Source organism: Arvicanthis niloticus, chromosome 1 (genome assembly GCF_011762505.2).
Source record: "Arvicanthis niloticus isolate mArvNil1 chromosome 1, mArvNil1.pat.X, whole genome shotgun sequence".
Classification (NCBI taxonomy): Eukaryota; Metazoa; Chordata; class Mammalia; order Rodentia; family Muridae; genus Arvicanthis; species Arvicanthis niloticus.
Window position 1 is genome coordinate 73960781 of NC_047658.1, and position 60948 is coordinate 74021728.

At 37.1% G+C, this 60948-nt stretch overlaps 4 protein-coding genes and 1 pseudogene across 4 annotated transcripts; 3 read left to right on the forward strand and 2 right to left on the reverse strand.

Annotated features, from left to right (window-relative positions):
* Positions 1-1579: 1579 nt before the first annotated feature.
* On the reverse strand, positions 1580-3946 carry LOC117714165 (olfactory receptor 52E8-like; annotated as a pseudogene).
* An 11046-nt stretch (positions 3947-14992) lies between these two features.
* LOC117718538 (olfactory receptor 52E8-like) lies at positions 14993-17415 on the reverse strand. Its single transcript, XM_034516236.2, has one exon. The coding sequence runs from the start codon at positions 17407-17409 to the stop codon at positions 16456-16458; it is 954 nt and encodes a 317-aa protein (XP_034372127.1). The 5' UTR covers positions 17410-17415; the 3' UTR covers positions 14993-16455.
* A 17570-nt stretch (positions 17416-34985) lies between these two features.
* On the forward strand, positions 34986-36897 carry LOC117720215 (olfactory receptor 52E8-like). Its single transcript, XM_034518698.2, has one exon. The coding sequence runs from the start codon at positions 34986-34988 to the stop codon at positions 35940-35942; it is 957 nt and encodes a 318-aa protein (XP_034374589.1). The 3' UTR covers positions 35943-36897.
* A 12334-nt stretch (positions 36898-49231) lies between these two features.
* Positions 49232-50374, forward strand: LOC117720571 (olfactory receptor 52E4-like). Its single transcript, XM_034519112.2, is given in 1 exon segment — positions 49232-50374. A coding segment is annotated over 1 exon segment (1002 nt). The 5' UTR covers positions 49232-49264; the 3' UTR covers positions 50267-50374.
* A 4162-nt stretch (positions 50375-54536) lies between these two features.
* On the forward strand, positions 54537-60577 carry LOC117720795 (olfactory receptor 52E5-like). Its single transcript, XM_034519460.2, has 2 exons — positions 54537-54629; positions 58815-60577. The coding sequence occupies exon 2, from the start codon at positions 58957-58959 to the stop codon at positions 59896-59898; it is 942 nt and encodes a 313-aa protein (XP_034375351.1). The 5' UTR covers positions 54537-54629; positions 58815-58956; the 3' UTR covers positions 59899-60577.
* Positions 60578-60948: the final 371 nt, after the last annotated feature.

Consider the following 60948-nt stretch of genomic DNA (forward strand, 5'->3'; position numbering starts at 1 on the left):
GTCTCATGTAGGTCTTGATTCTGCTTCTATAATTTTAATCGATTGATATCCAGGGTACAAATAGAACTAAACAAAGAAAGAAAACACTTATAATAGGCTAACTACTACAACAAGAGCTTCATAAAGGAAAAGCTCCTTTATGTGTGTGATGTCATTTAATTATAACCTAATTTTATATTTCCTGGTGAGTTTTTAAATGTTTGTCATTAATCTGTTTATGAAATATCTATTTGAAGTTTGGATAAATGTTTAAACTTTGGATAAAATTTTTTGGATAAAAATTTTGGATAAAGTTTTGGATAAATGTTCAAACTCTTTCTATTGCTCACTTAAGAAAGGTTTTATACAGTTGAGATTCTAGTACATTGCCTGATATGAGTTGCAAGAGTTTTATTACAGTATCAAATTTGTGGTTTTTCATTTTCTTAGTATACTGTAAAAAGCAAAATTTAAATATTTGTAAGTGATCAGCATTTGAGCAGGTACTATGAAAGTAAGAGGATAACTGAAGAGTTTGGCCAGTTGTCTCTCACCAAGGCTTAGTGGTTTTGTGACCACTGTGCAGTTCGGTGAATTACTGTGTATTTCTAGAATGTATGTGGACTAAACATACTTGACATCTAGAAGAATTCCTCCATGCTTAGAAGGAGCTCTAAAATCGTGTTTATTTATAGGTTCTTCATCTAATTGGATTAAACACACACACATACACACATACACACACACACACACCTTCTGGAAGACATGGTGTTTGTTGTGTAGCAAGTGAAATTAAAAGATGTTGGTAAACCTTTTGTCCTCATTTATCTGAGACAAAGATATCTTTGTACAATTTTGGTGGTTCAATACAAAGATGAGATTCATTCTGTGCATGAGAGGCTTCCTGATGATTATACCTAGGGCTATTCTTTTCTTTCCTCTTTTTATTTCTTTGTACTTTAGTACTTACCCTTATTTCTCCATTGTATATTTTTTGTCATCTGGGAGAACTCCTTCCTGCTTGGATGCAAAGTAAGAATTGTCTCCATATTTGACCCTATGTAGTTGCTACAGTTGTATTTTCAAAAGTGAGAAGAGAGTATAAAGTAATACTGTGATATTTTATTCAATATTATCTTTCCAATCATTATATAATGATGGAAGGCCTTTTCACTAGGAAAGAAGTTTGAATTATGATTGATTTCATTAATCGGGACTTCTGGAACTGACATCTTAAAAAATGTTTTCTCAAACCCCAGTGCAACCATGATAGACATCAACATCATCAAACCCCTCCTCCATAATCAATGGGTTCTGTATAAAAGTGTTGTGAAATACTATTGTAGCTTCTCTAACCTTGAAACAAGATCCTAATACCTATTATAGAAAAGAAACCCATTTATAAATCAATATCATTTTATTCAGACTTAGAACAAATATTTGCTGTAATATTTATCTTGTTTACTGCCCATGAATACAGAAACAAAGTTTGTTTAACATAATATTTTGTAAACTAGTTATTCTATTTAAACTTGATTACACATAAATTCTCCTTTTTATCAAAGAAAAATCTGGAAGAATACAAGTCATACATTCACTGTCAAACTCCCTTACAAAAAAATATCACCACACGATCTCGAATCTGTTTGGTTCTCACCCCATAAATAAGAGGATTAAGAGCAGGTGGAATGATTACATACAAGTTAGCAAAGAGGATGTGGATACACCGTGGAATATTGTGTCCAAATCGATGAGTCAGGAAAGAGAAAAAGGCTGGAGTGTAGAAAGCCAAGATCACACACACACATGGGAACCACAGGTATTAAGAGCTTTGAGCCTGGCTTCCCAGGATGGGAGTTTGAATACAGCATGAAGAATTTTCACATAGGACAGATCAATCAAAATAACACCCAGAACTATCATAGATATAAGTATTAATCCAAATAATACATTAACCTTGATGCTGACACATGCCAGCCGAGCAATGCCCATATGCTCACAATACGTATGTGGTATGATATTGTGTCCACAAAACGAGAGCCTTAGAATGAGAAATATAAGTGGAAAAACCAAAATAAAGTTTATGAGTAATCCAACCCCCGCAATAATACAGATCACTAAGCTGGTGAGGATTGTGTTATAACGGAGAGGGTTACAGATAGCAATATATCGATCAAAGGCCATGGCTACAAGCATGAATGTTTCAATCCCTGTAAACAGATGTATGAAAAACATTTGAGCTATGCAGTCCCTAAAAGCAATCTTATGGAAGCCAAACCAAAATATGCCAAGTGCTCTGGGAACAGTTGCTGTAGACAGGCCCAAGTCAGTTAGAGCCAACATGGCCAATAAGTAGAACATAGGCTGGTGAAGGCTGTGCTCAAGATGGATCACAAAGAGAAAAATGACATTCCCTAGGACAGCAATAAGATAGACTGTTCCAAAGGGCAAACCAAGCCAGAACTGCAACTCTTCCAATCCTGGGAATCCCAAGAGCAGGAAGGATGAAGGGTGAATCCATGAGCTGTTGCCTGGTAAGTGGTTGTCCACAGGCTAGTGCCATTATTTTTGGTTACCGTCTAGAACATGATGATAAGATACTATTGCTGAAGATATCACACATTTTAGTTATATAACATGAAGAAATGAAGCCAGTACTGACCTGGAAGTTTCATCCTTCTTGGATAATTTTCGTAAAACTGGGAGATGCAATGTATGCTACAAGAGAAAAAAATAAGCAACCATCTTTGACATCCAGTAATAATTGTCCTGGCAAGATACACCCACTTTTACATTAGTACCATAAATAGTATGGAAGAAACCAAACATTTTTTTCATTTGATTTACTTCTTTTTTTTTTTTTCTTCAGAGCTGAGGACTGAACCCAGGGCCTTGCACTTGCTAGGCAAGCACTCTACCACTGAGCTAAATCCCCAACCTTTTTCATTTGATTTAAAGCCTGCTCTAGAAGCTGAAGAGTTGGCTCAGTGATGAGTAATGCATAGTGGTTTTCCAAGGACCTAAGTTAGTTTCTCACCACTCATATAAGGGAACTCACTATCACCTATTACTGCAGCTTCAGGGGGATGTGCCCAAACCTCTTGTCTCCATGGGCACTGTATTCACAGACATTTACACACACACAACAGAGAATCATAGTAATAATAATGCTCACTCCACAAAATGAAACTCCTGCCTAGTGCTACTAAATGGGCCCAAAATCCATGGCTGGTCAAGTTATAGCCCCTATAGAAGAACCTAATACTGCATGAGCATCGTAATAGTCTTATCATTATATCCATTGATCAGGTTATCTCCCAACACTTACCACAAAAGAACAGAATAAATTATATATGCATGTATGAAATTCTTACTTTTTATAGGACCATATTAACTCTTTTGCTTTTTCTAGATTTGTGTTGCTTTTTATTTTGTCACCAATAGGTAAAGGCCTTTGTTATGATCTTTAGTACAAGCAACATAACTTATAAGGCCATGGTTTCTCAATATTCAATGCCCCATAATTTAACTTGGTTATGAAATTATTACTTTTTGAGGGACTAACTCAGACTTTAAGCAGTAACCTGTGGACATTCATTTATATCTTCTATTCCTCAAGTCAATATTATGTGCTCACTTCTTTTTAAAATAATTCATATCATATAAAACTTGGGTCTCTTGTGAGAAACAGTGAGAGTTATTGCTATTCTTATCATCATTACCATGAGAACTTAACAATTGTTAAAATAATGATCCCATGAGATGATTTGAAGTTTAAGACTATAACATTTGCTACTCAAAAGGAAGGCAAGAAACAGTATAGTTCCAGAATAAATAAAATTTCCCTCACATTTGTTGCCAAAGGGATACTTCTACCCTTTAACCTGAATCTATTTTATGACATCAATGGTACTATGCTTCTCAAATTTTTCTCCCACGGGCTTGTGCTATAGTACAAGTACTTCATCGTTCATTTGTTTCTTGAGCTGCATTTCTCATTATGATCAGCATCACCAGATTTTCCACAAATTATTCCTGAAATGCTTTGTATTACTTCTGATGTCTCTTAAAATTGTTGTCAGTTCAAATTCACCTGAGGTATATTCCTTCCAATCCTACATTCCAGGTCTTTTATTATGACGATACATCTTTTTTAGCAAAAAGGAACAAAAGTGAGTGGCTTCCTGAAAATAATCTACAAACATTAGACCCTTGAATTAGCTAATGTAGTCTTAATAATAAATAACAGAACACATTTCTATGAGGCAAGGGTATCAGGATGTTGTACGGCATGTAGAAACTTAGAGCATAGGAAATCAAAATCATTTTCAGAACAATAAGAAGCATGCTTGGTGAGAGGAAATAGAAAACTAAAATCTTTAAATACAGACATGTGACTGTTGGAAGCATCCAACATAGGTATGAGGAACAGAACGAGAAACCAGCATGAGCCTCCTGTCAGTTCTTTAGCTGACCTGTGTAACTCATTCTCAGGAAGGCCTTTTCTGACTTCAGAGCATTTGCTTCTAGTATTCTCCGCAGAACTCTCTAATTCTGCTACAGAATGTTCTCTGTGACTAGTCAATCAGTCCTCTCTATCTAATTAGACTTCATGCAGAATTGGAAAAGTGTGGTTTTATTGATCGCTATCTCCATTATCACATATAGAACATAGCTATCACCCAAAATGTGTTTGTTGATTAAAGTCTGAATATATATAAAATTCTTAATGCTAATTCTGATTATAGGTCTGAACATTATAAGGATAAGAACAGAATTATGTTATCTATCTGGTGTTTTGGAAATATAAAGACAATAAAGTAAATGAATTTGCATGAGAAGACTTGGTAGCTATATGAAGAGATGAGTCTTGTAAGAAATCTTCATGAAAATGGGGCTGTCAACAAGCATGGTATAACACAGAGAGATTGTTGAAAGTAAACTAAATAAATTTTAAGAAGCAGCTGACAATAACAATCAGAATTAGAAAGTCAAAAATAACTGATGGACCTTATGCATAGTTCATCTTCATAAAGATTCAGGTGAGTTGTACTATTATGCAAGCTGTATCAACTTGAAAAACCATTTGAAAACCTGACATGGTTCATTGCCTATAATTGGAGACAATTTGTTCTTCATAATGTTGACTTATTTTAACATAAAATATTATTTTCTCCACTTTATAATGTCAAAACCAACAATATCATACAAGGAGAAAAGAAAGGAAGTATGAGACTTCCAAAATTTACCAATAGGGAATCACGGTTGCTAGAAAATTTAGGAGGCATCTGTTAGAAGAGAAACAGACACAGAAAAGAAATAGGAAAGAATTGCCGCAGACAGCCTCATTATGCATGTCACCTGTTGAGAACTTCTTCCTGGGAGATCTTCATTCATACTTAAAATTAATGACAAAAACATGGTACTATTTAAAACCTGTGCATAAAGGCAACACTAAGAAGATTCAGCAGCTTATCTTTGTATATATATTTGTACATAACAGCGTTAAACATACATATGTAACAATAGTAATTTAAAAAAGTGTTGTGAACTGAGGGAGAACTGAGGGTCTCTGGGGAATGAGGAGATGGTGGAGGAAAATCATGTAAATGCATTACACATGCACGATACATGAAATTCTAAAAAATAGATTTCAGAAATGTAAGTAATAAAGCAATGAAGACAAAATTTTAAAGAAACATTCGAGACATGTTTAATCAAGTACTCTCCAGTGTTGAGGGAAAATGTCTTCTCTAAGACCAGAGTAGCTCCTCCATCAAAATAATGAGCAGACGTAAACTGGAGCAGCCACTGAGGTCTCAGACTGCCATTGTCTAAGGGATATTTGGTACTCAAGACTATTTACGTCAACTCAGGGAAGATTTCCCTACCCAACAAAAACTGATAGAAGTGTAGCTATATATGACAGATTGATAAAAGTGTAGCTATATATGATAGATTGATAGAAGTGTAGCTATATATGACAGATTGATAAAAGTGTAGCTATATATGACAGATTGATAGAAGTGTAGCTATATATGACAGATTGATAGAAGTGTAGCTATATATGACAGATTGATAGAAGTGTAGCTATATATGACAGATTGATAGAAGTGTAGCTATAAATGACAGATTGATAGAAGTGTAGCTATATCTGACGGATTGATAGAAGTGTAGCTATATCGGATGGACTGATAGAAGTGTAGCTATATATGACAGATTGATAGAAGTGTAGCTATATATAATGGATTGATAGAAGTGTAGCTATATCGGACAGATTGATAGAAGTGTAGCTATATATGACGGATAGAAGTGTAGCTATATATGACAGATTGATAGAAGTGTAGCTATATCTGACGGATTGATAGAAGTGTAGCTATATGGGACGGATTGATAGAAGTGTAGCTATATCTGATGGATAGAGGTTGTGGTGTAGCTCAGTGGTACAGATCTTACCCAGTATGTGCAAGAACACAATGCTTTAACAACAACTATTTTAAAACTACATTTTCATTATGTGGAATATAAAGGGTAGACTTCAGACCAGGATTATCATCATGCCAATTGCTGTATTTATGGGAAGAGAAGGAGCAATGCTTTTAAAACCCTCATATTTTTAAATTGTTGTACTTTATTTACTTGTTATAATTGTTACTATTTTGTTTTTGATTTTTTGGGTTTTATGTTTGTTTGTTTTCTTGTGTTTTGGAAAGTTGGGGACAGGGCAAGGTCTCTCTCTGTAACAACCCCAGGCCATTCTGGAACTTGCTCTGTAGATCAGGCTGACCTTGAACTTAAGAGATTTTCCTCCACCTGCTTCCTCTGTGCTGTGATTAAAGCTATGTGCCACCACTGCCTGGCTACTATGCTGAAACAGCAGAATAATTTGGAAGAATGTAATACAAGGGTCAACACACACAGGTGTGTGTGAAATACAGTGAATGCATTCAGACATTGCCTACAAGTATCTGAGATTGGGCAGACTGGATTACTTTTTCTTCAACATGAGTTACAAAGAGTTAAAGAAAAAAAGTTATAATTTGGAAAAATTAGGACTACCATTTCCAGTGTTAACCAATTTTCAAATCACCAGTAATATAATAAGTTTCAGTAAAACTGATCTAAAAGAGAGAGAGCCAAGTGAAAGGAATGGTAACTAAGAGGAGGAGTGACAGGGAAAGAAAGCAGAAGAAAAGGAGAGAGGCCAAGGAGAACTGCAACAACACTGCAGCAAAGGCAGCAGAGTGCTTAGCTAGAAGGTTTTAAAGACTTCCATAGTACAAAATTAGTTATATTTACTGTAAAAATCAAATAAACAAAACAACAAACTGAGCAATTTCCCCTGAAATTCTACCAGCTCTAAATAAACACATAAATGTTTTATCTCCTCCAAATTAATATTTAATTATATAAAAGTAATTAAGAGATTAAATCAATTAAATCAATTAAATCAATCAAAGATTTTACTTCAAGACTTACCAGTTTTCTTACCAAATTTACACTGCAGCCAAATTAATACCAAATTCACCACCTGCAGACAGAAGTGCTGTTGACAGAATCTGCACTTATAACTGCTCCAAGGTTGTTAAACTAAGGTTACAGTTTATACTGGAGTTTAAAATCTTCCTCCTTGACCAAGAACTGTTGCTCCCCTGGGTCTTTGTGGTATCAGCTCACAAAGACAATGTGCAATTCTCACACAGACATGTGGGCATAAAAAGTACACCTGCAAGGGACCTCTTGAGACTTCAGAATTTCTCCCTTCAGTTCCCCTACTTGCATAATTCTACCATTTTTTTCTTTTTTTTAATTTATTTTTTTTTAACTTTTTTTTATTAGATATTTTATTTACACTTCAGATGGCATCCCCTATCCCCATTCCCCCCCCCACCCCCCTTAGGAAACCCATATCCCATGCCCCCTTTTCCTTTTTGCATTTATACATTTTTTTAAAAAAGAATGTTAATCATAGGTTTTATAAGTTTGGAATTGTTCAATCAGAGGTGTAACCCATTGACCGACTTAGATATAACAACTATCTTTGACTGGTGGAGATACATGAATATCTGCCTCCCTGTCTCCCCCCTCTTTCTCTCTTTCATCACCTAGCTTCTCCTCTCCTTCTTCTTCTCCTCTTCTTACTCCTTTTCTTCCTCTCAGTACTCCTCCTACCTTAGCTCCTCCTACACATCACCCTTCCTGTTAAAATGAAACTTTTCTCTCAAAATACAATTAGAGCATAATTATGCCAATTTGTACCAGTGAGGTACAGGATAGTCCTAATACCCAGTCCATCCTTTTGTTGACTAACCAGCTCCTCTGTCATCTATTCTAACTAGAACATTTAGTTCTGAACCTGGCTTTAGGATGAATGTCAGCTGACGACCATCCACTCAAATCTTTTCTCTTAAGGTCAATAGCTATATGTTTTCAACCCCATCAGAAATCCAGAATGACTGAGTTAACTATAATTGTGGGAAGCACAAATTGTAGTTTCTAAAACTTAGCCAATTTATAGAGACCTCTGACCACCTGGACACTCGCTCTACTTCAAAACGTTGGAGCATCTGTTCTTCTGCCTTCTGGTCCAGGATCTTCTGACAGACCTTAGTGCTGCAGAATTATTAAGGGCTGATTACTCTGTCTAGGCAGATATAATCAGTCGACTATTCTGCAAGTGTGTCCTTTTCTGGACAGTAATTTGTCTGTAGAAGGAAAGTGGCAATTCTTGCCTAGTGGCTGTCTCACCACAACTGGAGTAACTCCAAGGATGCTCAATTTCTTCTTAGAATTTAATATAGGAAGCTGTCCGGAGCAGACAGGTCTCTAATGAAAATAGACATAATACTGAAATGTTTGTCATGTCAATTCTAAGGATTTCTGATGTTTTGAAAACCAGCTATCCATGTAAGGTAATCTGGACTGTTGCCTATTAACTCCACTCAGCTATTTCTACATAAAACATCCTTAGTCATCAGGGAAATGCAAATCAAAACAACACTGAGATACCACCTCACACCAGTCAGAATGGCTAAGATCAAAAACTCAGGTGATAGTAGATGCTGGCGAGGATGTGAAGAAAGAGGAACACTCCTGCATTGTTGGTGGGGTTGCAAGCTGGTACAACCACTTTGGAAGTCAGTCTGGCGGTTCCTCAGAAAATTGGACATAGCACTACCTGAGGACCCAGCTATACCACTTCTGGGCATATACCCAGAAAATGCCCCAACAAATAACAAAGACATATGCTCCACTATGTTCATAGCAGCCCTATTTATAATAGCCAGAAGCTGGAAAGAACCCAGATGCCCTTCAACAGAGGAATGGATACAAAAAATGTGGTACATTTACACAATGGAATATTACTCAGCTATTAAAAATAATAAATTCGAGAAATTCTTAGGTAAATGGATGGAACTAGAAAATATCATCCTGAGTGAGGTAACCCAATCACAAAAGAACACACATGGTATTTACTCACTGATAAGCGGAGATTAGTCCAAAAATTTGAAATAACAAAGATTCAACTACCAGACGACATGAAGCTCATGAAGAAGAAAGAACAAGTGAGGATGCCTAGGTCTTTCTTAGAAGGAGTAACTAAATACCCAAGGGAGCAAATATGGAGACAAAGTGTGGATCAGAATCTGAAGGGGGGGTTGTAGGGAGACCATTCCATCTGGGTATTCATTCCATGGGCAGTCACCAAAAATAGACGCTGATAGGGATGTCAGGATGGGAAAGCTGACAGCAGCCTGATAAGGCTGTCTCCTTAGAGGTCTCCCAGAGTCGGACATACCCAGAGACAGATACCCACAGCTATCCATTAATCTGATCAAAGGTTCCCAATGGAGGAGTTAGAGAGTAAATTGAAGGAACCTTAAGGGCTGGTGGCCCTGTGAGGAGAGCAATAATACCAACCAGCCAGAGCTCCCCAGGGTCTAAACCACCAGCCTAGGAGCACATATAGAAAGACACATGACTCCAGCAGTATATGTAGGGGAGGATGGCCTTGTTGGACATAGGTGGGAGACAAGGTCAATGGTACCCTGAAGGCTGAGCACTGAGGGAGGGGGATCTGAGGGTGGGGAGGGGGGCTGGGGGTAGGTGGATAAACACCTTCATAGAAGCAGGAGGAGGGGGGATGGGATAAGGGGTTCCTGGGTGGTGGGGAAATATGGTAAGGGGATAAAATTTGATATGTAAATTCTACCATTTTTAACTTCTTAATTTCTAGTTACTCTGTTCCCACTCATCCCACAAGAATGTATGAGCCAGTGTAATTTCCCTATCTTGTTATGTAGGGCTGTTACGTTCACTCATGATTGGGTTATTTTTAAATCAAAACATTTTCTTGCTCACGATGAAGTCAACTCCTAACTTTGGCTTACTTGGGAACTGGAAAGTCATCCCATTTATTCAGATTATGTGTTCAAATATGTTTCATGTTTGTATTTCTTTCCCTCATGAAACCAAGTCTTATTTATTTAGATTATACTAATCACTTACAAATATGCAAATAGTTAACTCTCAAGCTTAAGAAATTCAGAGAACTAGTAAACTTTCCTTAAAACAATATTTTCATTGAAATTGAATTACATCGCACCCTCCTCATTTTCCTTCCCCAGTTACCCTCTCTCAAACCCCTCCCATGCTCCCTCTACTTTCAAGTTGATACCCTTTTATTAGAACCAGTAAAATTTCTAAGAGTTCCTTTTTAATTTCTTTTAGAAGGGAGTTAGAAGATTTACAATAAAAATATAAATTCAGATAAAAAAAATACTATTTTAGGTCATCACAGGAATAAGATATACTGTGCTTATTGTGTTTAATTGTTGATGTATGTAGTCATGGGGTCTGGCTTTCTTTTCTAGTGGGTATTTTATGTGTGTAAAGGTGGATGTAAGCTTTTTTTATTAACAAAAAATAAAGAAGAATAACAAAGTCTTTCACTGGACAAGAGTTCATCAAGTAGCCAAGGGTTTCGAGAATCCTGTCTTTTGATGCCCCCACAATGAGACTGCAAGCAAGTACCACCACCCCTGCTTTTTTTTACATGGGCTATGTTCCTGTAAGTCAATACTTCAAGCTTGCAAGGCAAGTACTTCACAAACTGAACTATCTTTCTTGCAACTGGGTCTGATTTGCATATGATTTTTAAAAAGGCAATTTCAGTAGCTGTCAGCTATTGGACCTACAGTGGCATCTCAACAGTAACAAAGTAAAATAAAAACAATAGGCACTTCCATAATCCCATCTAAGCAAAGACAAAATAATAATGCTGCCCAAAAACTAGTTTCTTCTTTGCAGTTGCTATTGAATATAGCACACGTGTGTGTGTGTGTGCGCACGTGCGCGCGCACACACACACACACACACACAAAGCATATATATGAACATACAAAGGATTTTGAGAGAACAGGCGAGGATTCAGGGGCAGCTATGAGTCTTTGTGTAGGGTATCAGTCTATACAAACAGAACCAGTCAGAACTGGCTAGGTTTTGCTGAGATGACAAACATTGATCCAGCTTTTAGCATGTTAAATTGTACTGTATTATGATCTCATGTACCTGTAGAGGGTAAGACTATTGACTTTGACCTCACTAAGCAAAAATCAGAGCAGTGTTTACCCACGGCTGAGAAGAAATTAAATGTGCATATATGATCAGACAACAAAGCCTTCATTTATGAGAGGAGTGTATTCTAAACATCAGTGAACAGTATAACTTTTCATAGATATGCTCATCAACTTTACAATGTACACATATACCATAGGATCACTATGCATATTTTTATTCTATGTAATATTTAACTGAGCACTAACCACTTTTTTTAAATAAGGACATTTCATTGGGGCTGGTTTTAGGTTTAGAGGTTCAGGCCATTATCATCAAGGTGGGAGCATGACAGTGTCCACTCAGACACAATGCAAGAGGAGCTGAGAGTTCTAGATTTTCATCTGAAGGCTACTAGAAGACTGGCTCCTATGTGGTTAGGTGGAGGGTCTCATAGCCCATCCCCACAGTGACACACCTGCTCCAATAAGACCACACTTATTCCAACAAGTCCACACCTCCTAATTGTGACACTCCCTGGGACAAGCATATTCAAATCACCCCAGTGTGATTCAGAATTTATTATTAATGTGTTTAATCTGCTCAACATGTCACTGCCAAGGTTGATCCATTTTAAATCAATAAACCAATGTAGGAAAGAAGTAAAAAGAGTTCACTAAGCCAACCTCAGAAACTGATCCAGGGAAGACATTTGCTCTGACTTCATTTTTTCTTTCAATTAAAATATTGATTGCATTTTTAAATATGCAGACTAAAATTTAAAATTACTAAAATGTTCAACATGAAAAAAATTAGTCACCATGTTTTTGGCATACTTTTATTTATGTCTTTTTTACTGGGCATTCATTGAGCTTCTTTGATCTATCGGTTTACAGTTTTCAATAGATTCATAATTTTTCAAGCATTATTTACTCAAGTATTTATTTTGTCCCTTCATTTCCTCCTGCAGTAACTTTAATTGTACATACATTAGTCCATTGAGGTCGTGTTGCAGCTTTTCTGATTTTTTTTTTTTTTATTTTGTTCTTTCTGCCACTTTCTCTCCAAGTTTCATTTTAAATGGCCTCTATTCAGGTTTACTAGTATTTTCTTCCTCAGTTTTCAATCTGCAGTCAATTTCTTGCAATGCATTCCATCTCTAGCACAGTAATTGCATCTAGGATTGTATTGTATTGTATTGTATTGTATTGTATTGTATTGTATTGTATTGTATTGTGTATATATGTATGCATGAGTATGTGTACTTGTATATGCACACAAGTAGAGACCAGAGATTGATGTCCTGAGTCTTCCTAGATTGCTCTCTACCTTATTTTCTCTTTAGCGTCATTTTCCCTTTTTAATGTATCTGTCAATGTATTTATGCTGCTAAGCCTGCCAAACCGGAGTCTGACCCTCTGGAATCAACATGGTGGGAAGAGAACCAACTTCTATAAGTTGGCTTCTGCCCTTCACACACATTTCGGGCCACACAATACCACACAAATACACACACATATGGTGGCACACTCATATAATAATACATCATACATATATACATATGCACTGACCACTTTTAAATAAAAACAAGAAGGAAATAAGTGAACAAATTAAATAGGGAGAGTACAAGAGGGAAGTCCAATGTGGTGTCTATAAGTGCTGCTTAATTTTTCCCTTGACATGTCAATTGTGGACTCTGTGGAATCTTTTATGAGGAGAAGGCTTTACAGTGACGCACTGTTACCAGCATTTGTTAATTATGAACAATAGATTCCATCATGATGCTTTCATTTACTCCCCTCCTAGTGCCCGGCTCTTTCCCTTTGCACTCACACTGAGTCCCTCCTCAGCTTTTCTTCTTGGTGTTTTCATGTTTTTCTTCCTTTCTTTTTCATTTTCTTTGGTGACCAACAACATTTTATTAATGTTTATCACAGGATCTGGGGTGAGGAATAACTCACCAGAGCCTGGAATACTTACTAGTAGTTACATCATGTAGAAAATACATCTCTAGTGACCATTAAATGCTTATTAATACTAAAAGAGGAATCAGGTCTCATGAGTCATAGCTACCTAGTCCCTACTAGCTGCTACTATTATCTGTCTGTAAGTTTCAGAGAAAAGTGGGACCTCATGCCATTTCTACATGGCACAATCTGTACAGGGATAGTCTTTGTGTAGGTACTGTGTCCATAAACACAACTACTGTGAGATCAAGAACTCATCTGCTGAGTAATTCTGCCTTGATAATAACAATGCATATTTTTTCCAAGGCTTATTCCCTAACATCTTATTTCTCCAAAATAATTTTAAATCCTTATTTTTATTTATAAATAATATTTTTATTTGATTTGATTTTTTTATTAACATTTCAAATGTTATCCCCTTTCCAGGTTCCCCCTGAAACCCTCTATCTCATTTCTTTTTCCCTGATTCTATGAGGGAGTTCCACCAACCACCCATCCACTCCCACCTCCCTGCCCTCAAATTCCCCTACAATGGGGCATTAAGCCTTCACAGGACCACAGGCCTCTTCTCCCATTGATGCCTGACAAGACCATTCTCTGCCATATATGTGGCTGGAGCCATAGGGCCCTTCATGTGTATTCGTTGGTTAAACTACACCTGGGCATATACCCAAAAGTTTCTCCAACACATAACAAGAACACATACTCCACTATGTTCATAGCAGCCTTATATATAATAACCAGAAGTTGGAAAGAACCCAGATGTCCTTCAACAGAAGAATGGATACAGAAAATGTGGTATATTTACACAATGGAGTACTACTCAGCTATTAAAAACAATGAATTCATGAAATTCTTAGGCAAATGGATGGAACTAGAAATATCATCCTGAGTGAGATAGCCCAATCACACAAGAACACACATGGTATACATTCACTGATAAGTGGATATTAGCCCAAATACTCAGAATACCCAAGATACAACTTATAGACTACATGCAGCTCAAGAAGATGGAAGACCAAAGTGTGGGGGATTCAGTCCCTCTGAGAAGGGGGGAACAAAATACTCAGGGAATCAAATACATAGACATATTGTGGAGCAGAGACTGAAGAAGGGGCCGTCTGGAGACTGCCCCACCTGGGGATCCATCCCATATACAATCACCAAACTCAGACACTATTGTGGATGCCAAGAAGTGCATGCTGACAGGGACCTGATATAGCTGTCTCCTGAAAGGCTCTGCTAGAGCCTGACAAATGCAGAGGGGATGTTCACAACCAACCATTGGAATGAGCACGGGGTCTCCAATGGGGGTCCCCAGTGGAGGAATTAGAGAAAGGACTGAAGGAGCTGAAGGGGTTTGCAACCCCATAGGAAGAACAATAATATCAACCAACCAGAGCCCCACCCCTCCCAGGGCTCCCAGGAATTAAATAATATTTTTTAAAACATTTGTGTGTACAGAAATAAAGAAGTCATTTTTTATTTTTTTAATTCCTGGTGTTTTTATTTTTATCCTTTGAGAATGTTATAAGTGCATATAATGTGTTTTGGTCAAGTCCATGTCCCACAGTATCCTGCCCAATTCCTCCCTTATCCTCCCAACACTTTTGTGTTCTTTCCCTCTGCCTCTCCCTCTACTTTCCCTCTTTCTCTCCCTTTCTCCCTTCTCCTTTTCTTCCCTTCTTCCATTCCTGCCCTCCTCTCTCTCTCTCTCTCTCTCTCTCTCTCTCTCTCTCTCTCTCTCTCTCTCTCTCTCTCTTGTTCTCTCTCCCACTGTTCACTTCATGATGCTTAAATATGCATGTGTGTAGGGCCATCTACTGGAGCATGGGTAGTATTTCAGGGCCAACATCCCTGAAGAAACTTACTCTCCCTCCTCTAGGAGAAATCATTGCCCATAGGTCCAGGTTGGGGTGGGACTTTCTGTGCCCTTCCCCTATCCATACTGAAACATTCTAAACCTTCAGAAGTATTTATATACACCACTTTTAAACTTACATTTTATTTCCTATGAGAGTGATTACAAAACACACTGTCTTTATCATTCTACTGTTCAAAAAAATTATATGTGGGTCAAGAAGACTGTTTAAATATATTTACCTTATGTAGTTTATGTGGACATGTAAGTATGTACATAATATTGTGTTACTATCATGTATCATATAATTTTTATCAAATGTATCCTAAGTACAACTTGCTCAGCAATAGAATTAAATTTTATTTCTGCTTATACATTACATGCTATATCAAAGCTATATTATTATCTTTTTACATTACATTAGTTTCTAATGTCCTTTCTCTGTTTACTTTTCTAATTGCATCAAAATCAATTGATTTTCTAATTGGAAAATCACATTAACAATTAAGGAGGTTCCTAGTAAATGCAATGAATGAATAAGCATTCTTATCAACATCTCTGAGTACATGGTATTTTACAGTAAGCTGATGTCATGCAATATTGCAGTAAGTTGTTAATATCATTATCACTGGCACCATCATTCTAGAAGCCACTTAATCTACCCATAATGCCTTTGAAATAAGTAGGAATATTTTGCATTGTATTAAAGTATAAAAATTGTAGAGAAAATGGTCACAATTTGGAGAATCTTCTTTGGCCTAAATTACTACTTTCTGCTAACAATGAAATTCAGACAGACCATATAACTTTCCCAAACATCAATATATTCTATGAAAAAGAGGAAACTATCCTACACATAGGACCATATTCAAGATCCAGCAAAATTAATGAAATGCTTACAGAAATAAATTTTCATAAGAATTCCAACATTCCCAGTACAACCTTGAAAATAAAGTGTTTGATTCAGAGTTAAATGATATTTGGTCACAGTAAGTTTGTCTTTTTTCCAATTTTCTATGGACTAGTTACAAAATAACTACTTTCAATAACCTATGAGACAAATTCTAGGACAACTATCTACATTGCTATTGGCTAGTGATCTTTCTGGAACAAAATCCTCATCACTCGCTCCCGAATCAGCTTCGTCCTTACCCCATAGATCACAGGATTAAGGGCTGGTGGGACAACCACATAGAGATTGGCCAAGAAAATGTGGATATATTGGGGCACATTGTGGCCAAAACGATGCGTCAAGAAGGAGAAAAATGCTGGAGTAAAAAAGGTTAAGATAACACCTATATGAGAGCCACAGGTATTGAGAGCCTTGAGCCTGGCCTCCCGGGAGGGCAGGCAGAATACTGCATAGAGGATCCTGACATAAGAAAGAATAATAAGAACCACATCCAGGAGCAGAAGAGCAATGTTGCAAAGACCAAACATGATGTTGACTTTGATGCTGGCACAAGCTAGTCGGGCAATGCCCATGTGCTCACAATAAGTATGAGGGATGATGTGATGCCCACAGTAGGGTAGTCTCAGGAGGAGAAACACCAGTGGAAGAACCATGTATAGGCTCCGCAGCACAGCAATACCTGCAATGACCCCAATAACTTTTGTGGTGAGGATGACAGTATATTGAAGGGGCTTGCAAATGGCAATGTAGCGGTCAAAGCCCATGGCCAACAACATAATGCTTTCCATGACCGTGAAGAAGTGGATGAAGAACATCTGAGAAAGGCAACCTCCAAAAGATATTTCCCTGAGATTGAACCAGAAGATGCCCAGCATTTTGGGGATGGTGGCTGTGGTCAGACCCAGGTCAATGGAATCCAACATGGCTAGGAAGTAGTACATGGGCTCATGAAGACTGTGTTCAGTTTGGATCACAAATAAAACAGCAGCATTCCCCAAGACTGCAATGAGATAGAGAAAACAAAAGGGGAATCCAATCCAGATGTGTGCATCTTCTAGCCCTGGGATGCCCAGCAGCAGGAATGAAGAAGGATGGACTTTTGTGTCATTAGACAGGGACATTCTCTCAGTCATAGATAGATGCTGTGCTTAATACAAATAAGTATTAATGTATGATTAGTATGCTTTTTCTTTGTCTGCTTAGCCTTTTATCTTCATTCCTGGTAACATATAAAATAACCTTTAAATATCCTGTTCATATTTGTAGAATAATTAAAATGGTCTCTTCATTTCATGTGTAAGTCTCCAGAATTTCACATTAGATCAGCTATAGAGCCACTATTATTACACTGAACTCATGCGAGAACAGAAACTGATATAAAGAAGAGAGTCAAGAATAAATGTGGAGTGCAGAGTGGCCAGGAATACATGAAGAATGGAATTCCAGGGTTGGTATGCAAAGTAATGTTACATACGCTTTTGCTTAATAAGTATAAGAATTACTCAGGTACCCGTTATCTTTACCCTTCCCTATTTGGGAAGCTGAAAGCCCCAAGTGTTGTGTATACAATGTGGTTTGTATGTGCTGTTATGTAGAGAGTTGGTTCTGTTCTAAGACCAGGATAAACAACCTATCTTCCTTTGTTCTCTTTCATGAAATGTTGTGTCATGTAGAAGTTCCTTATTTCTTCATATTTAGATGAAGAGATAAAGCTGTAGGTGTTTTAATTTTTATGATAAGAAATTAATCATCCATGTCCATTATAACTCTATGAGAAAGTCTCACCAGGTTTGGAAAGTAACGACAATTAGAGGAAAATGTACTTGATAAAGATTATTTTGTTTGTTTTTAGCTATGATGAAAACATGAATTGAAAAATTGTATTGACATGGACAAAACTTTCATTTGGTCAATGAATAAATAATGCATCCAGTAAAAAACTCTCCAGATATGGACCAGCTATGGGAAGAGAGAGCTACACAATTTTCCCAGTATACTTCAACCTATGTACATGGAAGAGACAGAAGTACTCAAAACATTTCTATTTAGTTCCTCCTCTGATTCCATCCCAGTACCATGTTCAATGAACTTTGCTATTATAGTAAATTCTGAACAAGTAGTAAATTAACTCCTGAAGAAAACAAGCATAAAGCTCATTACTTCACTTATTTACAAAAAACTATTGTATTAATAATGTGGAAGTGATTGACTGTCATGTATAATTATACACAAAAATATATTCATATTTAACAAGACTTAACTCAATGTGTCTACCAGATATGTTTATGAATGAAGCATGCCTTGGGATGTTTTTATGTGTGTGGGTAGGGGAAGTCATAGAGTTGTGGGAGAAAGAATCAAATATGATCAAATAGGTTATATGAAAATTTTTAAATTAAATTACGAAATAGAGTTCTATCTTTGGACTTACAAAAATATTTAACCATACCAGTGTCTCTTTAAACATATCATGACATACATATATTCCTTGAGGCACTCATTTAAAGCCTATAAAACACTGCAGGAATGAAAAATAATTTGATAATTTTAGTACTTGTTTGAGGAACACTGTGTTCATGTGTATGTGCATGAGTGTATATAGGTGTAGACTGAAGTGTGTCTCCTAGATGTTTGATATTAAGGAAAGTAAAACTAAAATTCTTAAATTTGCTACATTATCCTATGTGACATACAGTTGTAGTTCTATTTTTCATTTGTTGAGAGCATGCTCAGTATTATAGTTAGGAAAACATTTTGACAATTCATTCCATCACATCTTTACAGGGATGCTGCAACCAAGCAATCTTGGTTGACTACTGTCAACCAAGCAATCTGAAGACAAATTTGATTAAAACTGATCATATACTCCCTCCGGAACTCCAAACAGGGAATTTTAAAAATGTTTCCTGCCCAAAACACCGATTTTTATCTTGTACTTAAAATGATATGGTAGATTATGCACAGATCACTGTGAAGAACAGAAGGGCTTAAGAAAAACTCCAAGGAGGAGACTGGAACTTTGGTGGGTAGAATGAATGTCTATGAATACACGCAAGTACACACAAAAGTGTATGAGGGTAGGCATGAAAGTGTGTGCATTTGCAAACATAAGGCTTAGATGATTAGCCTCTGCTAACACCTACACTATTTTTTTTATATATTTTTTATTTTACCACAAATTCTCTAATTGACATGAAGCTCACCTAGTAAACTCAGCTGGTTTGCCATCCTGCCCCAGGGAGCTACCTTAATCCACCTCCACAGCCCAGATATTACAGCTGTGTGCCAAAAATTGTCCACCTATTTTTGTAGTCTAGGGAGAATAAAATTTAGTTTTTCATCCTTAGAAGTCAAGTTCGTTGCTAACTGAGCTATCTACTCTGAGGTATTCCCCACACCGAAACACTCCAGGTAGAGATAAAAAGGCATTTTGTTATAAAAAAAAAAAAAAAAAAAAGAATAACATCAAAATGGGGGAAATGGAAGCATACTGACTAATCAATATGTAAAAAAGTAATCTATGGCCTTGCACCGACCTCAGGAAGACTCAGCAGTAGGCTATGAGTCTTATGTGACTGATGGCCAGGACAATGGCCGAGGCTCCATAGAGCAGAAACTGATAACAACATTGAAGCTACAAAGCATAGACCCTTTTTCCTGTGGACCTCTCAGGAGAACATCATGTTCTCACACAACCATGTGTCCACTTATAAGCACAGAGAAGATAAATACCTGGACTTTCTTTTCTGCACCCAATTCTGCAATCACATGTCCAACTATGTATTATAGAATATGTGTCCTCTCTCAGAGCTTCCTCTCTGCTCTCTGGGTCCTATTTCATAAATGTCTATTCTGAACAGCCATCATCCATGATACACGCAGACATAAATTCGCTAATTCAAAAACATACATTTGGATCCCCTTGATGCCTCTTGTAAACAGAGAAGTACAGTCTGTCTTTTCTTGCAGTTCAGACTGCACCACTCAGTTATACAGGATCAGAAACAGCAGCTAAATAAAAATCGGACATTGGTGCAAAGCCATCTTCAGATATTTTTTTCTTAGTTTTATATGTGAAAAATTTGTATGGCCATAGCACAACGTGTATGCAGGGAAGGAACAGCCTTGGAGGTTGCATAAGTATGGTTTTTTTTTTCTGCATCTGGTACTTACACATTCACAATTCCTCCATCTCCTCATTCTATCTGGGCAGGCACTTTCTCCATCTCCCTTAATATTTTTTCTTGGTCTAAACACAATATGGCTTACCTTGTTTTCTAAATCACTATAAAATGTCAGTCAGGATAACCCTGTGGCACACTATTTGCTTGCTGAGCAGAAGTAATTTATGCATTTTCCATGGGCCCATTTCCCCTAACAATGCAACCACAGTATCATGGGAACCTTGATTGAACACAGCGTGTGGCCTCTGGAGAGTTCTTACTCTTAGTCACTCTGTAGTCACATAAGATACAAATGCAAGGGACTATTGCTGTTACTTTGTTTCTTTTCAGTTTTCTATGCCTCTCACACTGATACAATGTGCTTGACTCATGATTACAAAATAAACTTTAAACTCCCAGAACATTTCCGGGATTCTTGCTGCTCTCTTCCTATTCATCGGCAGTTTCAGCCCTTCACAGAGTCCCTCTCATGCCTTATGTGGTTTGCTTTGCATATGGATAGATTAATCAATTTTCCAGCATTATGTTTCTGTGGTAGAAGCCGGTTTATCTCAATGTATCTCACCAATGATAGACATCTACGCATAGACATTGAAGAAGTGTTCACTCTGTAAACACTACTGTGATTCACCAACAGTTGTGTCAAGAGACATATACACATGCACATGTGCTTTTAAATATGTGACTGACATAAAAAAAATATGTGACTGACATAAACATAGATGTAAAAAGAACACTTAAAGTGAGTTACAGGGTCGTCTAAAGTGACCACAAAGAAGCAAAAATAAGCACAACAAATTAAAAGGAAAGTCATAACAAAGAAAAGTAGAAAGTATTGAATTATAACATAAAAAAATGATAACAAATTAAGCGGGGGTCTGAAAGGTAACAAAATTGAACTCTTCCCAAGAGAAGTCCTTTAAAAAGATGGAAGAAATTCGAAAAATCAAATATTACAAATGATAATAAGGATTGATGGCTCTAACTTTTTTGGGGGGGTGGGTGGGTGTAATGAAGATAATGACACTTAAAAATTCTATGTATTCATAATATACAATATATGCATGCCTATGTATATCATAAGTAAATGATTATAGTCAATGCAATCAACAAGTCAATTATCTTACAATTGTCAATATGAGAGTAGTAAGATATTCTCATTGCAAATAAATCACATCATTGTTCATAACAATCATTGCTATATTCATATGATCTCTAAACCATACACATTCCCTGTGACCAAAGCTTTACTTCTTTTGTCTTCCTTTCCCAAACTTCACTCATAACCTGGCTTCTTGTAATTAGCATTGTATTTTCTCCATATAGGAATAACATAGTTTTTAGGCACATAGTTCAGACCTTATAGTGACTTTCGGTGCTTGGCTCATTCTACTGAAGATAGCTTCTTTCATTCTGTTTATGTTTCTACATGTGACAGAATATGGTCTTGTTGGGTTGGCAATGCTCCAGTGGAAGGCCACAGATCCATGAATATATTGTTATCATCAATTGTTCTTGACTTTGGAGTATGGAAGGGGATGGATTTGGAGGAATGAGAAGAGAGATGAATGTGGTCAAAATGCATTTTATCACAGTCTCAAAGAACAAATAAAAACTGAGAAAAGGGGATGTTTATATATTCATTGGTATAATAAATATTTCCCTTTGAGAAATAGCCTAATGACCTTTGCCTATTTTTCATCTTATATCATAACATTGTCTTACCTTTTTTAGATATTAACCTTTATCATTTATGTATTAGTGATCTTGATTATGCCTTTCACAAAGCCTTTCATCTGTTTTTGCTATCTTGCCTGTGCTTCTGGAGTCAATTTAAAAAAAAAAAAAAAAATCACTGCCAAAACCAGTGCCAATAATCTTCTTACAGGGTGGATAGATTGCTGCGCAGTTATAGCTTTTACAGAGTCCTTGAGTTTGCTTTCAAGCACTCACATGACATCTCACAGCCACCCTAAGCCTCAGCAAGTTCGTTAACACAAACAATAGGGACTATTAAAAATCCTAAGTTAGTTATAAGGATCCAAGTAGGCCAAATAAGAGAGGGACAGGAAGATGCTCCTAGACAGCATCTCGACTACAACAGAAGCATAAAATAAATGTGGACAGCTCAGCTATGATGGACCACAGCATACCTCACACCCATGCCTTGCTGGAGTCTTTGTGTGAAAAATAATAGGGTAAAAGGAACATACTGACCATGTGTCTATGGCACATATTACTAATCTAGTCAACTAATACAATCATACATTAGTGAAAAGACAACAATATTCACGATACTGAGGGTTTGGTCACTAGGTGCTTATAATCCTCTGAATAGATAAAGAAAATGTGATATGTGTACTTCAGGATGTTATTCAGCAATAAGAATAGAGTTACATTATTTCCTGGAAAGTATATGCAACTCAAGATTATCATATTACATGAAGCAAACCAGACCCAGAAAGAGTAAAATTTTTTCTCTCAGTTGTGAATTTAAGGTGATACATATATATGATACACATATCAATTATATAAGATGATATATATATATATATATATATATATATATATATATATAGTGTGTGTGAGAGAGGGAGAGAGAGATAATGAGAGAATATCATCAAAATGTAAGTAAGACTTTTAGAAGTAAACTTGTAGTAGTGGGCAAAGAAGTCGTAAACATGAAGAAGCTATGAAAGATTAGTATGGGTCAAATACATGACACACTTTAAAGAGACTTTTATAAAAGGAAATAAACATAATAAATATGAAAAATAAAAATGCATCAAGAAAGTTCAAATCAAAACAAAAATTTGAGTGCTCAACAGAGTGTAATGCTGATGTAAAAAAAAAAATGACATAAAACACACAGAACTTACAATTGAGCAGACTAGGTAGCATGGCTCCATCATATGAGCTATCCAGAATGAACTAATGAATAAAAATCAGAAAGACAGAAAACAAAGTACTATTTCCTAGGAAGTAGATGGAAAGAGAGATGACTAGGGATGTGATGCTTAATGAAATCACTGTGTGTTTGCTTTCGGACAGATGAAAAATTATTGGCGACAGATAGCATTGATAACACAGCATTTCAACTACTCTACAGGCCACTGAACTGGACCTTTAAAGTGGTAAGTTTTATGATGTTTGTATTTTATGAGGATGAAAATGTTACTGTGTGTATAAAATCTCACCGTCTGGAGGAGAAGGGGCTGGGAAAGAAGAGAGGAAACAAAAGACAAAGTGGGACTTGCCTAAATGATGTATGAAATAACAAAAAAATGCAATCAAATACACTGAAGTTGTTCCCCGAGTAAAGACAGAGTGGCTCTTAACCTGGTAAAATGAGTATAGGGAATTACTATTCACTTTACACTTGCCCCAGAACTAGAGTACACACACACGCACACACACACACACACACGCACACATACACACAAACACTTTGTTAATATCTCCCCAGGTATAATAGAGTCGTCTTGTAACCCTTTAATCTGTATCTGTAGCTTAAAACCAAATACACAATTGTTACATGATTCAGTGAGAAAGATGAGAATCTTGGTAAATTTTTACAACATATGATTAGAATTTAGAATTCAGTTAAGATTTAGGATATACATGAAACTTTCAAAGAGTAAAAGCATAATTAGAAAAGAATATAAAAACGACTAAACATTGACTCATAGGTGGAAATATATAAGACTTATTCCAGACTGGTGAACAGTGTCATGTATTAATAGTGTATGTTAAGAGTAAGGGGGAGGACATTGGAAGACATTAGAAAAAATTATTTATCATTCATATTATTTAAAACATACATAATTACACTTATTCAACTCAATTATAGACATCACTGTGAATTTATCTACAAGAAACAGAAACTCAGGACATGATATACCATGCTTATGCTCAGTAAGTTGAGAACAGAATCAGGATCTGATACACAGTCTAACCTCACTACGTATCCTGTAATTTGACTTAGTCTTCCTATAGTTCCTGTCTTTTAGTGACATAATAAGTGATACACTGAGAAAAAAGCCACAATAGTTAAAGGACAGAGCAGTACATTGTAGCTCCTTACATTTAAAGGGACGTCACAATACCTCACATTTGTAAATATCACAGACTTTCCTAAGCATGTCTTTCTGTGTCTAACTGTAATCCACATCCTTTTCCTGTAAGAAACTGTATGCATAAATCTGATACCTTCAGTGATTTTTATGAGTCCACCTAGTAAATTCTTGAGTTAAAGTTAGTTTGGGAGAGTTGAGAATGAAGACGTCAAGAGTGAAAGTAGACATGAGATCTGTGACCTAAAACTCTGCCCTTTAGCTCCATGATTTGATGGTATGTCTTTTTTTTTTTTTTTTTTTTTTTTTTTTGGTTTTTCGAGACAGGGTTTCAGGGTTTCTCTGTGTAGTCCTGGCTGTCCTGGAACTCACTTTGTAGACCAGGCTGGCCTGACCTCGAACTCAGAAATCTGCCTGCCTCTGCCTCCCAAGTGCTGGGATTAAAGGCATGCGCCACCACTGCCCAGCTGATGGTATGTATTTCAAATTAAAAGTCAGCAGGTTCTTGTAAAGAAGACTCGCTTAAATTCATATCCAAGACTACTTTGCTTTTGGGTTTTTTTGTTTGTTTGTTTGGTTGGTTGGTTGTTTTTTTTTTTTTTTTTTTTTGGTTTTTTTGAGACAGGGTTTCTCTGTATAGCTTTGGCTGTCCTGGAACTGTCCTGTCCTTCACTCGGTAGACCAGGCTGGCCTCGAACTCAGAAATCTGCCTGCCTCTGCCTCCCAAGTGCTGGGATCAAAGGCGTGCGCCACCACTGCCCGGCGACTTTTTGCTTTTAAATACCCAGATCCAATGAGATATGTGAGTCTGCTTGTAGACTCTCAATTTGGCAACTCTGTGTTTTTCTACTCTTTAATTTATTCACTTTTGGAGCACTAATCACTCTGTTATACTTATCATGGCTTTATATAAAAACACCAAAATATAGTCATTTAAATCATGCAGATTTCTTTTCCTTTGAGGAAATTATGAATAATTATTATTCAAACCCATTTCTTCCCCTTCTCTCTTTGTACTGCTTTTATTAACGAATTTACAAAGACAGATTTAGACTATGCCATGTCTTTAATTTCAAATGTTTAGAAATCTTGACCCTTCTGTTTATTGGCATGAGAAATAGCCGGATGTGGCTTAACTTACTAAAACATTTCTTCTCCATGAAACCAGATGCAGAAAAACGCTGGTCAAAAATTATAACTATATGATACAACATATAATAATGATAATGCTAGATGCAATGTTTTTCAGTAGTAGATAACAAAATAATCATATCTATTGTTATTATAGTACTTAACAATTTTATTATCTCCTCCTCATATGTAACTCTTGAAAAGTGGGGAGTTCACATCTTTCCTTACTCTGAACTCTAATTTTAACAGTGGGTGAGAAAATATCACTATATTCTGAGGAATAAACAATGAAAAAACCCAGATCTTCACTCTTGCCAAGTACAAGAGGATCCTTCTACCTTCAAATTTTTGGCTCCTCTGCACCCAACAGTGGGAACTTAAATCTCTGCCTCCCTTGTGGTCACCAATAATGAAAATGTAAAGTTAGCATAAAAAGAACTGAGACAGATTATTTCCATTCTACAAACAGGCTTAGAGTTCAGGCTTGTGTAAGAGACAGCCTCTCAGACCACATGGAAAGAATACTGCACAAAAGGGGGTCTTATCAAACCAGATAACCAGCAAAGAGAAGTCACAAAACAGGCAAATATGTCCTGGGGAATGGCAAAACAAGGCAGAACCAGCAGTGGTGATTTCAGATGAATATGAAGCCCGTCAAGTACATATAATAAATTCTTGGGTTGTAGCTTGCATGGGTCCACTCTTGGGTTGAATTGTGGGTCCCACGTCTGCCACCCGAAGGGGCAAGGGGCAAGGCTCAGAGAGGCAGAGGCATGGGAATTTGACTGTGTTCATTCCACTCCAGTGCTTGCAGACATCGGGCTCTGAGAAGCTGCGGGACTCCACTCTGGAGAAGGAAGAACACAGTCTGAGGTCCTGCAGGGCCTGGAGCTCTAGAGTTGGCGGTCTCCAGGCCAAAAAGCAGCCAGGAACTGACTGGTTCTCAGGCCCTTGGACCTGGCACCGATGAGAGGCTGCGGAAGGGTGGAGAAAGGGGCATTTGGGCTGGATTGACCTGCAGCTGAAAGGAGGAGGGGGAACGAAGAACTCTGGCTGTGTCCCCCATTGATGAGACTCTTGTTTATGGTAACTCTCTTGGCAGGGTCATGGCTGTTCCGCTTGCCTGCTTGAGTTGCTGGGCCTAGGTGGCTGGAAGCATAGAGAGGTCATTGGTGGGAGATTAGAGGTGGCTTGGTAGTTGAAGACCTTCTCTATGGTTCCCCATGGCAGGTCCCAAAGAAAAGAAATAGTCCATGGTCATAAGCTATGATGTTAAGATATTTATTATCATGGTGGAAAATGGATGAAGCTATATCCTGGTAGTCTCAGGGTGGCTCTGAGGTTAAATACCTTTTGCAAGTAGGAGGGTCTGGGAAGGAATGCATAATTGGCCATGCCCTCTGGCCTTTAGGTATCTCATTAATATGGAGATCTGTCTTGGGGCTCTGTGGCCTGTAGTCACGCCCTCTACCTGTGGAGGGGCTAGTAGGAGCATTGTCCTACATGAACAATGGCTGCAGACTTCTCTGTGGGTGGCTGTAGCTATGTGAAAGAAGCCAGGGGCCCAAGAGCGGAGGCCAAACTCCTATGGCCCCTGAGGGTCTCCAGGGTTCAAAGCCTGCTCAACCAGGTACCCAGCTGCCTCTCACAGCCTACTGCCCCAAAATAAATAATGGGGGATAAGAACGTTGGGCAGAAAAATACATAGCCAGGAGGAATATCTAATCACCAAACGACTCAGCAAATAACTCTGATGAATAATGTTATTATAGAACCTGTTAGACACATAAGGCAAAATTCGAGATTTAATAGGTTATTATAGATGTCAATAAAACAAATAAACAAAGAATAAATAACAGAGTATATAAGAAGCTTAACCACAAGGAAGATTCAGTTTACAAATGTACAACAGACCTTCTAACCACACCAAAAACTTCTATTCTTCAGACTTTCAAAACATTTACAAAATGTGCTATATCATGGACAAACCCAGCCTGAACACTTTCCAGTGTGATTCCTGAAGATGCACACTCGCCCTCTCCTAGTTTCATCTCAAACACATCAGCTCTTCTCATGTGTTTTAAAAAATAAAGCAATATTGCCGTGAAAAAATTAATGAGAGATAATTTGTTCAATGAATGGGAGTATAAGTTCTAACAGCACATGAATATATAAAAATTCAAGTATAATAATAATAATAATAATAAAATAAAATGAAAATAGCAAAATAGCTTTGTTATATATACATTATAACTATTATAATGTGTATATTATAATATATATGAGCATTTCATGAAAAGTTGTGTCTTGTTGAAGTTCTTTATAATTTCATATTAGATGAAGATATAAAGCTATAGGTGTTTTAATTTTTATTATAGGCAATTAATCATTCATGTCCATTATAACTATATTAGAAAGTCTCACCAAATTTGGGAATAAATGATTTAAAAACTATATGTAATAAAGATCAATTTGCTCATTTTTAGCTATAATAAAATCATTAATTGAAGATTGTCTTAACATAGACAAAACTTTCATTTTGTCAATGAATAAATAATACATCCAGTAAAAAAAATTCCAGATATGGACCAGCTATTGAAAGAGAGAGCTACACAATTTTCCAATATACTTCAACCTATGTATATGGAAAAGACAGAGGTATTCAAGATTTTTCTGTTTAGTTATTTCTCTGATTCCATCCCAGTACCATGTTCAATGAACTTTGCTACAATAGTAAATTCTGAACAAGTAGTAAATTAACTCCTGAAGAAAATGAGCCTGAAGCTCAATACTTCACTTATTTACAAAAACTTATTGTATTAATAATGTGGAAGTGATTGACTGTCATGTATAATTGTACACAAAGCATATATTCGCATTTAACAAGACTTGACTCTTGAAAAAATTCAACATGTCTACCAGATATGTTTATGAATGTAGCATGCCTTGGGATGTTTTTATGTGTGTGGGTAGGAGAAGTGATGGAGGGGTGGGAGAAAGGAACAAATGTGACCAAATACATTATATGAAAATGTTTAAATTAAATTAACAAATAGAGTTCTATCTTTGGACTTACAATAATTTTTAAGGATACCAGTGTCTCTTGCTTTGAACATATGATGACACACATATATTTCTAGAGGTGCTCATGAAGGCCTATAAAACACTGCAGAAATGAAAATGAGAAGGGGGGACTTATGTGTATCTCCTAGACTGATGATACTAAGGAAAATAAAACTAAAACTTTTAAATGTGTTACAAGAACCTATTTGGCATACAGTTGAAGTTTGAGTTTTCATTTGCTGAGAGCAAATATTATAATTGGGAAACATTTTGACAATTCATTCCATCACTTGATTACATGGATTCTACAAGTAGTGGTGTCAACCAGGCAATCTGAAGACAAATTTAGATAGGACTGTCCATGCACTCTCTCGAGACATCCCTTATTGTGGTAAGAAAAATAAACTAAAAATGGGGCATTTTTAACTTGTACTGAAAATGGTATGGATTATGCATCGAACACTGTGAAGAAAGAAGGGCTTAAGACAAAGTCCAAGGAGGAGACTGGAACTTTGTGGGTGTGTATGCACGCCTATGAATACACACAAGTATACACAAACGTGCATGAGGGTATGCGTGAAAGTGTGTGCACATGCAAATATAAGCATCAGACAGTTTTCCTCTGCTTCCACCTGTACTATTTATTTTATTTTATGTTTTACCACAAATTCTCTAATTGACATGAAGCTCACCTTGTAAGCTCAGTTGGTCACCATCCAGCCTCAGGAATCTACCTTAATCCACCTCCACAGCCCTGATATTTCAGCTGTAGCCTGAGGAGGATCAAATTCAGTTCCTCATGCTTAGAAGGCAAGTTCTTTGCCAACTGAGCTATCTACTCTGAGGTATTCCCCACACTGAAACACTCCAGGTGGAGATGAAAAGGCATTTTGTTATAGAAAAAGAATAAGTTCAAAGTGGGGGAAATGGAAGCACACTGACTAATCAATATGTAAAAAAGTAATCTATAAAAGTAATCAATATGTAAAAAAGTGGCCTTGCACTGACCTCAGGAAGACTCAGCAGTAGGCTATGAGTCTTATGTGACTGATGTCCAGGACAATGACAGAGGCTCCATAGAGCAGAAACTGATAACAACATTGAAGCTACAAAGCATAGACCCTTTTGCCTGTGGACCTCTCAGGAGAACATCATGTTCTCACACAACCATGTGTCCACTTATAAGCACAGAGAAGATAAATACCTGGACTTTCTTTTCTGCACCCAATTCTGCAATCACATGTCCAACTATGTATTATAGAATATGTGTCCTCTCTCAGAGCTTCCTCTCTGCTCTCTGGGTCCTATTTCATAAATGTCTATTCTGAACAGCCATCATCCATGATACACGCAGACATAAATTCGCTAATTCAAAAACATACATTTGGATCCCCTTTGATGCCTCTTGTAAACAGAGATGTACAGTCTGTCTTTTCTTGCAGTTCAGACTGCACCACTCAGTTATACAGGATCAGAAACAGCAGCTAAATAAAAATCAGACATTGGTGCAAAGCCATCTTCAGATATTTTTTTCTTAGTTTTATATGTGAAAATTTGTATGGCCATAGCACAACGTGTATGCAGGGAAGGAACAGCCTTGGAGGTTGCATAAGTATGTTTTTTTTTTTCTGCATCTGGTACTTACACATTCACAATTCCTCCATCTCCTCATTCTATCTGGGCAGGCACCCTTTCTCCATCTCCCTTAATATTTTTTCTTGGTCTAAACACAATATGGCTTACCTTGTTTTCTAAATCACTATGAAATGTCAGTCAGGATAACCCTGTGGCACGCTATTTGCTTGCTGAGCAGAAGTAATTTATGCATTTTCCATTGGGCCTATTTCCCCTAACAATGTAACCACAGTATCATGGGAACCTTGATTGAACACAGTGTGTGGTCTCTGGAGAGTTCTTACTCTTAGTCACTCTGTATTCACATAAGATACAAATGCAAGGGACTATTGCTGTTACTTTGTTTCTTTTCAGTTATCTATGCCTCTCACACTGATACAATGTGCTTGACTCATGATCACAAAATAAACTTTTAAACTCCGAGAACATTTCCGGGATTCTTGCTGCTATCTTCCTATTCATCCTCAGTTTCTGCCTTTCACAGTGCCCCTCAGTGTATCTCACAATGATAGACATCTACACATAGACACTGAAGAATTTTTTGATCTGTAAAAACTGCTGAGATGCACTACCGGTTGTGTAGAACTGTTGGGTCACCTGCCCTGCATGCCACTGAGGCCCTGGGAGGTCTTCAGACTATGGTGTTAGTTGCCTAGTCGCCTTGTGTGGGACTTCAGGGATGTGTTCAGGCTATGATGTCCTCACAGGAGCAGACAAGCTGGCAATCTGCCCCAGCAGAAGGTTCCGGCGGGAAGAAAAGCTTTACATCTTTTATGTTCATTTTCCAAACCCCATTCACACCCTGGCTTCTTGTAATTAGCGTTGTATTTTCTCCATATAGGAATAACATAGTTTTTAGGCACATAGTTCAGACCTTATAGTGACTTTCGGTGCTTGGCTCATTCTACTGAAGATAGCTTCTTTCATTCTGTCTATGTTTCTACATGTGACAGAATATGGTCTTGTTGGGTTGGCAATGCTCCAGTGGAAGGCCACAGATCCATGAATATATTGTTATCATCAGTTGTTCTTGACTTTGGAGTATGAAAGGGGATGGATTTGGAGGAATGAGAAGAGAGATGAATGTGGTCAAAATGCATTTTATCACAGTCTCAAAGAACAAATAAAAAATGAGAAAAGGGGATGTTTATATATTCATTGGTATAATAAATATTTCCCTTTGAGAAATAGCCCAATGTCTTTTGCCTATTTTCATCTTATATCATAACATTGTCTTACCTATTTTAGATATTAATCTTTATGATTTATGTATAGTACCCTCGATTACTCCTTTCACAATGCCTTTCATCTGTTTTTGCTTTCTCACCTGTGCTTCTGGGGTCAATTTAAAAAAATCACTGCCAAAACCAGTGCCAATAATCTTCTTACAGGGTGGATAGATTGCTGCGCAGTTATAGCTTTTACAGAGTCCTTGAGTTTGCTTTCAAGCACTCACATGACATCTCACAGCCACCCTAAGCCAAGCTCTGATGCACATACAACCTATATCTGCACAATCCTCAGCAAGTTCGTTAACACAAACAATGGGACTATTAAAAATCCTAAGTTAGTTATAAGGATCCAAGTAGGCCAAATAAGACAGGGACAGGAAGATGCTCCTAGACAGCATCTCGACTACAACAGAAGCATAAAATAAATGAGGACAGCTCAGCTATGATGGACCACAGCATACCTCACACCCATGCCTTGCTGGAGTCTTTGTGTGAAAAATAATAGGGTAAAAGGAACATACTGACCATGTGTCTATGGCAAATATTACCAATCTAGTCAACTAATACAATCATACATTGGAGAAAAGAGAGTAGTATTCACATGACTAAAGCTATGGTGAGGTGACTAGGTACCCATAATCCACTGAACAGATAAGGAAAATGTGGTGTGTGTACCTTGGATGTTATTCAGCAATAAGAATACAGTTACATTATTTTCTGGATAGTATATGCAACTCAAGATCATCATATTCTCTGAAACAAACTAGACCCAGAAAGACTAAAATAAGATTTTTTTCTTCTCAGTTGTGAATTTAAGATGTTATATATTTTATGTTTGTGGAGGGTAGGAAGAAAGCGAGAATGAGGAGACTGTAGGAAACAAACTAGAAGTAGTGAGCAAAGAGGTAGAGAAAATGAAGAAACTCTGAAAGATTATTTTGGATCAAATGCATAACACACCTTAAAAGAGTCTTTTATGAAAGCCAATAAATATAATAAATATTGAAAATAAAGATATATCAAGAAAGATCAAATCAAAACAAAATTATAGTGCTCAACAGAGTGTAATACTGATGTAAAAGTAAAAAGTGAAAACATACAGAGACACAGAGCTTACAGTTGAGCAGCCTAGGTAACATGGCTCCATTATGTGGGCTATCCAGAATGAACTAATTAAAAAAATTTATAAAGTCAGAAACAGAGTAATGTTTCGTAGAAACTGGATGGAAGGAGAGATGACTAGGAAAGTGATGTTTAATGCAATCAGTTGTTTGCTTTTGGAAAGATTAAAAAAATGTTGGAGAGAAATAGCACTGATAATAACACAGCATTGTGACTGCTCTATGGGCCACTGAACTGCAAACTTTAAACTGGCAGGTTTTATTATATATGTATTTTATGAGGATGAAAATGCTACAGTGTGTATACATTCAAAATAGAGTCCATAGTGAGTAAAGCACACACTGTGCTGGCTGTAGGAGAGGGAACTGGGAAAGAAGAGAGAAAACAAAAGACAAAATGCAACTTGCTTAAATGATGTATTAAATAACAAAAAAGTGAATTAATCAAGTACAGGGAAGTTGTTCATTCAATGAGCACAGAGTGGTCTTCACCTGGTGGAATGACTAAAGGGAATTACTCTTCACTTAATTAGAAAGACACTGGCATCTAGAGACATTATTACTAACTACCTGCCCCAGAAGTTAAGCACACACACACACACACACACACACACACACACACACACACACACACACATTGTTAATATCTCCCCAGGTATATTAAGGGCTTCTTTTAAGCCATGTATCTGTATTTTAAAACTAAATACACAATTGTTACATGACTTACTGGGAAAGAGAGATATCTTGGTAAGTCTTTGCAACTAATGATTAGAATTTAGAATTAAGTTAAGATTTAGGATATAATGAAACTTCCAAAGAATAAAAGTATAATTAGAAAAAAACTCAAAACCAAGGAAACATTTATTCATGGGTGAAAATACATAAGGCTTATACCAAAGTAGTGAACACAATGCAATGTATTAATGGTATAGGGCAAGATGAAAGGGTAAGACATTAATTAGAAGGCATTAGAAAGAAAAATATTTATCATCTGTATTATTTAAAACATATATAATTTCATTTATCTAATTCAGTTATAGACACCACTGTGCATTTATCTACATGAAACAGAGACTCAGGACATGATATAACTCACCTAGGTTCAGTCAGCTGAGAGTAGATTCAGGATCTGATTCTGCTTCATTGTCTAATCTCACTACGTATCCTGTAATTTAACTTAGTCTTCCTATATTTCCTGTCTTTTAGTGACATAATAAGTGATACACTGAGGAAAAAAGCCACAATAATTAAAGGACAGAGCAGTACATTGTAGCTCCTTACATTTAAAGGGACTTCATAATACCTCACATTTGTAAATATCACAGACTTTCCTAAGCATGTCTTTCTCTGTCTAACTGTAATCCATATCCTTTCCCTGTAAGAAACTGTATGCATGAATCTGATACCTTCAGTGATTTTTATCCTTTTAGCTTTGAGTCCACCTAGTAAATTCTTGAGCTAAAGTTAGTTTGAGAGAATTGAGAATGAAGATGTCAGGAGTGAAAGTAGACATGAGATCTGTGACCTAAAACTCTGCCCTTTAGCTCCATGATTTGATGGTATGTATTTCAAATTAAAAGACAGTAGGTTCCTGTAAAGAAGACTCGCAAGAGGAAGATGCTTAAATTCATATCCAAGACTACTTTGCTTTTAAATACCCAGATCCAATGAGATATGTGAGTCTGCTTGTAGACTCTCAATTTGGCAACTCTGTGTTTTTCTACTCTTTAATTTATTCACTTTTGGAGCACTAATCACTCTGTTTTATTAAATTTAATAAAACTTTCTGTTTTATTGGTATATGAAATAGTGGGAAGTGGTTTAACTTACTAAAACACTTCTCCATGAAACCAGATGCAGGAGAATTCTTGTCAGCAAATTATAATTACATGACACAACATAGTTAATAATGATAGATGCGATGTTTTTCAGTTTGATATCTATTGTTATGACAATACTTATCAGTTTTGTTATCTCCTCCTCATATATAACTCTTAATAAGGGTAGGGTTCACATTCTTCCTTACTCTGAACACTAATTTTAGGAGTGGCATAGCTCACATCTGACATCTCAGCTTCTCACACTTTTAGTGTATGTGAACAATGTTACTAGGATTATTTACTCATAGCTGAAGAAAAGGGAAAGAGTCAAAGGTGTTGGAAAAATGTATTTTTAATATCAACACTTTGTTTGAAGATTCTTTAAATTTTTATAGATCTCAATTAACCCTGGATGAATTACCCCATAGAAACCGGCAACTGTCTTTAACCATGCCCACCATCAACTTGCAACAGAATGATGCCCTCAGCAATGTCACTGAGGCCCACCCTCTCTCTTTCCTGTTGCTGGGGATCCCAGGGCTGGAAGCCACACAGTTCTGGCTGGGTTTTCCCTTCTGTGTTGTGTATCTGATCGCTCTTGTTGGAAACCTCATCATTCTGTTTGTTATATGGACTGACAGGACCCTTCACCAACCCATGTTCTACTTTCTGGCTATGTTGTCTGTGATTGATCTAAGTCTTTCTACTGCTACCATCCCCAAGATGCTGGGCATCTTCTGGTTCAGCCTCCAGGAGCTGTGCTTTGCATGCTGTGTTGCTCAAGTCTTTTTTATCCATTTTTTCACAGTCATGGAAAGCATCGTACTCCTCGCCATGGGCTTTGATCGCTATGTGGCTATTTGCAACCCTCTCAGGTACAGCACAATCCTCACCAACAGAATCATCGTTGTGATTGCTGTGCTGGTGGTTATAAGAAGCCTATGTATGATTGTCCCCATCATTTTTCTCCTCCTGAGGCTGCCTTACTGTGGACATAGAATCATACCACATACCTACTGTGAGCACATGGGTATGGCGCGACTAGCCTGTGCCAGCATCAGAGCCAATGTCTACTTTGGTCTTGGTAATATTTCCATTTTGTTTCTGGATGTGTTTCTTATTATAGTTTCCTATTCTAGGATCTTATATGCCGTCTTCCATCTCCCTTCTCAAGATGCTCGCCTGAAGGCTCTTAACACCTGTAGCTCCCATATCTGTGTCATCTTAGCCTTCTTTGGCCCAGCTCTTTTCTCCTTCCTTACTCATCGCTTTGGTCACAACATCCCTCAGTATATCCATATCCTCCTGGCTAATCTCTATGTAGTCATCCCTCCTGCCCTCAACCCAGTCATTTATGGAATCAGGACCAAACAGATCCAGCAGAGGGTGAAGAGTCTTTTTGTTTAAGAAGGTTGATCACAGCTGATGCCTATCTTACAGTGATTTTAATATTTATGATACAGGAAGTTTCACAAATACAAATGACATGAAATTTAAAAGTTCAATCACAAATAAAAATAATGTAACAGTGGATCAGAAAACAACACTATATTCTGAGGAATAAACAACAAAAGATGTCTAGATCTTCACTCTTGCCAAGTACAAGAGGATCCAACAGCAGGAACTTACATCTCTGCCTCCTGTGTGGTCACCAATGATGAAAATGTAAAGTTAGCATAAGAACTGAGACAGATTATTTCCATTCTACAAACAGGCTTAGAGTTCAGGCTTGTGTAAGAGACAGCCTCTCAGACCACATGGAAAGAATACTGCACAAAAGGGGGTCTTATCAAACCAGCAAAGAGAAGTCACAAAACAGGCAAATATGTCCTGGGGAGAGGCAAAACAAGGCAGAACCAGCAGTGGTGATATCAGATGAATATGAAGCCAGCTAAGTATATACAATAAATAGTGGTGGATAAGAAGATAGGACAGAAAAATTATAACCAGGAGGAATATCTAATCACCAAATGACTCAGTTAATTACTCTGGTGAATAATATTCACTATAGAAACTGTCAGACACATAAAACTAGAGATTTAATAGGTTATTATAGCTGTCAATAAAACAAATAAACAAAGAATAAATAACAGAGTATATAAGAAGCTTAACTACAAGGAAGATTTAATTTACAAATGTACAGCAGACCTTCTAACCACACCAAAAATTTCTATTCTTCAGACTTTCAAAACATTTACAAAATGTGCTATATCATGGACAAACCCAGCCTGAACACTTTCCAGTGTGATTCCTGAAGATGCACACTCGCCCTCTCCTAGTTTCATCTCAAACACATCAGCTCTTCTCATGTGTGTTAAAAAATAAAACAATATTGCCGTGAAAAAAATTAATGAGAGATAATTTGTTTAATGAATGGGAGTATAAGTTCTAACAGAACTTGAATGTGTAATAAAATTTAAGTATAATAATAAAATAAAATAAAGTAATAAAATAAATTAGTTAATTTTACTAATATTAAGCATCAGAGTCTCACTGTGTAGCCCAAGCCAACTACTAGCCTGAAACCTAATGCCTCAGCTTCACTAGTGACTGGTATGCTTCAGATACATACATACACACACATATATGTATGTGTAATGTACATATTATAATATTACATATTATAATATTATAATATGTTTATATATACATAATATCTATATCTATTATGTGTATATTTATAAAGTATATAATGCGCACACACACACCGTCTTTGGTGGTGGTGGTGGTGGCTGTTAAAGGTATGTTATATCCTCTATTGAAACTTTGCAGAATATGTCATCCAACAGCAAGTTTTAAGGAAGAGTGATTTAATTTGCTGAAAGAATTTACTATTAGAGCTGTCAACTTCTAGGTCTCTTGTAGGTGATAATATTTCTTTCATAGAGTTGTTAAATACAAGACTTAAAGTCATGATAGAAGTTGATTTAGGAAAGGTCATGTAAATAATGAGGGGACTGGGCAGTCACAAGACAGAGAGCAAGAATGCATGTTTGTGCTCCGAGTGTTGAACTCGATGACTTTCACCAGAGAAATGTGTAAAACTTATATTAAAATGTGGTCATGAACTTGAAAAGTAAAAGAGACAAGAGCAGAAATAATTTTATGGAAAAATCATAAAGTCTTGCAGTTTGAAAAAATAAATATAAAAACAGCCAAAGTAGATAAGCTATATATTCCTGATTTTTACAAGTGGAATTCAAAAATGCAGAATGACAAGTTGCTATAAAGATCTTAAGTAAAATATTGTTCAAGCAAAGATAAAGTCAAATTTGATTTTGGAAGTTACCATAGTTTTCACCTAACAGCGTTGTATAACACTCCTAATGATTTCCACTAACTTAACATAGAAATATTTTCAAAGTATGTTATTAATGCAGAAAACTTCAGGGATAAGAATAAACATGAAAGAAGTGATGAACACGATAATGAACAAGCCCCAAAGGTTGCATAGTCATCAACTTGATTGTACATATATTATCCGCTCCAATGTTCTTTACCCTGAAACCATCGATACGTCTACTTGATGGCTAAATATCTGAGACAAAACTCTCTCTAAAATTCAACTTCAAGATTTTATTTTTGGGGTGGGATTTTCTTCTGATCTCCTTTAAAAATACATTGAAATGAAGAATAAGTTAGAAATACAACATTCAAGTATACATTATCACAAGGAAACTCACAACAATCTAAAATGAGTTTTATATATGTATGTGATAAGTTTTATTCATTCTCATTTCCATAACCCTCTTTCATGACACCTCCCTCTTCTACTGAAAACTTTACTCATCTCAAGAAATCCCCCCTCCAATTTCAAGTTCTTTGTGTGGGAACTGTTCATGTGCACATTTATGCCTGTGCATGTACGTGTGTCTGTGTGTGTGTGTGTGTGTGTGTGTGTGTGTGTGTGTGTGTGTGTGTAACTCACTGAGTTTAAGATGCTCACATGAGCATGTATGGAAAATAATCTCCTAAATATGCATTATTTTTACAATCCCTGCCAACTTATTTCTCTAACTCATTGTGTGTATTTCCTTGCCATGTCCATTTGTTCTTATCAAATTAGAAATATGTATATCATATTAGTTACTTTACACATTACTGCAACAAAATACCTGACTAAATCACTTTAAAAGGAAGAAGATTGGGTTTGTATTTCCAGAAAAAAATATATCCATTATGGAGGAAAAGTCATGGAGACAGGAGCTGGAAGCTGGCTGGTCACATTGTCTCAGTAGTCAGGAGTCAGAGAGCAAACAGAAATAGGCTTTGAGTATAAAATTCAAGGCCTGCACTGTATGGCATACTTCCTCCAGCAAGACTCTGCCTTCTGATGCTTTTACAGCCTTTCCAAACAGTGTCACCAGTTAGGGGTCAAGAGTTCAGATACATATTGCATCCACATCACAACAGTAATAGATGAGGTAAACTTGAAGAACGACACTCTGGGATTCGTGCTGCTATACTTATGCAAATTCATACCTTTACAAATGGTTTCATTAATTAAAATGTGGAAAACTCGTACATAAGCAGGCAGCTTAATTTAAAAAGAAACAAGTACAGAAAGGAAATATTTGCAAGAAAAATATAGTTTATGACATAAAATTGCAAAAAGAGAATATGTAGACTTTTAGATAGGTGATGCAGGATGAAATGAAAAACAATTTATATCATTCATGCGCAGAAAACAAAGCGAAATTTGCCCCTGAAGCATTGGTTTTTCATGTGTTTAGGTAAAAATGTTTTCAAGACACAACAGAGAAGTTGCACATATAAACTCAGAGCAGCTGTGCTAGCATGCACAAGACTGAACAAGACCAAGCCAGGCAATGTTTCATGAGCCTTTCCTTTGACATAAAGCAGTTTAGTTGGGTGATTAAAGACAGTCTCACCCACAGTATCTCATTATTCAAAACTGACTTTCATTTTATCTTTAGAGTCTCTTATCCTACAGCAAGTCGGCTGACAGTCTCTGGTTTTCAAGTGGCAAGGGAAAGTGGGTACGAAGTCTCATATTTAACAAAGAAGGTGTTGGAGAATATTAACCTCTGGAACAGGGAGGATCAGTTTTATTTCAGGGTGTGACCCCTATCAGGTTGATTCCAGTGGATTCCCACACATCCTAGAGCAAATGGACATCACAAATTGAACTTGAGTTTACAATTATAAAGACACGAGTTCATTGGGTAGAAAGACAGGGGATGATCTGGGTGTTCACGTGGGGCAGTTGAACACAATAATAATTCATTCTATAAAATTCTTTAAAAATTAATAAAAAAATAAATGAAGTTATTTTCCAACCTTCTGAGTTAGACTAGGAATATGACTTCTTATGAAACTGGTGTGACACAAGTAGAGGCTTAGAGAGACAATTAAGACTTATTACTGTAGCACTTGAAAACCTGGGACCACCATGAGTGAGTCCTGTTGGCTTGCTGAAGGATCAGAGGCTATAAAGAAAAGAATGAAAATTAGTTCACAGTTTTGAATCATGAGGTACTGTGAGTGAGACTACCTTTAACCATTCAGGTAAACTGTACTTCATCTCAAAAGAAAGGCTTATGAAAATAAAACAAAGTAACCCAGACTGAAATAATTCTTCATTCTATGAAAGAAGTTTGAGGTAAGAGAAAACCAATATTTTAAGCCTCAAACTGCACAGAAGTTGGTTATGTCACAAAAGCTAAGCAACGCAACACAATGCAAAATACATTTGGAGTGTAATTCCAAAAACATATTATAAATCTTACCCATGTATATGGGAAATTATGATATACATTGTAGTGGTTAATGATCATGTGCTGTTTATGCTCTCACTGAGAAGCTGGCTCCAGAGGCAGAGTTTGCCCCCTGTTCGTACACAGCATATTAATCTTAGAGAGTCTGTGGTACAAACAGCTGATTGGAAGCATCGTCCAGAAGACCTTCTTCCCTGGACCCTCTTCATCAGTTAAATGTTTCATTACCACAGCCACCCTAGTCAGTTTGTACTGGTTTGTACTGGGTGGTACAAGTGTCTGGTATGATGCTCTACTCTTTATCTGCTGCTTTCTGTCTTATTCTTTTTTCATAAATATTTTAATAATTAATGTGATTTTGACATTCTTTGTTTTAATTTTTATTATTTTATTTATTTGCATTCCCATTATTTCCCCCTCCTCTGTCCACCCCTTCCACAGTTCCTCATCTCATTCCTCCTACCTCTTGCCTCGGAGAAGGTGCTCCCCCCCACCAGGCCTTTTCCTTCCCTGGGGCCTCAAGTCTCTTGAGGATTAGGCTCATCTTCTTCCACTAAGGCCTGACATGGCAGCCTCTGCTATATTTGTGCCAGGGGCCTCAGACTGACCATGTATGCTCCTAGTTGGTGGTTCAGTCTCTGGGAGCTCCCCCAGGTCTGGGTAAGTTGAGAGTGCTAGTCTTTCTATGGGATTGCTCTCCCCTTCAGCTTCTTCAATCCTTCTCCTAGTTTAACAATAGGGATCCCCAACTTCAGTTCAATGGTTGGGTGTAAGTATCTGCATCTGTCTCAGTCAGTTGCTGGTTGGGCCTCCCAGGGGACAGCCATGCCAGGCTCCTGGAAGTACATCATAGCATCAGTAATAGTGTCAGGACTTGGTGCCCTCTCATAAGTTGGATTCCAAGTTGGGCTGGTCATTGGACTGCCTTTCCTTCAGTGTCTTCTCCATGTTTGTCCTGTAGTTCTTTTAGACAGGAATAGTTCTGGGTCAGAAATTTTGACTGTGGGTTAGTAACCCTGTCCCTCTACTTGAAGCCCTGTCTATCTACTAGAGGTAGATTTTTTGAGTTCCCTCTCACCAGTTTTGGGCATTTGAGCTAATGTCACCCCAATTGAGTCCTTAGAGTCTCTCACCTCCCAGGTCTTTGGTACTTTCTAAAGGATCTCCCCTCCCACCCCATCCCCTATGGTGGGCTTCTCTCCTGAACCTCCCCCATACCTGATCCTGTTTCCCTTTTCCCCCTCCCATTTTCCTCTCCCACCCAGATCACTTCCTCTCTCTGCCTCCTATGATTATTTCCTTCCCTCTTCTAAGTGGAATTGAAACATCCTCACTCGCGCCTTTCTACTTGTTATACTTCTTACAGTCTGTGGGTTGTTCCCTACGTATTCTGTACTTTTTGGCTAATATCCACTTGCAAACTGGTACAGTCAGTGTGGAAATCAATCTGGCTGTTCCTCAGAAAATTGGAACTAGTTCTACCTGAAGACCCAGCTACACCACTCTTAGGCATATACCCCAAAGATGCCCCACCATACCACAAGGATGAATAGTCTACCATGTTCATAGAAACCTTATTTGTAATATCCAGTAGCTGAAAACAACCCAGATGTCCCTCAACCAAAGAATGGATACAGAAAACATGGTTCATTTACACAGTGGAATACTATTCAGCTATTAAAAATGAAGACACCTTCTCCTTCCCCAGTGGGATTGAGCATCCTCACTTGGGCCCTTAATCTTGTTAACCTTCTTGAGTTCTGTGGATAGTATCCTGGGCATTCTGTACATTTTTAGCTAATATCCACTTATTAGTGAGTATATACCATGCATTGACTTTGGGTCTGATTTACATCACTCAGGATGATATTTTCTACGTCAATCCATTGGCTTGAAAAACTCATGATGTACTTGTTCTTCAGGTAGATCTATTTCTAATTTTCTAAGGAACTTCCAGATTGATTTACAGAGGGAACAAGGAGGGGAAAAGAACATGATCAGGTATTGGGTGGAAAACAGGAATGAAGCCCTGAGGGCCAGCAGAAAGAATGGAAACAGGCAACCTTGGGAGGTAGGAGGTGGGGGACCCCCTAGAATGCACCAGAGACCTGGGAGGAGAGAGACTCTCAAGACACAAAGGGATGTGTCTTGAGAGTCTTAGATGAAATGCCCAACAGTGAGGAGAGGAAACTTGTAGAGTCCACCTCCCTTGGAAAGACAGGGCATCAAATAGAAGGATGGGGTTGCCACTCCACAGTCAAAAACTCTGACCTATAATTGTTCCTGTCTAAAACAACTGCAGGGACAAAAATGGAGAAGAAACTGGGGGAAAGGAGGTCCAGTGACGGGCTCTACTTAGGATCTAGCTCAAGGGAAGGCTTCAAAGCCTGACACTGTTACTGATGCTATGGTATGCTTACAGACAAGAGCCTAGCATGGCTGTCCTCTGAGAGGTCCAACAAGCAGCTGACTGAGACAAATACAGATGCTTACACCCAAACATTGGACTGAAGTCAGGGGACCCCTGGGGTTGAATTAGGGGAAAAAATGGAAGAAGTTGAGGAGGAAGATAACCCCATAGGAAGACCAGTAGTCTCAACTAACCTGGACCCCTGAAATCTCTCAGACACTGAATCATCAACAAAGCAGTGTACATAGCTGATATGAGGCCCCTGACACATACACAGCAAAGGACTGCCTGATCTGGCCTTAGTGAGAGAAGATGCACCTAACCCTCAAGAGAGTTGAGGCCCCAGAGAGTAGGGAGGCCTGTCAGAATGAGGTGAGAACATTATCTTGGAGACAAAAGAGGAGGAATGGGATGAGGAACTGACAGTGCGCATACCAGAAGGGGGATAATGACTGGACTGTAAAAAAAAAAGATTAAAGATAATTTTTTAAAAATGAGGACATTATGAATTTTGCAGGCAAATGGATGGAACTAGAAAATACCATCCGGAGTAAACACTCAGACCCAAAAGGACATGCGTGGTATGTACTCTATCTTACTCCTTTTTTATGCTTATTATATACTCAGTCCTTCGAAACTGAAAATATGACTATCGTGGGTAATTCTCCAGGTGAAACAGAAGTCATAACAGAAATAAACAATCCAGCATATTTTCAAGAAAAGAAACATTAAAAAGATACATTGGTAAATATTTACAAAGTAAAATTGATGCAAACTCCACATCTTCAAGAACTTAGAGTCATTGGCCATACTATATCACAAGCAGCAAGGTATATTTTAGACATTTCAGGATGAGGGTGAATACCATGAGACATGTAACTGGGTTTGAACTAGAATCCTTTCTCCTTTAGGCTTTTGGGTTAAGGTGTTACAGTGAAAATATACACCCAATCCCTAAAGTCTTTACAGAAATGGTGTCTTTAAAGAACATCTGGGTTTCTATCTCAAAAGGGAAATGAACAAAACATCCATAGTGGTTTAAAATGTAGATAATAATGCTGTTCATGATAAACTGCCAGAATACCCTGTAATATTATTCGCAATGAGATCAGAATAGGAGATTTAAGATTCTAGAGTATTGGGCTATTCTCAGAACTGGCATTTTATTCTGCAACTTATATAACCCAGCTGTAACTAACTAATTTTTCCACCCAAGACACTGTGGTAGGTGAACAGAAGAGTAGCATTAAGTGAAATATTACATTAATATTAGCACACAAAAAGAATGATAATGGTAGACAACCCTAAACCAAAGCGAAGGAGAGTGTGTATGCATGCTGTGACAGTTGTATGAAAATACAAAAAGCACAGAGGACTATCATGGAGGACTGTCCCTGGGGAAGAATTGAAGGAACATGGAAATGACTGGTGATGATTTTATATGCAAGACTTTTGGTTCCAAAAGACAGTGATATAAAGTGTAAAACTCACAAGTTATAGCAAACTGTCTAAAGGATTATCGGTTATTGAATAAGAGCAATTGATAACAGTAACATTGTGATTTACCATGTGAAGTTTACATTGTACAATAAAGAAAGGGAAGTCATAGGAAAAATATTAAGCAGAGACTGGATAGAGTTAGACTCAATGTGGGAATATTATGTGTAGATAAAACTATCAAACCTGGACTCTGTAAGGAAAGGACTTGAGACTAGAAACTATTCATCTTGTCTATCAAAAGAGAAAGATGAACAGAACAATCCCCTAATCTCTTTTATATCAGGAACATTATTTTCTCTATGATAACTCAAAATACTCTGAACTTAGAAAATGAAAGCTGATATATTCCATTACCTCCTAGAAAATTTGTTCCTATATCCAGGAAGTCACAGCATATAGCATATCCTTAGAAGACCATCAAGCTCACTTCACTACTCAGGAAGGGACATGTGGGAGATTCAATCAGTGCCCCACAAGGGGAAGACATTAGGATAAGTTTTCTTAGGAGAAATTGAATTTTTGCCTCAACCTAACAAAAGAGTAAACATAGATTTTCCTATCGACCCCATCTCTTGGATGCTAGGTACAGGCTGGAATGAGGATTCTCACAGGGTTGAAGGATGTTGGTGGATTTATCTGTAATTCTGCACACAGTCACAGAGGTGAATGTATTTTAAGAGTCTACTCTTTCTTTGTGTTTTTAAACTCTTAGCTGTGGCCATGCCCAAACTAAGCTAGCACTTACACTTTTTAATAAAACAAAATGGAAGAGTTGATGAAGAAAGTCATACTTTGGAGAATTCTCTAGTATAAATTTAATGTCTTTTTTTACCCTTGGGAGACCCACTCATTACCATCTTCCCTTGGTGTATTTCCCTTTCTAGCCGTTCACACCACGTCTCCTCTGAGTGAAGGGATTATATATGGTAGAGTGTTTCTCCACTATGCCATTGAGCAGAATAGAAGGTTAGACCCTTGGGCACAGGTTTATACACAGAGGGTTCTGAAAACTGTGTTCAGGGATGCTGGGACATATCTAGAGTCACTATAAAGTTTCTCTTCATAGGACTAGTGACCCTGGAAACACAGAGGCTTGAAAGGGCTATCTTTAAGAACCTAGACCACAATGCTACTCTGCTCCATGTGAAGACTGTGAAATGAAATATTAGAGACATCAGAATCCAAGCAGGATACAGAAGAGATAGCAAAGAAGAGGAAGAGAAGTCAAATATGCAGAAGCCTCCAAATTTTTAACCATTATCTTGTACACAGCAAAACGCAGCTCAGTGGGATTGGTGTAGATAAGGTAAGGACTATGGTATTCATGTAGACTTTGTACATGTGTTTCTGTGCCTTTCTTTTTCCTTCCTCCCTCTCTATCCTTTCCTTACTTCTTCCTTCTCCCCTCTCTTGATCTCTCCTGGATACTATCCCATTCCTATATAGTTTATAAAAACACAGGTACACACATACTTCAGCAAAATTAAAATTATGAAGGCTAGAAAACCAACCGGGGAGCAAAGCCATCTGTGAGGTTTGCTGTGCTTCTGTGGCAGATAAAAATTTGCAGATCACTGATATGTTTGGGTCAGGATAAAGCTATGACTGATGTCAGTATCCAGATACAATTTCATCAGTAATTTCATCTTCACTATTGTCTGCTCCTGTCTCTCTCATATTCCTTCTCATTTAAAGCTCATTCAAGCTACTTTCACCACCTACTTCCCACTACTTTGGGGAACCATATCTAAAATTTGATGTAATATCCCTAAGAGCAGCCAAAACCTGCCTGTTTCTCCAGCCTTCTTCATGCTTCAGTCTTGAAATGACCTAAATTGACCTTCCTTCCCAGACCATTCAAATTTTTTGATCCCATGAAGCTGAGGAAAGCTGAAGAGGGAAGAGTAAGAATGAGAAGAGAGCCTGGTTCTCTACAAATGTGAGCAATGCTGGATTATGTTGGTATAAATGGATATCTAGAGAAGTGTAAATGTCTAACCTGGTAGCAGCCTTCATTCTTCTGTAACAACCCACTTCTGGACAACAACGACCTCATTTTAAACAATGGTCTTTTCTTGGAATCTTGGATTAAAATAAAACATTAGGAAACACTTGTGACTTTTTAGATACCTTCTGACCTGCTTCCCTCAGATCCATTAGTCTTGTCCATTCTGAAAATAAAGATATTAGTTGGATTTTAGTTGGATATTCCCCAATTTTATAGAAAAAGGAAATGATTTATTTATTTATTTATTTATTTATTTATTTATTTATTTTAGTTTTTCAAGACAGGGTTTCTCTGTGTAGCCCTGGCTGTCCTGGAATTCACTCTGTAGACCAGGCTGGCCTCGAACTCAGAAATCCGCCTGCCTCTGCCTCCCAAGTGCTGGGATTAAAGGCATGCGCCACCATCACCCGGCTAGAAATGATTTATAAAGTAAAGAGATTAGTCAAAGTTCCTCAGCAAGTAAATGGCACAACAAGAATTTTAGCCACTTTAAGTCGAAGTAGTTTCAAGCCTAAAAATAGTCCACTTCATGTTCTACAAGGGCCAGAAAGGAAGAAACAATACTAACAATACTGTAAAAAGAAATCACATTATCAGTGACCACACTATTTGTTGATGCTATAAGGAAAAGTGCCCTAACTATTGTCAACTCAAGTTTTACAGTGTGCTGTGGGACTGAGATGTTTGTCAGTGAGCCCATTTAAACCAAGATGGTCTCTGAAAATGACCAGCTTGTTAGCTGGATGTATCAGACACTGCTGGTATCACACAGCTCCAGCAGAAAAACAAGAACAAGTATTCTGGCTAAGTTTTTTAAGAAGTAAATGTCCTGGTGGCTGTAAATGACACTGTGCAAGAGTAGCTCCCTCTCTCATTCTACTGGGACCTCACCTTTGCTGGTAAAGTGTCATGTTGTAAACAACCACCCTGAAGATGGTATTAACTATAAGTTAGCCAAATTCTATAAAGAGCTTCCAATTTCTTAGACTGCCGTCTTCCCTTCAACACTAGCAAACGTCGACCTCGTCCTTCTACATGATCAACTTTCTTTCAAGCTTCTGTGGGGTCTACTATAGCTCTGTTTCTTCACATACAGAACAGAACATTGTTAATAACACTTCTACCAGGACATTTCCTTGGTGTGATAGCTACCCAACTAGCTAGATAAAATCTGGTATGCAAAACAATATACTCCATTGTCTTTCTGTCTGTATACATCTGTCTGTCTCCCACCTCCCAGTAGTGTGTGTGTGTGTGTGTGTGTGTGTGTGTCTGGGTATCTATGTTTCTGTCATTGTCTGTGTCTCAGTCTGTCAAGTCTCTGTCTTTCTCTGTGTGTGTCTCTCTGTCTTTCTCAGTCCATAGCTCGCTCTCTCTCTCTCTCTCTCTCTCTCTCTCTCTCTCTCTCTCTCTCTCTTGCTCTCTCTCTCTCTTGCTCTCTCTCTCTCTCTCTCTTGCTCTCTCTCTCTCTCTCTCTCTCTCTCTCTCTCTCTCTCTCTCTCACACACACACACACACACACATGCATGTGCACAGATAGGACCAAAATTTTATATTTGGGTATTAGGAATATAAAATTAAAATTCTCTTGTTCTATGTCCCAGTAGCAGATCTTCTGCCACTACAAGATAAAAAAGTTAGGTCATGTTAGTTATTAGAGTTATGTAATTTCCTAAGAGCACAAAAAAAATTAAAGGATTTTGCTGTTTTGTCAAGGGATTTTTGGTTTGTTTGATTGTTATTGTTAAAGGATAAAAAAAGATAACCTAACAAAAATTTAACTTTGGTGTCTAAATATCTTTTAGATATTTAATCTTTTTATACTTAAAGCTAGATACAATTTTAGGTTATAAATATTATGTGTATACAGTATTTACCCTATATATTATAAGACAAATACCCATGATTCATCTGATAAGAGAAAGGCATTTTTTGAAGATATACAGAGTGGTTGGTTTGTTGTTGTTATTGTTTTGTTTGTTTGTTTGTTAATTTGACACAAATCTAGATGTATCTATAAAAAGGAAATTATTTCTTTTGCTTTTGAGATTATAATAAATATAATTAAATCATTCCCTCTTCCCCTTCTTCCCTCCAAACCTTTCCTTAAACCATCCTTTGTTCTTTTTCAAATTTATGTAGAGAAATTGCCTTTATAGGATTGGCCTGTAGGCAAATCTGTGGTGTATTGTGTTAATTAATGGTCAATTTGGTAAGACCCAGCTCACTGTAGGTGGTATCGCCCCCAGGCAGGTGGCCTGGGTTGTAAAAGAATGCAGGCAGGGCAAGCCATGAGGAGCTAGCTAGTAAACAACACTCTCCTAAGACCTTTACTTCAGTTCACGCCTCCAGATCCCTGCCTTGAGTTCCTGCTCTGACCTCTTTCAGTAGTAGGGTATGACTTGAGATTTGTAAACTGGAATAAAACCTTCCTCCCCAAGTTGCTTTTAGTCATGGTGTATTTTCATAGCAATCAAAACTCTAAGAGAGGTATGTGGGTACTGTCAAAGAACTAGGAGGCTAGCAATAGTTTTGAAAATAATTCAGCTCCATAAGATGAAAAAGCACTAAAAAACTAGCAATGTTGTTGTAGAACAACAGGCTTCTCAGAGCAACAGAGTTAGGATAAGGAAAATTCTGGGGCAGAACATCTCATTGAGCTTTATTATGTCAAGCTGAGTATACTGAACTAATGAACAAACCACTAGATTTATAACAAATCAAAACACTGGTGAAAGTATAATGCATCTCATAGAATTTATGGGTTTTTTAAATAGTAGACCAAACTTTGAGGAACACTGGACATAGGTGGCAGTACTCAAAGTTATTAATAAAATAGAACACCAAAAAATGTGAATATATAACATAAGAATGAATACTCCAGGTTTTTTTTTTTCAGTGATCTCATGAGTTAGAAAAACAATGAGCAATATTGATTACAGTAGGTCTCATAAGTAAGATGGGTGTTGAGCAAATTGCTAGATAACTTTTGAAGAAACTATCTTATCTTCATATTTATGCTATTTTATTCAGCACACGGACGGATGCTTTTCCATCTCCCAGGACCTTGATAATGGAAGAGCTTAATGAAGGGATAGTCTCTCTTCACAAGAATTCCCAGACATCTGCGAGGAGAATGCCTTCTATCAATAGCACCCAGTTCCATCCCACTTTCTTTATCCTGGTAGGGATTCTAGGACTGGAAGTTTTTCATATATGGATTGCTTTCCCATTCTCTCTTGTGTACCTGACTTCCCTTGTGGGAAACATCACCATTCTCTTTGTGATCAAGACTGAACACAGCCTCCACCAGCCCATGTTCTACTTTCTAGCCACATTGTCGATGATTGATCTGTGTCTATCCACATCTACCATCCCCAAAATGTTGGGCATCTTCTGGTTCAATCTCCAGGAGATCAGTTTCGGGGGCTGCCTTGCTCAGATGTTCTTTATTCACGTGTTTACAGGCATGGAAACTGTTTTGCTAGTGGTCATGGCTTATGACCGCTTTGTTGCCATCTGCAAACCTCTCCAGTACACCACGATCCTCACCAATAAAACCATCAGCCTTCTCCTCTCGGTTGTGATTGGAAGAAATTTAATTCTTGTGACTCCATTTGTGTTTCTCATTCTGAGACTACCCTTCTGTGGGCACCACATCATGCCTCACACATACTGTGAACACATGGGTCTGGCCCGTTTAGCTTGTGCATCCATCAAGATCAACATCATCTATGGACTCGTGGTGATTTCCCATATCCTTGTGGACATGATTCTGATTGCCTCTTCCTATGTGCTTATCCTTCGAGCTGTTTTCTGAATTCCTTCTCAAGATGCCCGATTGAAGGCTCTCAACACCTGCGGTTCCCATGTCTGTATAATGCTGTGTTTTTACACACCAGCCTTGTTTTCTTTCATGACTCACCGCTTTGGCCAAAACATTCCCCACTACATTCACATTCTTTTAGCTAATCTATATGTAGTTGTCCCACCTGCTCTGAACCCTGTCATTTATGGAGTCAGGACTAAACAGATCCGAGAGAAAATTATAAAAATAGTTGTACAAAAAGAATAATTCTATGTAGAGTTTGGGTAAATTTATCCACACATGGCTCAAGGTATAATAATCAGAGTTCTCTTGAAATTCTTCATAATTTTAGGTGTGGTTTCCATGCCTAGCACTTTGATCCAAATGCATTAGTATTAATAGCTAAATATATATATATATATATATATATATATATATATATATATATATTTCTGCCCAGTCTCCCCACCTCCCTCCACCTGTCTGGACAAAGTTTCGAAAGTCATGGAGATAATGTTGAAGGTGGCAATGTCCTTAATAGAATCACTTGCAGTAAAAGAGGGATACCTCTTTATTTCTCCACACATCTTCTCTTTAGGTAAGTTTAAATATTGAAGGACATTGTGACCTAACAATGTTTTATAAGTGCAAGGCTTAGCTCTTGGCTTAGTAGGTAGTGGTACTTGAATCAGTACATCTAGTGCCTCGCAAGATTCTATCCTTTACAATAATCCCAGACTTTCCCTTCACCTCTAAATCATGGATTCACTTTGATTAAGTTCTCTGCATCTTATCCTTCCAGTCACTCTTGCTCCTTCTGTGTCCTCACTCCTCCTCCCCATACTTCTCCTCTTTATTCTTTCTCCAATGAACTTGGTCTTAGGGGATCTGACAAACTACCACACAAACGTGAAGGAAGTGTGATGTTCTTTTCCAGTTTAATGCAAGCAGGTGTGAGTAATTCTAAGTGTCTTCTGTCTAAATTCAATCTGATTCTATGCATCATTTGCATCTACATTCTACTTCAAAAAATAGAAATGAGAAAATAAGCTCAATTCTATGACAAAAGCTTAAAAATCTCTCTGTAAAATTTTTTAATGCTGTACATTTTGAATATTTGCTCATACCACAAATTCCCAATATGGATGAAGAATGAGGTTTGTTTAAATTGCCACTGAGATAAAGTTCATGACTGGCTAGAAAATTCTGGCTTCAAAATCAGCAGATAAACCATGAATGTCTTCTGTTCAGAAATGTTGTCTAGGTCTACATGTCAATACAAAATTAGTCAAATCATTAGATGAGTAGGAAATATCATTATAAGAAACCAAGAAGATAGTAAAAGGTATCATCTATTCATCTTTGGGAACCTAGGCAACTTTTGTTCTGAATACACCAGCTGTAGTCCATTCTTGCCCAGTGTGCAACCTGCAGAATTTCCTGGTTTGTGTGCATAAATTTCACTTGAGTTTTACAGCCCCTGCCTTGTGCAACTAGAAATTATTTGCTACGAATTGCCAGTGGAAAAATAAAAAAAGCATCAAAACCTGATCTATCACCTTAATCTTACAAATAAAATGACTGGGGGGCAAAATAAGCACAAACCTATGTCCAAAAAAATGTACCAAATAGACCCATCTTTAGCTTCATTTTCATGTAACAAGAGAAAGATAGCTCAGACAGAGTATCTTTATCAGAAAAAATTGCCTCCCATTAGGTGGAATGGGAGGCGCTGGAAGACAAACAAGTATTAAGTATTTCTCACATGTAAAATATGGGGGTGGTCATCATGAAGATAGAGGATGATTATAAGGGGCAAAGGGAGATAAGACATCAGGGACTATACAAGGATAATGGAGGTATAAATATTACAAATGTGTCATATGCATTTATGAAATAAAACCTACTCCTGTGGACACAATTAGCATACTCTAATTAAAACTGTAAAACCAAATGCCTTCTCTCTATAATTTGATAGTTTGTTGCTAAACTGTGTCCACCAGGTTTAAAAACTTGCCAACCCTCTGCCCTATACTTTTTATTCTAAAAGTTATCAAGGATCTCTGAACAGATATTCTCAACCTTGAAGCTACACAAATAAATACATATCTGAAATATATTGAAATATTAGAGGTAGGGTAATAGCTTGGGGATCTTTTTCTGTTTCTGCAAAAATATAGTTGATTTGACCATTAAGTATCCATACAGTTCAAATGGCACACAAGATTTGTTTATTTATCTTATATTCATCAAGAATCAAGTTACTGTACTGTTGAACCTCTAACATGAGCGCAGGTAGATCATTGGCTTGGCAAATGCATATTGCTGACATCTAGTGGTCAAAAGAATATGTATCTTGATAAAATAAACTAGCGAGCTTTTCAATGTGCTCTCTTTAGTAATTTAGTTTACATATTTATGCATTAATGTATGAGCTCACTGCATTCTGAGAAAAGCCATGTGGACTGTATATTGTCATTTTTATCACTCACGAAAATCTATAAGAAAAATGATAAGACCCAAAAATATGAGAAGGGCCTTTGGCTTTGAATTACTGGAAGTGGATTTAAATTGCCTGACTCCAAAGTATTAATTACAGAAACTGGATGCTTAAAAATTAATAATAATGGCAATTTGTTATTTGCTAAACAACTTTTTTTGTTAGAACAGGGCAAGCAAAACGAAACTATACTTTTCTGTTGTGCTTTGTTTCATATATACATCAAGCAGGCCATGAATAAATACATGAATAAATAAGTAAGTAAGTAAATAAATAAATAAATAGTTACTTCATAGACAAGAAGAAAAGAACCCCTTCTCATTTTGGCATTTTTGGCTATCTCATACAGAATAATTATAACATAGCTAGGTACAACCCAGAAATGCACAGAAACGTACTGGAAGGCTTGCAGTAAGATTTTGCTGCTCTTTTCCTTTCCTTTTGTTTTTGTTTGTTTGTTTTTGTTTTTGTTTCTGGTTGGTTGGTTGTTTTTGTTTAGTTTTTTGTTTTTCAAGACAAGGTTTCTTTATTGTAGCCCTGGCTGTCCTGGAACACACTATGTAGACCAGGCTGGCCTCGAACTCACAGATCCTGTCTGCCTCTGCCTCCAGAGTGCTGGGATTAAAGTTGCCACCACTGCCTTGTTTGTTTGCTTGCTTGTTTGTTTTAGCAAGACTTTTTTTTCTTTTGAGATTACAATGAACACAGTCATGTCAGAAAAGGAACAGAGAACATTCTGAAGGTTGATTTGGTTACTGTTGGCCATTAAAAACAGTTGACCTCTAGCAATATGTACAGAATATAAAATTTAAATAAAAATACGAATGAAATGTTCTTTTAAATACCTTTTAGAAAGCAAAGTCTTGAAAGGTATTTTGTTTTGTTTTGTGGTTTGTTTTTTGTTTTTGTTTTTGTTTTTCTGTTTTTTTCTGCCTTGCTGTAAATTCACTCTGTATTTTTTTTGATGAGGCCAGCACTGCTCTGTGAGGGTGGAACCATTCAGGGAATGACATAAAAGGGACAGAAAGAATGCAAAGGACAAGGTATGGCCACGCAGTTAGGATCTCACAGCAACTGAAGTTGTCTACACTGGGCTTGTCATTAGTCAGTGACTGGGGAGAGGTGTATGGGTCCTTACCACTCCCTGATGAACTATTGACTACTGAAGGGAAAGTACAGACATTGTCGTGAGTTGTGTACCCACCAGGCTCCAGTGATCCCAGAGTTACACAGACAGCTTGGTTAGAGCTCAGTGGGTCACAAAACGAAACAAAAGACATGAATGTGAAAAAAAGACTTGTATGGAGGAAGAGGGGTTTCACAGGGGTGGAAGGAAGATAAAAGAGGGTAGAGGATCAGTGTCAACAGAATATACTACATACATGTGTGATATTTTCAAAGAGCTAATATGATAAAATTATAATTAAAAATCATGTCATGTTCTTAAACTATACTTTATCTTGGCATAAAATGTCTACTATATTTAGTTTTTTAATTAATATGTAGAATTAAGGGCACCAAATGCTCACAAAATACATGCAGTTTTATATGTGTGTGTCTAAGTATGTATGTATCTGTGTGTGTGTGTGTGTGTGTGTGTGTATGTGTGTGTCTGTGTGTCTGTGTCTGTGTTTGTGTCTGTCTGTGTCTGTCTATATCCAGATTTGGAAATAAATAAGAATCATCTTTCTCTCTTTAATTTTATAAGTTTCAGAGATGACTTAGTGAAAATGCTGGGGTTTTCCTACCATGTTCCTTTCCTGCCTTTATTGTTTCTCTGTCAAAAGTGACATCATTGCCTAGCACCATAGTGAGATTTGTAGTATTATTGTGAAGCCATCATCCCTCTGAGCAGCTAGCCTCCTGGGACATGTTCAGGGAAGAGTGCTCCCTGGTGATGTACGGATAACTGTACAGATCATTGACCCAGAAATAGAAAAAAGATCTGCCCTCAGAGATGTGGGAATTTTCTGTTCTGTGCCTAGGTCTTCATCAGGAGAAGGCTCTCCCCTGATAATTAGAGGTCTTCTTTTAACTCCCTGACTCTGGTTATTGAGAACTTGGACCCATACAGATTGCAATCTATGGCATCCAATTCCTCACAAATGACTTCTCAGATATTGGTCAAAGGTGGGTAAGTTCCAGTAATGCTGATAGAAGGGTCTCCAAACACTAATGAGCTCCAGAGAGTCAGCCAGTGACCGTAGACTCTGTTGATAGATATCAAGGTGAACAGCAGGGGTGGAGGGTCAATCTGACAATAATTGGGATTCATCACTGAAAATCAGACACCAGTACCCACAGTGACAAGAAAATAAAACAGTTTCAATATATGCAGGAGTGTGTGTACAATCAGGAGTACATGAACAAAGAATAGTATGTTGGATACATAAAAAAGAAATATTCATGAAAAGAGATCAGCTGGCATAGATGGTGTCTTTTCCTTCTTATACATTTCCATTTGTCTTTTGAGGTGAGGCCAAATAACCAATTAGTCATGATGGCAGAAGAAAGCAATTTGACGGCCAAAATAGGGAGATAAGTAATGTTAGTGGCAAATTCAAGCTTACTTTAAGACGTATCAAATTACTTTAAAACTTTAACAAAACTTTACAATTCTCTAGATATAGTATTTCAGAAAATACAATTCATATAATAAGTACAGTCTGAAGTTTAAAAAGAATAATCATTAAATTAAAATTTACATACCGAGGAAAATTGGGATTGAAAAGCACAAGAAATCACATCAATATAAAAGTAAATTTAAAGACTTTTACTTATTTTACTTATTTTTTGCAGATGTACATTTTTTTTATTTTTTCATTTAGTTGTTGTTGTTGTTTTGGTTTGTTCATTTGGTTTTGGTTTTTAAGTAGACTGCTTATATCATGGAAAGTTTTTCTTTCTCCCTCAACTTGTTAGTTTTGCTGGGTGTGTAAAATTAGGTTGATATCAGTGATCTCTTAGAATTTGAAGTACTTTATACTAGGGTCTGCTGGCTTTTTAAATTTTTTCATTAAGAAATCAGCCATTATTCTGGTAGGTTTTCTCTTTTTGTGATGTGGGGTGTGTGTGTGTGTGTGTGTGTGTGTGTGTGTGTGTGTGTGTGTATTTTTCTGCTTTCAATACTCTTTCTTTGTTCTGTATACTTGGTACTTTAAGTATCATATGCGATGAGAAGTTTCTTTGGGCTTATCTATTTGTGGTTTTGTGTGTTTCTTGTATCTGTATAGATTTGTCTTTCCTTAATATATAGACATTTACTTCTATAATCCTATTGAATAACTGGTCTACATCATGAACCTAGGATTCTTCTTCATCTATATCTATGATACAAAGCTTTGGTCTTTTCACAGTGTACAAAAGTTCCTGCATGTTTCTTTTGTGTGTTTTTGAAATTTTTTATATTTTTTCCTGTAGCAATTCAATTTTTCTATGTTACCTTCAAGTTCTGATACTCTGCCTTCTCTTTGATCCAATCTATTTAAAATCATTCCTCTGAATTTTCTAATTGATTTATCAATTTTTTCAGTCCCATTTCCATTTCAACTTGAATTCTCTTAAACATTTCCATGTACTGAATTTAGTTTTCAAATCCCAAATTGTCTTCATTATTTCATTCAATATTTATTTTTGTTTTCCTGTACATCAAATATTTATTGTTTTTATTTTTATGTTCATTGAGATGTTTGTTTGCGTCTTCTTCAAATGTCCTGAATTTTGATGATGTGTATCATTGCTGCTTCAAACTATATGCATTGATAGTCATACAGGTAATTATCATTGGAAACCATTTCTTTAAGACTGACAGGTTTATGAGGAGAAATACTGTCATAACTTTTCATAATGTTTGCATTTTTGTTATATGACCTGGACATGTGACCTTCTTTAGTTATATGTCTGATGTGAGATCTAGGCTGTCTTCGCTAATTGAACAGTATCTAACTGTAGCACATGGCATCCTCAGACTCATGATCCTCCTGCTTAAGCTTCCTAAGTGTTGAAGTTTGTGTACATACCAGCCCACTAATCCCATGACATTGTTTATCTCACCAACTTTAGACACATGGTAAATGAGTTAGCTCTGTTCTTTGATTTTTCTGTCAATAAAATTCTTTCTGTAGCTTTCTCATTAATACAACCAATATTATCATAACATATAGCCCCTGTGTTTTAAACATAGCAGAATTTAGACAATTGTGTTCCACCATTGAAAGCAAGTAGTACATTGGCACTGGTCTTTCTAGAAGTTGTAGACTGATGGAAACATGAAAATAAAACTCCAAGTCAAACAATTCTGTAACAGTTCAGATTAACAATATTGGTCAGTAAATGTCATTAACAATAAAATGTAAATCAGAAACCTATAAAAATAAGGAAAATACACATTAAGATATACATTAAAATATGAAATATATCCAGCATTTAAAAAACAGATTCCACATGCTGTGGTTGGCAAAATAATTTAAATGAAGAAAAATTCATTCAATATTTTCATATCTTAGAAACTGGAAATGTACTATATATTAATAGAGATTTAAAAAGCATTACATAAGAAATAATAAAAATTGAAAAGCAGAAAATGGAGAGTGGATAAAAAGAGATACTTTTAGGAAATATCTCTCCTCTTCCTTATCTCAATGATGAGGATGATGATGATGGTGATGAGGATGATGATGGTGATTATTAGAGTTACTAAAATTACATTTAGGACTGAGTAAGCACACCACAAATATATAAGTTCTAGCTTTCAGAACATCCCTGTGTGTTACCCCAATCATGGAATCAGTATTGTTACCCCTAGTTTATATATTTTAAAAATCGTTACAACTATTGACTGATATATAACATATATACAGTATTTATAATATAAATTTATGTATGTGGATAGATAGGTAGACAGTCTTACCTGATCTTCATTTACCACCTTTATAAATGGGGACAGAGATGCCAATCTCAGATCTGTTTTGATATTTAAATAATACTTATAAACACGAAGGAATTTCCTTAAATGCCACCTAGACATCTTTTTCTTTAAAAAAACCAATGTGAAGTATTATTCTTTTTAGTGAAAAGTAAAATTAAAAGAACTCTTTGGCCTATTATGTACTGAGGTAAAGGCTAGGGATGAGTACAAAGAGAAATCTAATGAAGGGTCAGTGAGTGTGAATGCTACTGAGACTGAGTTTGATGTGAACAAATCACGAAATAGATAATTATAACATATATTTGGAAATAATTCCATACTAAAAGGAAAATGGGATATAATATAGGCACATGTCAATCTAAATGAGATATATCACCATATTTCTAAAGCAGCTTTTAAAGACTATATTATAGCCACCAAATTAGAATACATTGTACTCAAAGCAACATCAAGACAACACAACCACTGCACTGCTGTAGCGACATCATTGTCTGGACCTAACAAGTCTGGTCAATGTGTGGCTACTACCTATGACCCAGAGTCTAGCATAAAATTCACGCTCTGTAGTTAACAGTTAAGTAACAGGATGATTTTCTCACACACATTACCTAATCATGTTACAAGTGATGACTCAGACCAGAAAACAAGGCAATTGATGAATTCAGTTTTGGGAGTCAGCTAGCCCATAATTAAATATCACCACATGCTACCTCTGAAAAAACTAGATATAGCACTAACACAAAGGAAGCCGGTAACTTCTCATCATATTGCTCCATCTTTCAAAGACCATGAATCATAAAAGTTCTGAAATAAATTTGTGAGTAGTGCTGTTTGTGCAATGATTGTAATATTAAGGCAGGATTTTACATTTCTAAGAGGGGGCATTGTTTTATGAAATTATGTATTAGTCTCCAGTTGTTTCTAAATTCCTAATTTTATTCCATAGTCTAATTCCAAACCATTGTCTATCTCACCTACACCCTCTTTACTCCACTCTCACATAAAATTTATCTTCTGCTTTGCATGAAATGTATCATTCCCCTCAACAACTTGTTAAGTCATCATCTCCTAATTCCAGTCCAGTTATGTGGTATATGTTGTACACTGTACATGTATACACATACGTACACACACAAACCTACACATATATTGGGGGTGGAGGGAGAGAAGGAGAGACTCCATATTGGTCATATACATTATATTCTGATTAGCTAGTGTAATTATCAGTAAATAGTTGCTAAATTAATGTATATAAGTCCTTCCTTAGAGACTGAAGAGATAAAAGACAGAAGTACATGTTTGTTGCAAATTTGAAAGTTTTCCAAATGGTTTTCTATAAGTATGAGGCAAATTTTTCAAAGTTAAAGTATTTCCTATTCCCTCTGCAGGTGTCATGTGCTGTTTTATGGGATTAAAGAATGGATTTTCTGCTTCTGAAAGAATTACACAACACACTATGAAAGAAGCTAGGGTCTCTCAATGGAAGCCAGTAAACTGCAAGAAATACATCTGTAATCAGTTCACACCAACATGCTTCATTGCAACAAGACACAGTTCCACCCTTCCTCCTTCCTCCTAATAGGGATCCCAGGGCTGGAAGATTTGCACATGTGGATCGGCTTTCCCTTCTTCGCAGTGTATCTAATAGCTGTCTTGGGAAACATCATCATCTTATTTGTGATCCAAACAGAACACAGCCTCCACCAACCTATGTTCTACTTCTTGGCCATGTTGGCATGCACTGATTTGGGCTTATCAACAGCCACCATCCCCAAGATGCTGGGAATTTTCTGGTTCAATCTCAGGGAGATTGAGTTTGGAGCCTGCGTCACTCAGATGTACACCATCCATATGTGCACCGGCCTGGAATCTGTGGTACTGACAGTTATGGCCATAGATCGCTATATTGCTATATGTAACCCACTGAGATATAGCATGATTCTCACAAACAAGGTGATAGCTATTCTGGGTGTAATCATCATAGTCAGGACTTTGGTGTTTGTGACTCCATTTATATTTCTGATCTTGAGGTTGCCTTTCTGTGGTGTCCGGATTGTCCCACATACCTACTGTGAACACATGGGTTTGGCAAAGTTAGCATGTGCCAATATCAGGGTCAATGTTATTTATGGATTGGTTGCTTTCTCGGTGGGATACATTGATCTATCTGTGATTGGATTTTCCTACATCCGGATTCTCCAAGCAGTCTTCCACCTTCCGTCCTGGGATGCTCGGTTTAAGGCACTTAGCACATGTGGCTCCCATGTCAGTGTCATGTTGGCCTTTTACCTACCAGCTCTCTTCTCATTCATGACACACCGCTTTGGCCACAATATCCCTCACTACATCCACATACTTCTTGCCAACCTGTATGTGGTGGTTCCTCCTGCCCTAAACCCTGTTATTTATGGAGTCAGGACAAAACAGATACGGGAGAGAGTACTAAGAATGCTTAACCCTAAAATGCACTGAAATTTAGTTCCAAGATCTTCCATAACAGTCCAATAAGAAAATAATGATGTAACATTAGAAACACATTCTGTCAAATTTCCACAAGACAGCAAGTGAACAATAAATTCTGGGAAAACAAATTGCTCACTTCCCCTCACTATCGCCATAAAAGCCAACCCATTACATGACTCTCCATCATTCATAAGTTAGTACACATCATCCAAAGGTATTACATAAAGATTCCAAAATCTTGTCTCTAGTCCAACTGATGGGAGGTACAACAGCACCCCCCCCCTTTAAGCCCATGACAGCATAAAATTCCTAGAGGGAGAAAAGAGGGTTGGAAAAAGCTGGTGCCCACTAACTACCTTGAATGGTATCTTCCCACACATGTCAGAGCCAAAGTTATAGTGATAAAAATGGCATGGAATATTATCTAAACCAGGAATACAGTGGCAAAAGATAAACTAAATGTCATAAAATGTATATTCATTTAACCTCAAGTCTGACCTTTTCTGGAAGTTTGACCTGAAAACTACAATAGAAGTCTTTGAAGGCAGGTGTGACTCTGAAATCCATGTTCCTGTGAAGCTGGAACACATCTAGTCCCATCTTAAGCTACACAAGATGAGTGTGTTCCAGACCAGCTACACAATGAGCTCCTGGCTCTCAAAAAATATAAGAAAAAGAAAGAAAGAAAGAAAGAAAGAAAGAAAGAAAGAAAGAAAGAAAGAAAGAAAGAAAGGACAAAAAAAACCTAGAAAAAACTTTTTGAGCTTCAATATTCCTCCCCACAAAATGTTTTAAAAAACAACAAAAAATTAATTTGATTCTATGAACTCAAAAACACCATGAAAATGTTTGAATCTTATTGAACTTTAAAACATTTGGAATTCTGCATACTTAACATAGTATGCCTGCTTTTCTTGGTTATGTAGATTTATTCTTTTAATCATATTTTTGTTTATTCTTTGAACATTTTAAGCATATGTACAATGTACCTTAATCATATTCATCCTTTACCCTTGCCCTCCAACATGTCTCCTTTCCAATTTCATTTTCTTTTTTTTT

Coding starts and splice junctions, on each gene's coding strand:
- LOC117718538 (XM_034516236.2), bottom strand. CDS start 17,409: ATGACTGAGAGAATGTCCCTGTCTAATGACACAAAAGTCCATCCTTCT.
- LOC117720215 (XM_034518698.2), top strand. CDS start 34,986: ATGCCCACCATCAACTTGCAACAGAATGATGCCCTCAGCAATGTCACT.
- LOC117720795 (XM_034519460.2), top strand. CDS start 58,957: ATGCTTCATTGCAACAAGACACAGTTCCACCCTTCCTCCTTCCTCCTA.